Raw genomic sequence first — 55,166 nt, 5'->3', positions numbered from 1 at the left:
CTGATAGCAATTGTTAAAGTAGCCACAACAGAATATGATCACAAATACGGAACAACTCGTGTTGCCCAAGAGCTCGAAGGAGATAACGAAGAAGTAACAGAAGAAACATAAAAGCAAAATAAAAGCAACGAATATGCACCTCACAGCTTCAGGCTGGGAGAAACTTCTCCTTTGATCCGTTATTAAATAATCTCTTTGAATCTTCTACACTACATAACGTTAGCTGCCATCCCTATTTATAGAAAACCAAAAACAAACTCCTACTCTACATATAACTCTTGATAGCAATCAAAATTCAGACCTACTCCTATTCAACTTGACCTTCCTAACTTATCACAAAGAAAAGATAAGGCTAAAAGTTAGAATCCTAATCTAACTCTAATTAGCGAACCCCACCAGCCCTACCCCTCTGGGGAGAATCGGCTAAGAGTCACGATGACTCTCAACATGGGGCAATACAAAGGGACCCTTATGTTTGGGACAGCCCTTCAGAGTTTGATCCTGAGAGGTTCTTGAACGCCGCTGCTACTGGAATCAAATGGGATTATAGAGGCAAAGATTTTCATTATTTCCCATCTGGGTCAGGGAGGAGGATATGTCCAGGGATCCCTTTGGCCGAAAGATCACTAAACTATGTATTAGGTTTACTTTTGCATTCATTCAACTGGCAATTACCAAAAATAAGAAAAAGGATAACCTTCTTTTCTAGGAGATAGACATTGCACTGAAGTAAATACAAATTCTCAAAAACAATAAATTTGATCATTCATTATTGTAGTGCCCCGTGCCCCTATGCACACACCCCTCTTCTGCTTTCCAGTGCAAGTTAAAAATATCAAAAGAGATGCCAGATGAACTGCTTTTCAAGGAAAATGTAAAGTGATACTTATCCTTATATTGGTCCTACCTATGGTTTCTTTCATGTTCCTACTGTGTTGTAGCATTCACTTAGGTTCTGGGCCATCACATGTTTCTGCAAAACCAGTTAAGGTCACGAAATTTTGAATCAAACATGAGTGTTGATAGTACATCCATCACTGCTGATGTGTCAAGTGAGGATAAACAATGGCATAACAAACCTAGACTTTACTCACACTACAATTCCAAAACCAGAAACTAATTAATAAGGACCTTAATTCAACTTCACATCAAAGAATCTAGCCTCCCTGCACAGGTCTAACATAATAGCTAAATAAGTGATTGGCATCAAATGGTATTGTTCATGTCATATGCAATTGATGAAAAATTAGACATGGAAAGAAGTCAAGGAGAAACATACAAATCTATCTGATGTTGTATAATTTGGCATGTCTCCAGACTGAAACTCCATATCATCTGGGATTAGCTAAAAATTGGAAAAGAAGATTCGAGAACATAATATACATAAAATAGAAATGTGTACACTCAGTGGAACCTCTGTTAGCTAATATTAATGGGACTGAAAGGAAGGTATTGCCAATGACACTCAGATACATATATGTCAAAGAAGAGGAGAAATTCGTTCAAGTTGTTGCCGACAATGCCATGACCTTGGAGCTATCCTGTTGAAGCTCCATATATCCATGCCCATGTATGTTGCTTCGGAGCTCTGGCTTTCACAAAGCATATTTCAGAATCTTTCCAATGAGCTCTGGCCATCTCCTTCTATGGTGACCTCTACTTAGTTTCCTACGAAAAAAATCATTGTAAGTCTATAGCTCATAGACACACATGAAGAAAAAAAAAAAACAATTTGATAACATTTAACATTTCAGTGAAAATCATGTGTTTGAAAACTACATTCAGGGGATTGGAACTTCAAAAATAATTTGAAAATATTTCAGTGAAAGACTATCCCTTAAGAGCTTTCATCATTCCATCTCTTCTGCTCTTCTATTCTTCTTGCGTACATAGCTGTTATTCTCTGTAAAAGCTTGCAAAAAAGGAAATTAAGTATAATCCCCTGGAACACAGCAGCAGAGCAAAAAAAACAAAACCCAAAAATGAAACTAAACATCTATTAGTAAGACTGCCTCAAGTAATAAAACTATGGTGATGCCACTAAACATGTGTGATTCTAGAATTCAATGGCAAACAAATAAAAAATATTGTATAAATTCTTGGTGACCGGATTGGGTTGCCTGATTAAATTGAAAAACAGCACTGTCTAAATTCTTGAAAGAATAAGGTATAGGGATTCTTTTGGAATGAAAAAGGAAATAAGTTAAAATTCAACAGCAAACAAATAAAAAAACCAAGTAAACATTAATGAAACCAAGTAAAGGATCTATAAGAAGACTATAAAATGTTTTAAGAAAATGGAAATGCATTCATTAAAAGATGGAGATGCTAGGTTCATGGCAGAGAAGTCAAATGTTTAAAACAGTGCATAATAAATTGGGGTCTATGGATTCTGCACTATTTATATGGCTCTCAATTTCTTAACTATTCAGTAATAGGGGTTGGACCTGTAGGTCAACGGTTGAGGCTTTGTTTCTCAACCTTGAGGTCTCAGGTTCGATTCCAGCTCACAATTAAAAAAAACACTATTCAGCGGAGAAATTAAGATAAAACAAATAACTAAAACAGATTAAATTTATCACAACAAAGCAACATATAAAAGAAAGTGTCCATGATTTAACCAAATGATAAAGAGCGAAAAAGAGACGAAACCAAACAATATTTGAAAGATATGAAATCTAAAAAAATGGATAGGAAGTATGAAAGAAAAGCAATACCTTTTTCTTTAACTACTCCTTAAAGAAACAGAAGAAAGTAAGAAATAAAAATTCAAAATCGCCATAGTCAGATTTATTTTCCTTAATTTTTAAAGAAACAAATAGGAAAAGAGAAGCTCACTGTATGATTTGCCATTGATTCCGAAATCGGAGTGGCAAGGGTAACAGGGAAATCCCTAAAAGTCAGATTTATTTTCAGAAGAGGCAGGGTTTTATGATGGCTCAGTAATGAGGCTTTCTACAATAACCCAAAAGCTAGAATGTGATACATGACTAAAAATCTCATAAAAAAAGGCAAAGTAGAAAGACTTATAGACACCGAACATTCTATGACTTACAGAGATTTGTAGGAACTGAAATTTCAATGGCTGGATAGCAAAGCAGGCAGTTCTACATAGAGAAAGAAGTTCGAGGACAGTAGCATAAAGGGTGAATTGGAGACATTGAAAAAATGAGCATGGAAGAAGACAGATGGACAAAATGTGGAAAAAGAGGAAAGAATTTACCTGGGTAGCTCACACATTTCCACCCACTGACAAGTGGCTATGAAAAACTAACAGGGTCTTGATGAGAAACTACCGAGAAAGATGGGAACCATATATGGCCCCATTGCAACAGTAAAAGATGCCTACAAGTACAAACGTAAGACTCGACTTTTATATTATCTGCATCATATATTTCCACCCGCAAACAAGTCAAGTCTTGGCTATGAGATGAGAAACTACCAAGAAAGGTTGAAGAAAGCAGATGATACCATGGGCCCCATTGCAACTATAAAAGACGCCTAAAAACATTAAGAGGGCAGCTAGCAAAAAGGGATTTTGCTTGCAAAATAACGATGAAACCCTTTGCTGTGACAAATGCTGCAGGAAGACAAGAGGATGAAAAGAAAGTGAGCTCCATTCCACTTTCCTCTTTATTTTCCAAATAAAATCCCGTTGTGAAAGTGTTTTCCAACATAAACGTGTTTCATGTTAACTTTATAAGGGCCAGTACACTCGATATCGTCTATCCTATATGTTCCCAGTCCCACCACCCTTCATTTTCTTCTCCAACCTATCATTATTTGTGAGGTAAGTTAGGTTGAAGAGCAAAAAGCCTTTACCATTCAGCCATACATTTTTTTCGTTCAAGGCGGCTTGACTATAAATGCCCGGAATCCGGAATAGGAATCGGCATCCTATTCCCATTTTGCTCAATTCTAATAATTGGTTCAAATAATAAATGAAATATGAGGGGTGGAATCGACACCAAACCAAAATTAAAAGGAGAAAAAAAATGTTGGAATCTGTTCCCGTCACATAAGTTGGTATTCAATATGCATCCAGACGGAGTGAAATTTTTATAAAAATTTTGTTGAATTAAATATTTTTATTTTTTATTTTTTAACTTTTTACAGAGGAATTTGGCATGTGTTAAATCTACATGGGGCTCACACGAATCTCACTCTTGAAGTAGTCAACAAAGCAGTTACCATTTCCCTTCCAGTTTTCCAATTTCATCTCCTAAATAACCGTTGTTTATTTGAAAGTTGCTTATCGGAGAAGAAATTGGAAACCTCTATAGATTGGTAGGTTGTGATCAGCCCATGGAAATGATTTTTGAGATGATCACAACCCTCCAATCTATAAGGTTTCCATAAAATATGCAGTCTCTCTTTAGATCGGAAGACTAAGATCATCCTAAATGAGATTTTGGGACTCAACCTATTTACGTTGTGGCCCATCAAATGGACAGTTTGGATCATCATGTGGTTTGGGCCGTGTAGCTCATTTTGAAAAAAATATGGGTGGGCCTACATTGTTCCAAGATTTCAACTAATTAATTGTTGGGCCCACCAACTGGAAAGAGGGGGTTTGGAGTATTGTTGTACCGGCTGTAGAGTGGGGGGGGGGGGGGGGTGAATATCACTGTCCCACTGAAAATTGTAAATGTAAAGAAACAATTAATGTACTTAGATGATGTTTGCGCCCTGTTTTTGCAAGGTGGCCTTTAGTTTATCATTTCTTTTCTCTTTTATTCATTCCTTTTCTCTAACGCTCTGCTCACTTCTTTTCCCCGAAAAGGAAAGGAAAACGATTTCCTTTCCTTTCCAGGTGACGTGGCAGAAGGAAAAGGAATCCAGGGAAACTATCAAGGAAAAGGTTTCTTTTTCTTGGAAAGCCTCTTTCCGATATATTTAATGGGAAACAAAATCTCGAGCAACAAGGAAAAAGTCAATTTTCACGTCATTTTCAGCTTTTAAATAAGAAATTTCACATCTGATAATATTTTTTCCTGGAAAAGAAGTGAACACAGAAATTCTATCTTGTCAAGGTCTTGTCAGGAAAAACAGCACCACCAGGGAAAAGAAGTGAACAGAGCCGAAGATAAAATTGAGAGCTGCTAGCAAAAATGGATTTCGTTTGAGAAAATACAAAGAAAGCTGTGGAATTGACCAATTCCACTTTCGTCTTTATTTTCCAAACCGAAGTGTTTTCCAATAAAATTTGAATTCCTAAACCGGGAAAATTAACACCCTTTTACAGCATTTCCTCCACCGATTGTTAATCTATCGAGTTGGACAACTTGGGGAAGCACGACCACACAGCCTTTGTCGGCTGATATTTTTGTCAATAGCTTAGACTCAAAAGTTTTGGATTTTTTTTTCCACGGAATACTGTGGAAATTTCACCCCCTGCAATAAGCGCGTTCGGCCCCAAAACATATTTGGAGTACATACACACGAAATCAGCGGAGAAATTAAGATAAAATAAATAAATAAAACAGATTAAATTTATCACAACAAAGCAACATGTTGTGCCATGTACGGAAGGGTTTTCTTGATGGGTTTCGGCAGCAGCCTTGAATCAAAGGAGGAAGAGAAGCGGAGACGAAAGGGGAAAATGGTTTAGTACAGATTTCCTCTAAGGAGAGAGGAAGATGGGGTAGGGTTTTGAGAATGCGGGCGGTGGGAGAGCGAGAGACGTGTAGCTCACGTCAGTCAAGTCGATATCGTCTATCCTATATGTTCCCAGTCCCACCACCCTTCATTTTCTTCTCCAACCCATCATTATTTGTGAGGTAACTTAGGTTGAAGAGCAAAAAGCCTTTACCATTAAGCCATACGTTTTTTTCGTTCAAGCGGCTTGACTATAAAGGCCAGAACGCTTGGCCGTGCCTTGTCCACGCAAATCAGCTTAGTTGCAATGACCCGGAGGGAGATGGCATGACCAGAAAATTTCACTAGATGTAAGGTTTTGATCATGCTTAGATCATGAGGGTGGGCCCATTTGAAGCTTCTTCTGCGGTTCTCAGATAACACGAGAGCTTCTTTACAATATTCCATGATCAACGTAATGAATTTTACTCGTTCTCAAACGCCAAAGTCAATCAATTGACTAAAAGCTACTTGGGGGAGAAAGGTCCCTCAACCATCGTTCATCTTTCCCGCAAAAGCAAAGCCTCCCATCCTTCTCCTCTTAAGAGAGTTTGTTTAAGCCCGAACAAGCGATGTTCCGTTTTCTCCCTTCAAAGATGTTTCAATTGCTCTTTCTTTCTTCTCTTCTCTTCATGCTCCCAACCTACACTACCGCCCAAGGTCTTCTCTACAATTTTTGCTTGGATACAAATTATACCTCTAATAGCACGTATGAGACTAACCTCCTCAACCTCCTCCCTACTCTCTCCTCTATCGCAATGGGCGTCGGCTTCTACAACACCACCATGGGGGAAAGTCCCGACGCTGTGTTCGCTCGAGTCCTCTGCAGAGGCGACATTACCCCCGCCGAGTGCCGGAGTTGCATCAATACAGCGGTTCAAGATATCATACAAGCATGCCCAAACAGGAAATCTGCAATTATATTCTACGACTACTGTAATTTACACTACTCCAACTTACCCATAGTCTCCTCGGTGGATAATTCTCCAAGGATTTATATGTGGAACACACAGAACATTTCAAACCCAGATGAGTTTAATGGGACATTGGTGAATTTGATGGGTGCACTTGTTTCTCAAGCTGTCCAAGCTTCTTCACCTAGAAATTTTTTCACTGGAAAAGATTCTACAAGCCTTCAAACAATATATGGGCTTGTGCAGTGCGCCCCAGATTTATCTGAAAATGACTGCACTACATGCTTACAAGGTGCCGTCTCTGAAATTCCAACGTGCTGCAATGGTAAGCAAGGTGGGAGAGTTGTTGGGCCCAGTTGTAGTTTGAGGTTCGAGATCGATCTTTTCTTTGGGGCCTCAGATGGAGCACCAGCACCGGGTTCACATCTAGCACCAGCACCAGGTCCACTTGTAGCACCACCACCTTTTGCTGCTCCGGACGGTAAGATTTTCAGGTCCTCTTCACCTTAAGACTTTCAATTACGTCTTTCAAAAAATGATACTGGCACTCCTTTCTTTAGAAAAAGGGGCTGGAGCTTTTATATGATGATGATGTCCGGGGCGTACTTTTGCATATTTTTCAATAAGTATACTTGCTGAGCCCACCTTGTTCGAAGATCCAAAACATTCATTTGGATCGGGCCAACCTATTTCCGTTGGAGCCCATCCAAATGTATATATGGTTTGGATCTTCGAACAAGGTGGGCTCGCTGTTCTTAAAAAGCTTCACGCACATGCGGGCATCATATAAAAAAGCTCGCAGGTGCAACCGTGCAAGGATTGACTGTGCCTGTTAATTGCGTCCGTGGTGTCCTCGGATCCTTTTTCTTGTAGCATTTATAAAGAATAACATTGAGGAGTGCGGATATCAATTTTTGGTAAGTTCGTTAAAATTAGTGAAAGAGGATTGCTATCATTTCCCTTACTAAGTGACTTTTTCTAAGTGGTGGGGGCTTAACATGTTGCAGAAACATGCTGTCTACGGGATTTCAGAGACAGATTTTGCTTCTACACATGCACCGAAAAATTAACTGTAGATCAGTGCAGGGCACTCGTACAAAACAGTCAAATCAACCCTGGGACTTGTCAAGAGTACAGGTGGAACCGTGTAGGCCCTTTCGGTGATTCTGAATCAGCAGCTCCTCCACCAGCAGCTCCACCAGGACCTTGTAAGTTCTTCAAGTTCTTGTTAGAAAAATGATGTGCAAATCTGTAATTTAGGATTCGAGATTTTCTTATACCAAATTAATCTCGTAACTTCAAAAGTAGATTTGAACAGTAACTATTTTCTGCAAGAATTAATTGTAAAGAAATAAACAAAGTTTAGATCACTTATCGAGTTGAGGTACGAAGGATCTTCGCTGTGCTTAAGGCAAATATCGCTCCTACTATGACGAATCTGTAAGTGTTCGATACAATATGAACACTGGCAACGGATCTTAGCGATTTAACATTGAGAAAATCACATGTAACAATATGGAATAAATTGAAATGAGAAAAAGACATACTGGAAGCCACAAATCTTATTTTTCTTTCTCTTAAGGTTTCTCTTTGCTACACAATAGTCAGTGATGGGGACCGGTTTCCTTTCTCTTCAAGCGTGGATTCTCAAAGTTTGGAAACAAATTCGTTGTGTGCAAATAGGACCCAAGAGTACTTTTTATAAGCGTTTGTGGGAAGAGATGCGACTCCTCATCGCGCCAATCCCTCTCCCCAAACGTCTCTTTACGTTTATACCTTTTCACATAAAGTCTTTTCTTTAATGACTTTTCACAAAAGTAATTAACTAACCAAATGATCTTGACCGTCGATCTTGCAAAAGCCACATCCACCGTTAGGATTATTTCCTAACATTCTCCCACTTGGCTAGCAAGATCTTTGAGCCAAAGATAAGGATCATAACTTTAAATTAGTTAGATAATAAACCCAACATTCCGTTTAGCAAAAACTACCAACAATAAACCATGTAACCATTGGGTCACCAACTCTACCCAATAGCCTACCCCATGATTATATTATTAGTAATTCTTACTAACATGAATGTAAAAGCATACATGCATAAGATGTAAACATGGTCCAAAATAGTCTACAGACATTCTACCTCTTACTCACAATCCATTTACGTAATGTGCACAAAATGGAGCGGTAGAAAATAATATATATCAGAATCATAAAATAAAATGTGATCACAACAGTGTATCTCAATACCTAATGTAGACTCCCACTGTCATAGGCTATCAAAAGTGTCAACCAACCTTATGCGCGCTACATGCTCTCTGAAGAGCTTTGGTGACAAGCCCTCAGTCAAAGGATCTGCCAACATAAGTGCGGTGCTTATGTAATCTTCAGATACACACTGATTCTGAACTTCCTCACGACAATATGTCAATACATTGACCAAATTACTTGATTTGTCGTTCTTGGAATTGTAAAACCGCAGCGGAATTATCACAATACATTCCCAGTAACTTGTCGACTATCAACAAGATAAAACCCTGAGATAAAATTTCGCGACTTCAAGGCATAGTACAAGGCCTTGAAGTACACAATAAACTCTGTACCTAAGGTGGAAGCAACTGAGTGTCAGTTTGACATTCTTCCACGATTTAGGACTTTCTGCAAAATATATTAGAGCAGAACTTTAGGTATTCCGACAACAGTCGGAATTAGATTAACCAATCACACTAGGGTTATCTCATTTACTTTATGTGAGCATTAAACCTTTAGTCCCTTACAGACAATATATAACCTTTTGGCAAATTTCCAATGATCCATACATAAATAACATTGGTACTTTCTAAATTTGCCCACCATATAGGTTATACACAGATAGGTGCAGATTTAAATATTCAATAGACCCCAATTGCGGAACTATTAGGGAACCTCTTTATCTACTCCTATAATGAATCGATCCTGGGACCTTGGAACTGACTGAATATATCACCTTTAACTATAGGAACACTACAAATTGAGTAATTTATCCATGTTCAATACTTAGGACTTTACCAAGATAGACTTTCTGCAATCTCAGCAATCCTCGAGTCCCAACTAGGTGAATCTAAACTCCTATTATGTAGGATGCTTCACCTGAATTCTTTTGTATGAATATCATTGAACATGGCTAAGTACTACTAGCAAGTAGTATACCATCAACACATAACACGAGGAAAATAATATTACTCCTCTGACCTTAAGATATATCCATTATCCTGTGACAATTCCTTAAAACTTAACATAGAGAATACTTGATGAAACTTTATGTACAATTGTCGAGAAGTCTGCTCTAAACCTTAAGCAGAATCTCTAAGTCTACAGACTATGTGCCTCTTTCCTTAGCCTCAAGGATTGTTCAGTAGTTGTCACCACCAAAACATCTATAATGTGGGTTGTTAACTTATATGTGTCTTTTAATGTTCCAATGAGCATTGATACCACCTTATCTTGGATCACCAGTACCGGTACTACAATTTGGTTCTCCTTAAATGTGATTTTACTAAAGACACTACACTCCCACTAAGGTCACCATCCTTTAGAAGTCTTGGCATTTAATCCCGACAATATACGTACTATGGGTCAATCAACAGAACCTAAAACCCTTAAATACTTTAAGATAATCTATGAAATTGCAACTTATGGTCATAGAGCTTAATCACTATATTCGTGGGTTATAAACTTTTGCCTCATGTAAACAACCCAAAGTTGCATGTTTCCCAATTTCAGCTTCCTTATGACCTATAAATCTTAAAGGGTCTTAGGCACAGTCTTACTTGGATCACAAAATACATGGGTGTTTTAAGAGTTTTAATCCACAATCTTAGGCAACAGAGAGTTGCATAAATGACCCTTATTGTTTTGATCGTTTATGTCAAGTTAATTCTCGACTCTTACCTTATAGATCACAAACAAATATAGGGCCTCTACTTCTGATTAGAGAGACACATTTAAATATGGCTAGAAAATTTAACCAAAAGGGTAACACCTTCCGCCACCAACTGTCAGAGTCCAAAGATCCAAGATGTCATTGTGAATGACCTTTAGTAGATCAATACTCTTGGTAACACCCTAAACCAAATAATCTTTATATATTTCTCCTTCAATGTACCCCGTATCATTGTTTAAATCGATAAAATCAAGTGAATCTAGAATTCTTCTTTTACCCAACTATCCTCAGATATGTGGTTAAAAAACTTAACCTACTGATTGGATAAATTCTTGTTCACGCGATTTCATTTATTTCTAACAATACTGATTATCTTATTCTAATGCAAGGTAGGCCAAGTCTGACCTTGAGAGAAGTGCAATCCAAGTCAATAAGGATTGCCCTGAAGAGAACCAAAATCACTAAATGGGAAATGGAAAACTAGAGAGAATCTATTATATTTCCAAACCTTGATTCATAGCCAAAGGAATCAAGTTTTTCTAGAATAAGATTTCTAGTTCATATGAAACCAAAATTTCAGAAAAGAGTGGCGAGTAATAATGGATTCAACAGCCACCTTTATTCTATTTCCCGATATAATGGTATACTCTCCTCTACTTAGCACCTAACTCGCACCAAGACCTCACATAGAATTCTAAATGTACAAATCTTTTTTCGGAGTACTTACGAAATAGAAATCATAATATACAAAGATATGGTATTAATTCCAGGCCATATCAAACTTAAGGGATCCATACTTTAAGTATGTGTCATTTATTATTCAAGATAATGGCACTTGATACAAAGTTCACTCTCTTTAATTGATAATGCTAAGACTAGTCTATATCTTCATGACTCTAATGTTGCCATTTAAAATAACCAAGAGGGGTGTCGAAAGTGAGCACAACCAAGGTTCTGAATCTAAAGCCTTTCAAAGTGTGCCAAAACTACAACTTTGGTGAATATACTTTAAGGTTATCAAAACACATCATAAGGGTATTTACAGGTGCTTCCAATGATCCTCTAAAATATTCACTAACTACATTCAAGAACTCCTTTGCATTTTCTAGTCTTAAAAATATCTCGAATTGCATAAAAAATGGAGGTCTACCATTACTACTAGAGTGATACTAACATTGAACTCCCACTATTCATAAGCATCTTTTAGATGTGGGTTTAGTGAGCCTGTCATTCAATGATACATAGTCTAGCCTTTTGTAGTCTTGAATTATGCAGATCTATTCCATCACTTGCTAAGGTTTCTGACCCACTAAAGTACTCAACATAATCGGTATCTAGAAAAGACACTAAGATACCAACAACTTCAATGTCACAGACACAGACTTGCAGTTCCAAACATGCTCACTTCTTATAACACCTATTCAGTCCAGAAATGGAGTTTAATTAACTCAATCCACGATTTTAATCAATCCAACTGAAAAGAATGACTAAAATGTATAAAATCATGATGATACATAAGTGTGCTTCTAATTAGATACCATATGTGCCATCGTGGGTCGTCCATTGGACCGTGCCATGATGCAGAATTGGTTTCTAGTTTAGAAAACACAATACCATGATTATGAAGAGACACCGGTGTATCACCGTGGTCGTCCGTTGGGCCGTGCCACGGCACACAATTGGTTCTCACATACAATACTCAATCAATCTATCTTAAGGGAAAATTAGTTAGATTGCCCAGAATCACAAAAAAAACACAAAAATGTGACCCCGACGAAACATCAAACGTGTCATTGTGGGTCGTCCGTTGGGCCGTGCCACAACACACAAACGATTTTCAATTCAGGAAATCACAATACTGTGATTCTGGCGAGACACCAGGCGTGTCACCGTGGGCCGTCCGTTGGGCCGTGCCACAGCACACAATTGGCTCTCCCATGAGACCAACTAGGGTCTGATAACCTTATACTTGAGGCGCACATCACCGTTGGGCAGAAGTATAACCCCAAACCAGGTTACCCAGGCCTAGCCCTCTCACACCGCCTATTTGTGCAAAACAACAGTCATCCGTTGGGCTAAGTGTTGCTCTTGGACAAATAGTCGCAATTGAAAGTGGTTCATAGTCCATAAATGTGTCATTGTATGCGACACTGTTCTCAAAATTAACCACGTAACCTTAAGCGATTTCGTTTCCCAGTTGGAATCGCAGTTCTTTGTTCATTCATTTAGTGACCAATCATAACAAGATATAGTTCAATTTCAACTAAAAATAATGAACAACGTAATAAACTTGTGTATACAAACAACTTTCAAGTTCCATGATCAAACATAATTCAATGTTTTAGGATTTGAAAATACACACTATCAGTTTATTATAACTATAAGCTTGGGTTTTAAGCATATCTGGCATGAACTAATGTGCATTCATGTTAAAAGTTTAGTCCCATATATGATTTCAACTAATCATTTTAACCCTTAAGTTATATGCAAAACATAAAGCATATAAACAACATATAGGGGTGCTTAAGTTAAGAATTAGAAACCAAAGGTGTTCATTGACTGAGTTTTAATCATTAAACAACATCAAAACTTTACATAACTTGGTCTCCATGGCATTTAGTTAATTCTTCAAGAGTTTGAAATCAAAATTAAACTCAAGACCCACTCTAAAAAACCCAAAAGTTATAAAATTATACTGGAATTTTAAAATCCAAACTCCGAACACCAAAACAGACCTTGGAAACGGGTTCATAATGGTCTAAAACCATAGAAATGGTCTAACCCAAGTCCAAAACCCCAAAATATTTGACTTAAAATCAAACTTACAAAACCAAAAGTCTTGATTTTACACTGTAACTATATCATACAGTGCTTAAATACCAAAAATGACCTCAAAAATAGGTCCAGAACGGTCTGTAACCTTAGGAACCAATCTAATCCGAGCCCAAAACTCCAAAACTTTTGACTCAAAACCAAATTTATAAAGTCAAAAGTGTTAAAAATACACTATAAGTGTATTATACAGTACTCAAATGGCAAAATGGATAGCAAAAATGGTTTCAAAGGGTTGCAAAACGTTCGGAACCAGTTTTACTTGGGCTAAAACCCTAAAATATTTGACTCAAAAACCAACTTGAAAAATCAAAAGTTTTTGAATTTACACTATACCTATATGATACAGATGCCAAATGCCAAAACTGACCCAAAAAATGGATTCAAAGTGGTGCAAAACCTCCAGAACCACTATAATCTGGCCAAAAATCTCACAAAAATGGGCCAAACCGAGTCAAACACAGATTTGGGCCGTTTAGGCCTATGGGCCGGTTCAGGTCAGGTTGGGCCATGCGGTCTGGTGGGCTTAGAGGGTCTACTGGGCCTAGAGGGTCTACTGGGCCCTTTTTAATTGAAAAGCCCATCGCGGATCCTTGATGGGCCCGCGCGGCCCGGTTCGGCCCGCCAAGCCCGACACTATTCATCGTCTTCTTCATTAAAATAGTGAAAATTCCAGCAAAATCCGAAAAAACACTCAAAGTTTGATTTATTATTGCGGCTTCGTTTGAAGTCCGATTGAGGCTCACATGTCGAAAAATCTCCGGTCGGACAAGCCGGTCGCCGGCGGCACACGGTTTTCCGGCAAGGTCCAAAACTTCCCCAAAAGTTAAAATTTTCATCTTTAAATCGCCGCCAAACGCAATCCAGACATCGGATCGACGAACCATTTGTTGCGTTGGATTCATGGGAACACAAGCAACGTTTCTGTGCCATTTAATCATCGATCCGACTCCAAAATTGATGGCGGCACTCAAAATACAAGTTTTCACAAACCCTATTTCAATTACTTTTAATGCGATTTTCTCGCCATTTTCTCGCCGGAACCGTGGCTCTGATACCACATGTAAGTGTTCGATACAATATGAACACCGGCAACGGATCTTAGCGATTCAACATTGAGAAAATCACATGTAACAATATGGAATAAATTGAAATGAGAAAAAGACATACTAGAAGCCACGAATCTTATTTTTCTTTCTCTTAAGGTTTCTCTTTGCTACACAATAGTCGGTGATGGGGACCGGTTTCCTTTCTCTTCAAGCGTGGATTCTCAAAGTTTGGAAACAAATTCGTTGTGTGCAAATAGGACCCAAGAGTACTTTTTATAAGCGTTTGTGGGAAGAGATGCGACTCCTCATCGCGCCGATCCCTCTCCCCAAACGTCTCTTTACGTTTATACCTTTTCACATAAAGTCTTTTCATTAATGACTTCTCACAAAAGTAATTAACTAACCAAATGATCTTGACCGTCGATCTTGCAAAAGCCACATCCATCGTTAGGATTATTTCCTAACAGAATCAACAGTGCAGATGGACGTCTCGGCGTATGCTTCCAAGATACAACAACTCTTGCTCCAGGGGTGTGCACTCACGCAGCCCGGATGCTTTAGAACTCGCTTATATGTGCCAAAATTGCCTTAATCAGAAAGCTCGGGGGAAAAGAGCAGAAAACCAGAGAGAAGAAAGAGAACAGAAGAAGAATATGTTTCCCAAACGGTTACTAAATCACGATTACGTCGTATCTTAAACGGTAACAAAGAGATAAATTATAACGGTAAAAGTAATTAAATAATTAGTAAACCAAAAGAAAAAAGGATTTGGGCCCACGCATGCAGCCAAGCCGGGCGGCGCGTGTGTGGTATGGTCTAGCCCACCGGGCCACTGGACCATGAGAGTGAAAATATATATAAGGGCACTCTCTCCCTCTCAAACTTCCCATCTAGGACTAAAGGTTTACACATGACTTTAGCCCTTTTGGAGGGAAGTTCAAATTTTAGTTAAAAGCCTCAAACACATAAAGTAACTTACAAAAGGGCAAACCATAAAGGACAAAAATTGAGGCCATTTGTAATTTTAAATTACATATGACTTTTTCTTTAAATAAAAGTCAACAGTTCTCTCGACTAATTTAGTCCAAACATAACTTCAATTATTTGTAGGGTCTCAAAATCTTTCTTAGTAGGGTAACTAACAGCATTAAGAGTCAAATTCTTTTAGCCTGGAATTTTAGGGGTGCAAGTTGGGTCGGGTTGGGTTGGTCGACCCGATTTTCAACCTAACGAGGCTCAACCCAACCTGACCCAAGGAACCCTTTTTTGACCTAACCCGAGGAACCCTTTTTCCCAACCTGAACACGACCCGAGTTCAACCCGACCCGACCCGAGTTTTGAAGCTTACAAAAAACAAATTTCATAAAAATTATCGGGTTTCACTCTAATTAGGTTGCCCAAACCCTCAACCCGAACCTGATCCGAACTCAACCCGAAGCTGACCCGACCTGACTTTTTTTTTTTCGGTTGTACCTGACCCGAGTTGCACCCCTTAGGAGTTTTGTACTAAGGACTCAGTTGGGACCCTAAAATTTGACAAAAAACATACGTTTTGTTTCTATTATGTTCACTAATAAAATTTTCTTAAAAAAACAAAGGAGAAGTGATTCAGGGAGCAGTCACACAAAGAGCAACTAAAATAAGTCATGGGAACCAGGTATATGTCTTTCATTCTCATCTCATTACATTATATAGATGGCCAAAACATAAAAATAGAAACCCAAAAGGCTTACCTAACAATTATTCTCAATTTTCTATCTAAAGCAACATAAATAAAAGTTAGAAATTGGTGTAGCCGGAAGCTCGAAGAACAAGTTGAAGGTTGAAGGTCATCAACTTTTGGTCGGAATAACTTTCGAATCCACGAAGGGTGCTCGTCGAATCCATGAAGAGTTGTTCTATGAATTCACGAAGAATAAAGTAAAGTAAGATGAAAATTCTCCTTTTCTTTACTTTTAGCAAAAAAAAATAAAAATAAGGAAGAACTGTGCAACAACCCTTGCACATAGGCTTTTATAAAAACACTAACTTCTTATCCGAGTAAAACTCTACTTTCTAATTTCTAAAACTATGGACTCAAATTATAAGAAAAAGCAACAAGCCATATTCGTGTAAAACTAATTAGTAGCTAGAATAAAAAAAGAATTCTAACTCCTACAAGAAGGAAACAAATAAACTAAAATAAGAAACTCTATGTAGCAGGAATCTAACTAGGAAAAAAAATCAAGCTAAAACCACTTTCCGGACATGTTAGACTATTAGGAAATTTCCAAATTGTAATGCCTTGCAGCCCATGTCATTCCCCTCCACTTGAAGAGAACTTGACCTCGAGTTCATTAGTAGCGTTGGCATAGTAACTTAATTTGAAAAATATAAAGTATCCAATTGTGCCGATGAAGCATTCTTGCAAAGTAAAAAGTGTGCCACGTGTGCCTAGTGCGGATGATTCATATGGGAGAGGGTTTATATTTCCCTCTAGACCTTTCCAAACTTCCCATGACAAAAACTTTTCGTATACCCAAGCTTTATACACAATACCTCGGAAAGCCTATTTTAAAAAATGAATCCTTTTATCTTGAAAATATTTCCAAAATATGCATGGAATGGAATTTGATATAAAAATATATCGTAGTGGCTGCTATATAAAAAGTTGGCAATTGTGCACATTAGGCAAAAATCTATTGTTCAGCTAGAGTTGTCCAATAAGTAATTTAAGAGTTAGATGTAGAAAATCGATGGGCGAAGGTCCGATCAAAACCCGCAATCAAAAGCAAAATAAAACAAACCACAATAGCCACATACAAGAACACACTCGGTTTAAGTGATTCTACACAAAGGCTTACGTCCACGGGCGACCTAGAGAATATTTCATAGAGCAGGAAATATAGAAAGATTACTAAAGGTTCCTCAATTGATTTAGTACTTGACCGATTCTCAAACCCTTCTCTTGCAACCATTTCCACAACTTACAAAGATTTCTCTTACTTCTCATCCAAACGAGAAATCCATTGTCGTCCTCTTTGAACTTTTGAAGCTTGAAGAACTGGGAGAAACCCTTGAGGATGCCTTCACCAAGCCCTTTCCTATATCTCCATCACCAAGAGGCACAAAACTGTGTGAGCTTTTCTTCTCTTATTTTCCCTTTCCAAGAGGCACAAAGCTGCCCTAGTTTATCTTCTCTTGTTTTGGTCATGTGTTTAAATCCTTTGCATCATAGGTTTTCCAAAAATTTGTACCCCCTGCAGTACGCAGCGCCCCCATTATAGCACGATTTGAAGTCAAAAAGCGTTAAAGTTGCAAACTGATCACGTCAAATCACGCTATAAGGGGGGCTCACGCGTACTGGGGTGCGAATTTATCATTGCCCTTTCTAACATATAATGCGATCCCCCTTTTAATTGGGACCATTCACGAAAATAGAAATCTTGAGAAACAAGGCAACTTCCCATCGTTAGACATTGATACTTTGTTTCCTTATTATAGTATTTGATGTGGAAAAAAAAATAGATGGTTCATTTTATGTTTAATTAATCCCTACTGAATTGGCAAAATGTTTGATTCTGAAAGCAGGGAAAAAAAGACGGGCACTTGTAATAATCTTCAGTACTCTAGGAGGAATCTTAGGGGTATGTCTGCTGGGTTTGTGTATGTACTACTACTGTCTATGGCAAAGGAAGAGACCAGGAAAAGGTAAATTGGTAAACTTTTAGAAACTTTTTTTATAAGTCAAATCCCCTATTACATTTGCTACTAATTTTCGCAGGGAAAAAGGAAAGTAATCGTGGTCTGTTACATCATTCGGGGCCACATGTATATAAGCTTGGAGGGGATGATTTAAAGGATCAAGAATTGCCATTGATAGATTTCGGCACCGTGGAAGCAGCTACAGACAACTTCTCAGATGAAAATAAGCTTGGGGAAGGAGGTTTTGGTCCTGTTTACAAGGTAACAATGATTTTCTTACTTGTAACGGTTGAATATATCCCCAGTAGTAGTATTCGAACTCCAAATAGGCTTTCTAATTGAAAACTAAGACATGAAACTTATTTCAGGGCATTCTACCCGATGAAAAGGAAATAGCAGTTAAGAGGCTTTCAAGGAATTCCAGGCAGGGTTTGGAGGAGTTCAAGAATGAGGTGATGCTAATTGCCAAACTTCAACACAGGAATCTTGTGAGGCTCTTGTGCTGGTGTGTACAGAAAGAAGAAATGCTTCTCATATATGAATATATGCCCAACACTAGCCTTGATCTCTTCCTCTTCGGTGAGTAGAATTTGCCTGCAGTATGCGATTTACACGCTAGTCTAGAGTGATTAGCCAATTAATCTAACAAAGCAAACGGTTGAATTTTGTCTTTACCAGACACGAAAAGGCATGGAGAACTAAACTGGAAGAGACGTCTTGACATTATTCGGGGAATAGCACGTGGCCTTCTCTATCTGCATGAGGACTCTCGACTTAAAATCATTCACAGAGACCTCAAAGCCAGCAATGTATTGCTGGACAAAGACATGAATCCCAAGATATCGGACTTTGGCATGGCCAGGATTTTTGGTGGAAACCAAAATGAAGCTAATACAAACAGACCCGTCGGAACATAGTAAGTGCTTCTTTGTTAAGGTGCTTGGAGTGAGAAGACTAAACCTTTCAGTTGCTAAAATTGCTAGGATACATACTAGTACAGGGGATGCTAAAGAAAGTTGTGGTGCTATCTACCAGAAATTAGTTATTGGTACTTTATTTAGGAGGCGCCATTAAAATTGAGGTGATATGACATCGTTGCATTAGAATTAATTGTTCAAAATGCAAAGGTATTTTGCATGGCCGATATCAGACATGCTGCTTTTTGTTGTTAATCTCAGCCTTATACATATTTTGTATGGCTGATTTCACAACAACAAAGATCTAAAGCAAGAGTGCTTAGACCACCTCATTAATATGTCGTCCTTCTAAGTAAAAAGTTATTCAATGATTAAAATACGCAGAGACAACATATATACTAGCTTTGAAAGAAAGGCAGAGGATTTATTTAGCACATACTGCCAAAGTGTTGAGAACAATCCTTTGCCATGCCATGCGAATGATGTAAACATTGCTCATATCTTGTTATCAGTTCATCTTTAATGCCCTAATCTTGCCACCCTCATTTTGATCTCTGACAGTGGATACATGGCTCCTGAGTATGCTATGGAAGGTCTATTTTCTGTGAAGTCTGATGTTTTTAGCTTTGGAGTTCTCCTTCTAGAGATAATAAGCGGGAAAAGGAACAGCGGCTTCTATCGCTCTGAACATGCTCAAAGCCTCCTCACATATGTAAACTTGCCCTAACCTATAGCTATAGTTTCTCTTCCATTTAGTTACTTTGGGGTAGAAATTTTTTCCTAAATAATACTCTCCCTGTAATGTAAATGTTACAGGCATGGAGATTATGGTTGGAATGCAAAGCCCAAGAATTGATAGATCCGTCAATGACCGACACATGTCCGACGAGTGAAGCATTGAGATGCATCAACATTGGGCTTTTGTGTGTTCAGGACGACGCAGCAGATAGGCCTCCCATGTCATCAGTTGTTTTCATGCTGGGAAGTGAATCTCCAAGCCTTCCAAAACCTAAACCACCTCCATCATTTTCTGTGGAAAGAGGAGTTATTGTAAATTATGAATCTTCAGAAAGTTCTAAAACCTCTTCTATCAAGGAGGCAACAGTTTCTGGTTTTGTGGCTCGGTGAGCGAGCAATTCCAATAGGTTGATCCTTTTCTTTGGATGGGGTCAGATCATAACAATTTATTCATGGGTTACATCCCAACACATATTTAAATAACGTGTCATTGAACATACTATAGGCCTATATCATATGATCATGTGAGCTACTATGTACTAAGTGGCCAATGAGGTAGCATACTATTGAAGCATTTTTATATCAAATTCTTCAAGTTTCTATTCAAGAAATGAGAAACAGGATAAAACGGTGTATAAGGGGTGCAAATTTGGCCCTGTCAGCCCTGAGCCCGAACAGGGTCAGGGCTGGATTTTCTAACCCTGAGGGCGGGTCAGGGTTCATTTTTTTAGACCCTGACTCAGGTCGGGTCGGATTCTGGGTTAATGCCTTGGGTACCCTCACCCGGTCCGACCCTAAGTTTTCTATTATAGAATTGAACCATCTATGCATGTTTCTTTTGCTAATGTTTTCTATTATCTTGGATTATGTTTCTTTAGATTATTATTGTTAATTGTCTATGTTGCCCGTCATGTTGTTGAATTCATATTGTCTTATTTTGTTCCCTTTCTATTTTTATTGATCATTTTGTTCTATATGATAAGTGGTTGCTTTATTTTTGGCACTCTTAAACAGGTATTTGCACTAGGGTCAATTAGGGCCGGCCCGGTCCGGCCCTGCCCAATCAAGGCCAATCAGGGCGGGCCATGGGTTGAGGTTTTTTGGCCCTGACTCAGGGTCAGGGTGGGTTAGGGCCGAGATAAATGGGATCCAGGGTTGGGCTAGGGTTTTGAAAAACCCGACCCAACCCGACCCAACCTGACCCTGTTGCAGCCCTAGTGTATATTGTATTCGGGCTCTGAATTGCTCATCTAATGGGCAAAATGAGAATAAGCCCAAAATCAGAATTGCTCTAATTGAACCGTCTTAACCATTTCATTTTGGCACGTGGGGTGGTGGGTTAGATGGTTTGGATCTTTTGTGTAATTCTAACCACTAGTGGTAACCAACTGTGGGTGCGACGCACAGTTTGAAAGAAATTTTGGGTTGAAACATAACAAAAAAAATTTAATATAAAGATGCAATCATTAAAATAAGAGTGTTGATATTAATTACTTAGATATTTAAATATAGGGAAATGATATTTACGCCCCTTTTATCACCAGGGACACCCATTTTTCCAGTGTACTTTGCACTCAAAGCCACTGGATTTTTCTGACGTAAAGTACATTAGCCCCCTTTTCTGCACGATATCTCAGATAAGTTATCTGAGCAAGAGCTCCAAAAAAACATATGGGCCCACATTGTTTGGATGATCCAAAGCATTCATTTGGATAGTCCAAAGATAGATAGAGTGTGCACAAAAAATCTGATCCACTGGATTATCCTAACCCTTTGATTTGTAGAGGTTAAATTGGATGGGTATAAACCTCCACAAATCTGTCCATTTTTAACCTCCAAAAATCGAAGGGTTAGGATGATCCTATGGAGCTGATTTTTTGGACACACCTTATCTATGTAAGGGCCTATCAAATGAATGCTTTGGATCATCCAAACAATGTGGGCCCACATGATTTTTTGAGCTCTTGCTCAGATAACTTATCTGAGGTATCACTCAGAAAACGTTTCCCTATATATATATATATATATAAATATATATATATATATATATATATAGAGAGAGAGAGAGAGAGAGAGAGAGGAAAAGGATTGTACGCTCGACCGTACCTAAAGTTAGGTACGATAGAGTGCCAAATCACATGGGTCCCACATTTTTGGTGAGCATCTAAACTATTCATTTGCAAGGCCCCATCATAGATAGGGTGCATACCAAAAATCAGCTCCATAGGATGATCCTAACCCATCCATTTGTGGAGGCCAAAATGGACAGACAGTGTTTGTCCACAAATCTGCCCATTTTGGCCTCCAGTTTTGGAGGGGTTAGGATGATTCAATGGTGCTGATTTTTGGTATGCATCCTATCTATGATGGGGCCTTGCAAATGAATGGTTTAGATGCCCACCAAAAATGGGGGACCCATGTGATTTGGCACTCTACCGTACCTAACTTTAGGTACGGTCGAGCGTACAATCTTATTCCTCATATATATATATATATATATATATATATATATATATATATATATAATGGACATCTTTAAACCTTCACAAATTAGTCCATTTTTTGCCTCCACAGTTTGAATGGTTAGGATTATCCTATGGATCTGATTTTTTGTGGACACCCTATATATAGATATAACGGTTCCTACACAAGTGTGTAGATAAGTTATCTACACACTAGCTTAAACTACAGTGGGGGGACACATTGTTTGGGTGATCCAAACCATTCATTTTTAAGGCCCTCTCATAGATAGGGTGTCCAGAAAAAATCAGATCCATAGGATCATCCTAACCATTCGAACTGTGGAGGCAAAAATTGGTCTAATTTGTGAAGGTTTAAAGACATCCATTTTACCTCCACAAATCGTAGGGTTGGGATGATCCTATGGATCTGATTTTTTGTAGACACCCTATCTATGTGAGGGCCCGGTTCCTACACATGTGTAGAGAGTTCTCTACACACTAGCTTAAAATACAGTGGTGGCCCACATTGTTTGGGTGATCCAAGCCATCCATTTTAAAGGCCCTCACATAGATAAGGTGTCTACAAAAAATCAGATCCATAGGATCACCCCAACCCTACGATTTGTGGATGTAAAATGGATGTCTTTAAACCTTCACAAATTAGTCCAATTTTTGCCTCCACAGTTCGAATGGTTAGGATAATCCTCTGGATCTGATTTTTTGTGGACACCCTATCTATGTGAGGACCTTAAAAATGAATGGTTTGGATCACCCAAATAATGTGGCCCCCACTGTATTTTAAGCTAGTGTGTAGATAACTTATCTACACATGTGTGTAGGAACCGTTTTCTCATATATATATATATATATATATATATATATATATATATATATAGAGAGAGAGAGAGAGAGAGAGAGAGAGAGAGAACGATTTCTACACACAAGTGTAGATAAGTTATCTACACACTAGCTTAAAATACAGTGGAGGCCCACATTGTTTGGGTCATCCAATCCATTCATATGATTGGCCCTCACATAGATAGGGTGTCCACAAAAAATCAGCTCCATAGGATCATCCTAACCCTTCGAACCGTGGAGGCAAAACATGGACATATTTGTGAAGGTTTATACATGTCCATTTTACCTCCACAAATCGTAGGTTTGGGATGATCTTATGGAGCTGATTTTTTGTGGACACCCTATCTAAGTGTGGGCCAATCAAATGAATTGTTTGGATCACCCAAACAATATGCCCTCCACTGTATTTTAAGCTAGTGTGTAGATAACTTATCTAGTAGAAACCGTTTTCTCATTTGTATATATATTGGAACTTGGGCACTTTTTGATTATTTGTTTAAGGGAAGTGATATTTACGCCCCTTTTTATCACCAAGGGCACCCACATCAGTGTATCAATGGCAAAAAGGGAGCTAATGTACTTTATGTCAGAAAAAATCAAGTGGCTTTCATGGGAGTTAATATCATTACCCTTCGTTTAATTTTAAACTAGTTGCAGACACGTGCGTTGCACGGGGCGAGGAAAAAAATATGCTTTATAAAACTGTTTTAAAACAATATGCTTTAAAACCAACCAAAGAAAAAAAAAAGTTTTCACCTAAAACCAATTCTATGAATGAAACTCAAACAAACCCACTTCAGGGGAAAAAGGAAAGTTTAATAAGAGTGCAGACCAAAACAAAAACCAACTTGCCCTAATGTTTGAAGCCCTTCTTTTTAATGATAAATACCAGAGTTATAATGGGAGTATTTCCCCATGGACACATATTTGTAATTGCACTTGGCAGGAGGGTTGGTCCATATAGTTGCATAGACAAAATTATCATCTGTTTTAGCAATCAATGGAATTCTTGCATCAACAACAAATTTGTGTAATTGCAATTTCTAAGACGAAGCTAATTGAAGAATTCATTGAGTGACACCCAATATATTAGTGCATGCTGAAGCATGACGTCGAAACAAATTCAGGACATGCATTGAAAACAACCTTGAATTGGCAACATAAAATATATGTCAAAGGAAGTCATGAACAATTAAAAGCATTAAAGAGAAGCTAACATAGTCCCAATAAAAGAGAAGGAACTCACATTTGTGCAGCTAAAATAACAACACTATATTTCATCAACAATAGTAGAATAACACAAATATAGGGAAAAAACAAAGCTAAAAAAAGAAGAAGATGGAATTAGGACACACGTATTTGCACGCATGGCTTTATCATCCATTAAACCCTTGTAAAAATAATTTATAGATTGGATATGCCCATTGTAGACAATCCATAATAAGCCCGATTAGATGTTAAACCCCCAAATTCCAAATACATAAAAAATAACATAAAGCAAAGTAAATTATTCCCAAAAAACCAAACCAAAACCACCGGCGTAGTTGCTGTTGAGAACATATTACTGCAAGTGACTCCGCCCACAGGGCAAAATACAATGGTAAATTGCTGCTGATGCTACTACATGGTAGCCACTGGATCGTCTCCACCCCTCAAATTCCAGTCTTCTTTCCACTGAAAATAAAAGAAGGATCAATATCAAAAAGGAAAAACGGATTTAAAAGTAAAAAAAGAGGAGAATATGCTTTTTCTTTTTAGTAAGGAGAATGTGCAATCAATTCAATTCTCGGCTCTTCAATCATTTTTTTGAAAGGTTTCTATCTGTTATAGTGATATTCAATGGGAAAGAGTAAATAAAATAGGAAAGACTACTAAAAACCCCCTAGATCAAAATGTATCTACAATAATGCCCTCAAAATTTTTTTAATTACCAATACTAACGATTTGTGCCTTAAATAGCATTTAATCTTTTATTTTGCCCAATTCATACTTAGTTAGAAATCCCTAAAATCTCTCATTAATAATTCATCAATAAAGGCAATGTTTATTTTTTCAAAAAAATGGCAACATTAAATCGTTTGACTCTCTTCGTTTTTCAAAAAGTATCTGGGCCACGATCCAAACCATCATTTGATGGGCCACAACATAAATCATTTCCATAGGATGATCCCAACCCTCGATCTATAAAGGTGTCCATGGTAATGATTTTGAGGCTACAACCTATTTACGTTGTGGCCCACCAAATGAGAGGTTTGGATCATGTAGTATGGCCTGTACAATACTTTTTTTTGCTAGAATTATCTTATGGAATTAGAGGGCCCAACCTTTTGAAGTTCTGGTCTAACAAATGAATGGTTTGGATCACCCTACGGTGTGACCTCGACAATGCTTTTGGAAAAACAATGGACTATACACCATATAAAATCTATCTCATTTGAGAGAGAGAGTTTCAAACGAATAGCCTTTGAGAGATTTTAGGGATTTCGCTATTACCTACAACTAAAGGCTAATATAACCAAGGGTAAAGTGGGTAAAAAAAAGGATTAAAAGCTATTTTAGGCACAATAATGTGGTATTGGTAAATAAAAAATATTTGGGAGGATATTTGTAGATTCGTTATTATCTCGTGGTTTCTAGTAGTTTTCCCCAATAAAAATTACCAAATTACACCCAATTATCATGTCAATTTTCACCAATGAGAAAGGAAAGGAGAGGATAGTTATTCAAAAATCAAATACGTGCAGTGTTTCCTACATCTCTAATTTATTTAGAAGCACGTAAAACAAATAAAGTAGGATTGGAGAGTACAAAACAAAAAAGATAAAAGAGAAAGAGGGAGGGAGAAGAGGGTCCCAACTTGTTAAATTTGTGCCGGTCGGAAGGAACTTGTTCTTGGCATTGGAGGTTGGTAGATGGATCTTTTGCAAAGATGCGGGTTGTCCGTCCACTGGATTGGCCTGTGCAAGAAAAATCCCAACAGCAGTAAACCGAAGAAAAGCCACATTATATCCAAGGAGTTCTTTCTGATGCTCTGCATATCAAAAACCCAAAAAATAGTAAGGCATCGTCTGAAATGAAACCCCCTCCCCCCCCCCCCAGAAAAGGTGGGGACAACATCAGTTTTTCAAGGCCAAGCCTGGATGCATTTGAAGAGTCTTGCAATGGGTTTTATTGCAACTTTTGGAACACGGCTTTACAATAAATAAGAAGGGTAAAGGGTTGCAACGTTTAGAGGTGTCCCTCAAAATAAATACTAAGCAAACCGTTTGGAATGGGTTTAATCGAAACGTTTTGGACATTGGCTTTAGAATAAATAGGAAGGGGAAAAGGTTGCAACGGTTGGAAGGAAATTTAGATTTTTAAAATTTAGACTTTTTATAATTTCGGGATAGAGGAGGGGGTGCCACGCGGCACAACCACAGCTTAGAGGATTCCGCTTTACTTATATACAAGGGATGTGAAAAGGTGTGCTATTTTTGCTGGCTTTTTGGAGTACGAAGGGGCTGAAAAAGGTCTTTGGAATTCGGTTTGGGTTTTCTGCATTTTAAAAAAGGGCTGACTGCGGTTTGGAGAGGGGGTGCCACGTGGCACACGCTCAGCGTACCACATTAGCTTTATATAGATAGTATAGATATATGATTTATCCATATTATGTAAAACTGATTGCAAGTCTTATGAATGAATGAAAAGTGAGCAAGAGGTGGTTACTATTAGACCTGGCAAAAGTGACCCGTGCCCGTGGGTCGACCCGAACCACCCGCAAATTTGCGGGCACGGGTCTAAGTTTCCGTGACCCGTCAAAAACCAACCCGCGGGTGACCCGACCCGTGTTTTTGCGGGTTGGGTCAACCCGCGGGCACCCGCATTTTTACAGTATTTTTTAATCTTTTTGAGAATGTTATCATCACTGCTGTTTGTTTTTTTATGAGTAACTCCTCACTTTATAAAAAGTACGGTATGTCCTGCACCGTAGGATTACCCAAAGTTCCAAACCGTCCATTAGATGGGCCATACCCTAAATAGGTTATGCCCCAAAATTATTTCCATGGGTTGATTCTAACCCTCCGATCTATAGAGGGTTAGGATCAACCCTCTAACATTCAGATTGGAGGGATAGGATCATCCTATGGAAATGATTTTTGGAGCATAACCTATTTAGGCTATGGCCCAACTAATGGACTGTTTGGATCATCCTATGGTGTGGGCCATACATAAAGTGAGAGTGCCCAGAAGTGTTGATAACATTTAAATGTGGTTTTTATGTTATTAGAATTTGCTATCAAGCTTATCCTTTGGCAATTTCTCGGCAAGTGGCCTTTGTGTATGCGTTGACCCGGCCCACCCGAGGGCCGCGCGGGTCACGTAAATTTTGACCCGCCAAAATGCGGGTCATTTTCTCACCCGACCCGTGGACCCGCACCCGCATCACCCGCGGGTTGACCCGGCCGACCCACCGTTTGCCAGGTCTAGTTACTATTGTGGGAAAAATGAAAAATAGAAGAAGACCGGCCACAACATATAATATTACCTCGCCAATGAAATATGATTGTGTTATAAAACAGAGCTTTAAAATTGTACTATTTTGAAGGCCTCTAAAAAATCATTACACACACATGCCCTTGTATGAGACCCAAGTTACACTTCGATCCCTTGTCTTTCCCAGATCTGCATTTTCACCAGTTTCTGCCATGTTCGGCAGCAATGAAAGTTTTTTTTAAATGAAATATTGGTTTATCAATTCGCGGGAGAGGAGAAAGGAGGGTTAGAGGGAGAGAATTGAGAGGACACGTGTGAGGAGATTACACGAAGTGGCTAAGATCAACTGATGTCCTGTTGAGATTCCCCACAACACACTATTTCTATGGCATTTTCATTAAAATCGGAGAGGATGCTTGTGTGCTAAGCATGTTAAAAAATAATGATTCGAAGCATCTTGTATTACATTTTGCTTCAATTGGTAGAGAGATGTGACACGCCGACAGCCAGATAACATCATAGCAGAAGCAAAGGACTAGTGTGACCAGATAAAATTTCTGTTTGGCTAAATGAGATTTTAGTGGAAGTAGTAGTCAACAAGGAGGTGACAAGGGTGGGATATGTGTAGGCATGTCTGAGAAGATTAGAGGGAATTTTGGGGAATTTTGGTAGTGTGTTTGGTTAGATGTCAAAGCATGTGGGAGAATGGAGGGGTGTCATTAACAAAATAAATAGTAAAAGAGAGAAAGAGAGAAAAAAGTAATGATTACACATGGCATTTCATATTCTACTCTTCTCCCCTCTAAAATTTACCAAAAACAAGGTTTGGCATTGGAAAAGTAGGGGAGGGAACAATCCCGCCACATAGGCGCCACCTAAGCCAAAAGCTAATAATTATGTCTCTTCCATGTCTAGAAGTCCAATGGGATTTGAGCTAAAAAATGACAACCAAACAACATTTGGTATTTCATATTCCTAGAAATGCTCAGCCGTCTTCCCTACTTTTTGCAACCAAACAGAGCCTCGTGCTCTCGCATTCCTCCTCCGCCTTCCGTAAACCCTCTGTCTCATGGGCTATTCCTGGAGAGAGAAGCATCAATAAAGAGGGTCTCCATCTTTTCTAGGGTTTTTCCTCTACTCTCCGGCAAGAATGTGTAGAAAAAGAAATTTCATCCAACAGAGTGGTGAAGCACGATCAGTGAGAGGATCTCTGGTTTACAGGTTTCACTTACTATAAATCATTTGTTTCAACCCTCACTGCAATAAATCTTTGGGTGTATTCAAGAACAAGAGGGCCCATTAAGCACTGTCTTAATGGATCCTATAAAACCACGCGATTCAAAACTGCTTAATCAGAAGCAACTAGACGAATTGTTGGCGGAATATGAACAGAGGCAAGCACCGAAACAGAACAGAGCACAGGTTGCAAACAAAGCTACTACAGAAAACATGGCAGAACCCAAATCAAGTGAACAGCAAAAAAACGAAACAACCATAGAAATTTTAGCTTATCCCAAATGCTTCTAAACAGAATCCAGTATCCCTCTAAACTGAATTTTGCAGAATTTCTGGAGGAAAAACTCCAGCAATCCGTTGTCACTCACTCCCCACCAAACTAATTGGGTTTACTTCACTGCTTGCGGTGATGCTGAGCCTTAACAAACCTAAGCCCCCTGAATGTGCTTGTTTTTTTTTTTTTTTTTGTTGAAAGGAAACAAATTTATTAATGAGCTATAAAGGCTATAATCGAATTACATCGAGGGGACAAGATGTCCCACTGTTGTAATTACAGTAACCCTGACAATTATGTTCTTCCCCGCCCGCAACTTTCCTATATGAAAGCCTTTTGCCACCCACAATTACAGTAACCCTGAATGTGCATGCTTTTGGGGAGATGGAAGTTTGGTCTTGTTATTTCAATCCACAATAACAGTGTTTTGTAGTTGAGTTTACTGTTCTTATTCGGTTGCATGGAATTCACGATTTGGTTTTGGACCTTCGAAGATCAGAATGTCATATGAAACTCTTCCAACCTGCTTAAGGTTCGTTTGACTTTATATGTAAATGTCTGTATCCAAAGGAATTTTTTATTTGAATTTGCAGCTCCTGATTCTACATTGTCACACAACCAGACTTTTAAGGAGCAAAAATCCATTTGTTGATATGCAGAGTTAGCCAAGGCAGCCAGAATCCACTGGCAGTCTGTCACCATGGGCGGATCTAGGGGGAAACCGTTATTTTTTCCAAATTAATAAGTTTATTTACCGTCATTCTTAAAGTTGCCCCTTGAAGTTAGGCTTGCCCCTCTGAAAGTGGGGATTTTTTACTCCATGATGTTAGCTTTCTTTGGTGTAAAGTTCCTATATTATAGGGATTATTTAGTACGTCTACCTAAACGACCCACATCCCCCCCCCCTCCCCCCCCCCCTTCCTATCTCTCACACTAAAAATTCAGATATTACGAGATTTTATAAGTTGTTTGGAACTAGAGTATCTTTCAAAAAGGATTGCGAGCCCCCTTTCATAGGATGATCAAAATTGTTCATTTGTTGGGCTACAACATAATGGCTCTGATCACCTGCCTTCTTGAGAAAGGAAAGGAGAAGAAAGTAAGCCAAATTTTCCCGTGATTGGACATGATTTGACATTTTCCGCCGTTCACTTGTTTTCTCGGGAAAGCGGAATTATACAGGTGGAAAATATAAATAATGACGTGGAAAACCAACTTTCTTGCACTTTCCCTCTAAGTTTTCTTACCAAAAGGATGAGATAATCTCCTGAGAAAACCACTTTGCCTGCGTACTTTCTTTTCCTTTATCGGCCAAGTGAACAACGGAATTTTCTCACGAAAGGCTTTTTCTCACAGTTTATTTTCCTTTCTTTTCCAGTTTTCTACGTCAGATTCTTTTCCTTTCTTTTCTTTTCCTGCAGCTAGAAAACAAGTGAACAGAGCCAATGGGTTAGGAGGAAACTGTGGACCCTACCTATCAAAACATGAAGTGGAAAATTGTGGGCACCAACATGCTATAAGAACCATTTTTTTGCCGCCCTTAAATCATATTCCTGGCTCTGGCCCTGTCCACAGGCATAGATTTCCCTTATGTATATATGCATGGAGGAGATGATTTAAAGAATCAAGACTTGCCATCGACCGATTTTGGCACTGTGGAAGCAGCCACAGACAACTTCTCAGATGAAAATAAGCTTGGGGAAGGAGGTTTTGGCCCTGTTTACAAGGTAACAGACATTTCTAACTTATTACGGTTGAATATATCCCAAGTAGTAGTATTCTAACTCAAAATAGGCTTTATAATTCAAAACTAAGACATGAAACTTATTTCAGGGCATTCTACCCGATGAAAAGGAAATAACCGTTAAGAGGCTTTCGAGGAATTCCAGGCAGGGTTTGGAAGAGTTCAAGAATGAGGTGATGCTAATTGCCAAACTTCAACATAGGAATCTTGTGAGGCTCTTGTGTGGTGTGTACAGGAAGAAGAAATGTTGCTTATATACGAATATATGCCCAACACTAGCCTTGTTGTCTTCCTCTTCGGTGAGTAGAATTTGCTTGTAATGTGCGATTTAGACACAAGTCTAGAGTGATTAGCTAATTAATCTAACAAAACAAACGGTTGAATTTGGTCTTTACCAGACATGGCTAGGCATGGAGAACTAAACTGGAAGAGACGTCTTGACAGTATTCGGGGAATAGCATGTGGCCTTCTCTATCTGCATGAGGATTATCGACTTAAAATCATTCACAGAGACCTCAAAGCCAGCAATGTGTTGCTAGACAAAGACATGAACCCAAAGATATTGGACTTTGGAATGTTGAGGATTTTTGGTGGACACCAAAATCAAGCTAATACAGACAGACCCATCGGGACATAGTAAGTGCTTCTTTATTAAGGTGTTTCGAATGAGAAGACGAAACCTTTCAGTTGAAAAAATGGATAGGATAGGTACTAGAAGAAGCAAATCAGTATGGGATGTTAAAGAAAGCTTTGGTGCTATATACCAAACATTAGTTATTGGCAATTTCTTTAGGAGGTGCCATTAAAATTGAGGTGATTTAACACCGTTGCATTGGAGTTAATTGTGCAAAATGCATAGGGATTTTGCACAGCTGACATTAGATATGCTGTTTTTTGTTGTTACTCTCAGCCTTGTACATTTTTTGTATTGCTGATTTCACTACAACAGAGCTCCAAAGCAAGAGTGTTTACGCCGTTGTTGCAGTAAGGGACCTCAGGCGAGGGACTGAACGCAACGATGTTGTCCTTCTAAGTAAAGTTATTCAACGATTACAATACTCAGAGACAACATATGCTAGCTTAGAAGGAAAGGCATAACTGCCAAAAAAAGTGTTGGGAAAAGAACAATCCTTTGCCATGTCATGTAAATGATGTTAACATTGATCATATCTTGTTAACTTTCCGTCTTTAATGCCCTAATCTTGCTCTTTCCACCCTCAATTTGGTCTCTGACAGTGGATACATGGCTCCTGAGTATGTTATGGAAGGTCTATTTTCTGTGAAGTCTGATGTTTTTAGCTTTGGAGTTCTCCTTCTAGAGGTTACAAGTGGGAAACGAACCATGGTTTCTATCGCTCTGAACATGCTCAAAGCCTCCTCACATATGTAAACTTTCCTTAACCTATATCTATAATTTCTCTTCCATTTATTTACTCTGAGGGAGAAATTTTTTCCTAAATACTACTCTCCCTGAAATGTAAATATTACAGGCATGGGGATTATGGTTGGAATGCAGAGGCCAAGAATTGATAGATCAATCATTGATCGACACATGTCCGGAAAGTGAAGCATTGAGATGCATCCATATCGGGTTGATATGTGTTCAAGAAGATGCAGCAGACAGGCCTACCATGTCATTGGTTGTTCTCATGCTGGGAAGTGATACTCTAGTTCTTCCCCAACCTAAACAGCCTGCATTTTCTGTCGGAAGAGGAGGCGTTCTAACGCATCAATCTCCAGAAAGTTCTAAAACCTCTTGGGTCAATGAGGTAACATTATCTAGTGTTGTGGCTCGATGAGCGAGGAATTTGAAGGGGTTGATCCTTTTCTTTGGATGGGACTCAAATCATAACAATTTATTCATGGGTTACATCCCAAGTATATCAATAAGAACGTCTAAAGGAAGCTGGGGTAGTGCTACCGTTGTTCATATCCTGTAGGTGAATGATATTCCCATTGCTCATGTCTTGTTATCTTTCCATCTTTAATGCCCTAATCTTGCTACCCTCATTTTAATCTCCGACAGTGGATACATGGCTCCTAGTATGCTATGGAAGGCCTATTTTCTGTGAAGTCTGATGTTGTGAGCTTTGGAGTTCTCCTTCTAGAGATTGTAAGCGGGAAAAGGAACAGTGGTTTCCATCTCTCTGAGCATGCTCATAGCCTCCTCACATATGTAAACTTTCCTTATCCTATAGCTATAGTAGTTATGTACTTTGGGGATGAACATTTTTGCTAAATAGAACTCTTCCTTCAATGTAAATATTACAGGCATGGAGATTACGGTTGGAATGCAAAGGCCAAGAATTGATAGATCAATCATTGATCGACACATGTCTGGCAAGTGAAGCATTGAGATGCATCCATATCGGGTTGATATGTGTTCAAGAAGATGCAGCAGACAGGCCTACCATGTCATTGGTTGTTCTCATGCTGGGAAGTAATACTCTAGTTCTTCCCCAACCTAAACAGCCTGCATTTTCCGTCGGAAGAGGAGGCGTTGTAACGCATCAATCTTCAGAAAGTTCTAAAACCTCTTCGGTCAATGAGGTAACATTATCTAGTGTTGTGGCTCGATGAGCGAGGAATTTGAAGGGGTTGATCCTTTTCTTTGGATTGGACTCAAATCATAACAATTTATTCATGGGTTACATCCCAAGTATATCAATAAGAACGTCTAAAGGAAGCTGGGGTAGTGCTACCGTTGTTCATATCCTGTAGGTGAATGATATTCCCATTGCTCATGTCTTGTTATCTTTCCATCTTTAATGCCCTAATCTTGCTACCCTCATTTTAATCTCCGACAGTGGATACATGGCTCCTAGTATGCTATGGAAGGCCTATTTTCTGTGAAGTCTGATGTTGTGAGCTTTGGAGTTCTCCTTCTAGAGATTGTAAGCGGGAAAAGGAACAGTGGTTTCCATCTCTCTGAGCATGCTCATAGCCTCCTCACATATGTAAACTTTCCTTATCCTATAGCTATAGTAGTTATGTACTTTGGGGATGAACATTTTTGCTAAATAGAACTCTTCCTTCAATGTAAATATTACAGGCATGGAGATTACGGTTGGAATGCAAAGGCCAAGAATTGATAGATCAATCATTGATCGACACATGTCTGGCAAGTGAAGCATTGAGATGCATCCATATCGGGTTGATATGTGTTCAAGAAGATGCAGCAGACAGGCCTACCATGTCATTGGTTGTTCTCATGCTGGGAAGTGATACTCTAGTTCTTCCCCAACCTAAACAGCCTGCATTTTCCGTCGGAAGAGGAGGCGTTGTAACGCATCAATCTTCAGAAAGTTCTAAAACCTCTTCGGTCAATGAGGTAACATTATCTAGTGTTGTGGCTCGATGAGCGAGGAATTTGAAGGGGTTGATCCTTTTCTTTGGATGGGGTCAGATGACTCAGATCATAACAATTTATTCATGGGTTACATCCCAAGTATATCAATAAGAACTTCTAAAGAAAGCTGCAGTAGTGCTACCGTTGTTCATATCCTGTTAGGTGAATGATATTCCCATTGCTCATATCTTGTTATCTTTCCATCTTTAATGCCCTAATCTTGCTACCCTCATTTTAATCTCTGACAGTGGATACATGGCTCCTGAGTATACTATGGAAGGCCCATTTTCTGTGAAGTCTGTTGTTTTTAGCTTTGGAGTTCCCCTTCTAGAGATTGTATGCGGGAAAAGGAACAGTGGTTTCCATCTCTCTGAGCATGCTCATAGCCTCCTCACATATGTAAACTTTCCTTATCCTATAGCTATAGTCTCTCTTTCATTTAGTTATGTACTTCGGGGATGAACATTTTTGCTAAATAGAACTCTTCCTTCAATGTAATTATTACAGGCATGGAGATTATGGGTGGAATGCCAAGGCCAAGAATTGATAGATCCCTCATTGATTGACACATGTCCGGCAAGTGAAGCATTGAGAAGCATCCATATCGGGCTGTTATGCGTTCAGGAAGATGCAGCTGACAGGCCTACCATGTCAATGGTTGTTCTGGGAAGCGAATCTCTAGGTCTTCCCCAACCTAAACATACAGCGTTTTCGGTCGGAGGAGGAGGCCTTGTAAAGCATCAATCTTCAGAAAGTTCTAAAACTTGTTCTATTAATGAGGAAAATGGTTTCTAGTGCCAAAGTTCGGTGAGGGAACGGCCTGATGGGGTTGATTCTTTTTCTTTGAATGGAGTCAGATCATAACAATTGAGTCATGGGTTACATCCCAACACACATTGAACGTACATTTTGTAGTATCTAGTGTTTCCTAGTGAGCACTGGGCCGCCCTTTTTAGTGTTTCCTAGTGAGCATGCATCGTGTGAGCTTTACCCAAATTGAGCAAATACTTCTCCAAGAAAATTTTTCCTTGCACCCAAATTGCCCATGGCATTCATCCTTACTGATGATTTTCATTGTTCTCTTTTGTTTTAAGTAAAATTACACATTGGAGACAAGAAAAGGTTTGACCAAATGCGGGAATTTATGCTATCTATATGGAATACCCCAATGGGACAAAGTCCTCATTCCATCATAGTTAAACACCCCACTTTGTAACTAAGTGACCATGTAAGATCCAACACAGAATCTATTAGAAGAGTGATCTAGAACAATCAAATGATCGATCAATCGAAGCATTTCTATTCTCCTTAATATCCCATTCTTTTAATTTAAATCATATTCTTCTAATTTGGCATTAAGAGATCAAAAATTGGATAAAATGGTATTGTATTTAGGGCTCTGGATTGTTCATCTAAAAGATCGAATTAGGCCCAAATCAGAACTGAACTAATCAAAACGTCTTAATTCTCTTGTTCATGTGCATGGTCATTGATTGATTAGATGGTTTGGATTATCCTACAATCCTTCTGCCAATTCTAAGAATTAGAGTAGTAGAATTTCCTATTTAACATTATAATTTATCTGCCCTTCTTTAATAGTTTATTTAATGGCAACTGATTAAAGAATCAAGATCAACTGATTGGTGTAATTTTTTAATGTGACTAACCCACAAGTAGGGGCCACTGCTTGAATACCTAGGAAACCCCGGTTAGATATAAATTAGAGATTGGAGAAGACAATCTACATCAGTGCGCTTTGGAATTATTCTAAAAAATGTCATCAAATCTTACTGTTTTCCACTTCCACGAAAGAGTATGGATTTGAGTTCAAGACCATAGATTTCTTCCTATATTTTCTAAAATGGAGCGGTTTTGGTCCCGCAGAACTTCCGAATTTTGTGTCCACAGAATATACAAGTACACAACTTCACTCGCTTACATTACATTTCCACCACTACTTCATATATTTTCTTCTCCAATCCATATTACTTCCTTTTCAAGGCGGCTTGTGTTAGATTTTGATTTTCAAAATCTTATTTTTTGGTCAAAAGATAGTACTTGGAAAATGTTTTCTAAGTGTGTTTTGGAAAAAGAAAAACTTTTCTTTGGAAAGAATTGCTTTTTGCAAGAGAAAGACAAGAGTGCAAAAGTAGTGTGAAAAGATAATCCCATACCGAGTCATAAGAAAGAAAAAGTTGGGCTTATAAAGCTTTACTCCTTTTCTTTTCTTTGTTATGGTGCACAATGGTTCTTAGCCATGGGTTGAACTGCGGGACTGTGCAACGCACCGTTCAGTGCAGAATGTCATCAAACAATCAGTTTGGAACCAGACTTCATTGTATCTTGGAGGTGAGTTCGTGGTCTCCTGTGCACACTACTGGTGGGACGCGCCTTGAAGCATCTTCCTATCTTCTTATCTTTTCTTAGATTGAACCGGTACACAAAATTTTCTCCAACAGCTTGACCATAAACGCCACAACACGTCAACACGTGGCTGTGCCTGGTCCACGTAAATCGACACCCTTTAGTTACTATGATCTAGGGTGCAGATTGCATTATGACCATAAAATTGGACTCAAGGAACTCTGATGTAGGGTTCCAATCATGCTAGAATCTTATGGGTGGGCCCAGATCGAGTGGTTCCAATCTTACATACTCAAACGCCAAGAGTCTGTAGACTAAAAAGGCTACTTTGGAGGAAGGGAACAAAACTTGGCTCAGGTCGAGGAACTTTCCTAAGACCCACTATAATAGCAACGAGTGTCGGGATGTGGAAATATCAATTCCACCCTTACTTTTTAATTTTCAGAAGTAATTGATATTTCCACACCCCTTGCTATTATTTAGACTATTAGCAAGGGATGTGAGGAACTTTTCTCAGACCCCGACCTGAGCCAAGATTCGTTCGGACAAAGGTGCATCGACCAACGACCATCGACCATCTTTCTCGCAAAAGCCCCTTACACTTCCCTTATCCTCTTTTAATTGCTCATTCCTTCTTTTCAAAGACGTTTTCTCCATTTAACAATGTTTCAATTGATCACTCTCTCTTTTATTCTAGTCATGCTCCGAACCCACGCTACTGCCTACCCTCTCTACAAATTTTGCTTAGAGACAGGTGATTACACTTCTGATAGCACGTACCAGATTAACCTCGGCCACCTCCTCCAAAATCTCTCCTCTGAGGCAGTGCGAACCCGCTTCTATAACACCACCATCGGGCAAAGTCCGGACACAGTTTACGCTCTCGTCCTCTGCAGAGTTGATATTGTCCCCTCCGTGTGCCAGAGTTGCATCGACACTGCGGGTAAAGAAATCATACAAGTCTGCCCCAACAGTAGATCTGCAATTGTATACTACGACTACTGTCTTTTACGCTACTCCAACCAACGCATAGTCTTCTCGGTGGATAATTCTCCCAAGGTTTATATGTGGAACGGACAGAATATCTCTACGACCCTTTCATTTCCAAGACGAGGGAAACGAGATAGGTTTACTCAGCTGATCGAAACTACAATGACTGATCTTGCTTCTCGAGCGGCCTACTCATCTTCTAACCTCATGTTTGCGACTGGAGAAATCAACATTACAGAGTCTCCAAAAATGTATTTCCTGGTACAGTGTGCCCAAGATTTGACTCCATATGACTGCAACGCATGCCTAAACCTTATAATCTCTCAAATCCCATTATGCTGTGAAGCAAAGCACCCAATATGCTGCGAAGCAAAGCAGGGTGGAAGAGTCATCGGACCGAGTTGTAATTTTAGGTTTGAGACTTCCCGTTTCTATGCGGACTCACCAGCATCTAGTCCTTTTCTTCCTCCTCTTCCTCCTCTTCCTCTTACACCATCAAGTAGCACAACTGAACCGGGTAAGTTCATGAACTTCTCTCCATTAATTTGGCCCAAACATAGATTTATTTATTTGTGGGTCTCAAAACCTAAAAAGCTACTTAGACAAAATGAACCCATTGTTCGTGAATATGGTCTTGTGAGAACTCTTGAAATCTGTTGTGAAAAACCCCAAATTTGTTGTGAAAAACCGTAAATAGCAATGTGTGATTTCAATGGCAAAGTGAAACAAAAGAATAAACACAAGCACCCACACAAAGACACAAAGATTTATGTGGTTCGGCAAAAGCCTACTCCATGGCAGAGGCGACGAGAAAATCCACTATAAGATTCAGAGATTACAAGAGAAGATCGGTCTCTCTCTCACCAAACCCACTAGAAACCCTAGCACATCCTTTTCCCCTTTCTTTAGAGCTCTCAACCCTCTTTACAAGACTTGCTCACGAAATAAGCCCTAAAAGCCCCTTTATATAAAGCGGGCTTTAAGTTAGTCTTATCGGGCCGAAAAACACATAAAACGGGCCGGGCCAAGCAGCCTGGGGTCGCACACAATATTTCGGACCCTAAACGGGTTTGAATTCAACACCCGACTCAACAAAATCTTTTCAAAATAAAATGATTTTAAAATAAACTTTTTCTAAAATAGTTGTTAAGGAAAGTTTGTGCTAAAATTTAAACGTTTATTCCCACAGGAGTTGTTAATAAAGGATCTCCTTCTTAAGGCATTTGCTTTACATAAATAAAATTAAAAGTTATTACATAAATATGAATTACTACTCAACCTTACCCAACTCGGACAAATACGTTGGGTAAAGATCTTAAGGTTCCCTCCATTAATTTAGTCCAAAAAAATTCATTTGGATCCCAAAATATAGATTTTATACGGTGTAAGACCTTATCATAATAGCGTAATTGAGAGCATTATTGATCTATTGTTTACCGAAGTCAACAAAAAACACAAGCAATAAATTAAGGAAAAATTTCCACAGGGTGCGGTCAAAGAGTTATTTAGGAGGTTTATCACATCGTGTGAGTCCACCTGCGGTGACCGGTCAAAGACTTTCACATATAGCCAAATAGGTGATGATTACCCAGTACGGAATATCCACCAAGACTTTGTATAGTGCTTATAGTGCTTTCAACATGACGAAAACTTTAGGGTTCGTTCAGTTGCGCCTCAGATTCGGAAACGGAAAGGAAAAGAGGTGTGTTTTCTGTGGAAATGACACAAAACGGTCGTTTTGTTGCTGGGATACAGAAGGCGTGCGGAAAGCTCGACAATGACGTGGAATCCGTCGAATCCCAGGTGTCACTCCCTTTTCCGTGACCCAAAATCCGTCTAAAACGGTCGGATTTGAAGAATTTTCCGCTATAACGCGAGTCTTAGAAAACAAACCCCGACTTAAAAAACAACTGAAGCGGTTCGTCTTCTCCGTTACCGAGGGTGCGTATTCTCCATCCTTCTGAAAAGCAAGAAGAGAACTGTCTTCTCCATCCTCTTCAAAAGCAAGAAGAGGATTCGTCTTCTCCACTCCTTACAAAACCAAGAAGAAGGTATTCCTTGTCCCTTGCTCTTCTTTCCCTTTTTTTTTTAAATTTTTTCCAGATCTGTTCTTGTATGTTTTTGGGTTTGATTTTTTTCCAGTTTTGGGCTTGGATATTGTATTTTAGGGTTCGATCTCATTGTTTTGGGCTTCGATCTTAGAATTTTAGGGGTTTGATCTCTCTATTTTGGGGTCCGATCTCTGTTCGAGGCTTGGATGTATGTATATTTGGGGTTCAATCTCTCTATTTTGGGGTTTGTTTTTCTTCTTCTTCCCTAGATCCCAGTTTTTTATTTCTTTTATTACAGAAATGATGCCTAGATTTATGGTTTCTTCTTATATTTTTTTGATTCTAGGATTTTTTTCTTCTTCTTCTTCATTACCGAGGGTTAAGGTTCTTGACTTTGGCATTTTTATCTGTTTTGCTTGTGGGTTTGAATCTGGAGTCTATTTGGCTTATGGGTTGTGCATTTTATTTTATTTTGGGGTCATTTTTGTATGGGATTTGATTGGGGTGGGCTCTGTTTGGATTGGGGAAAAGAATGAAATGGGTGGGGGTTTGTTTGTGTTGGGGTAAAAGATGAAATGGATGGTTGGGTGTTCGGTTCAAGTGGTGGGTTTGGTGGAAGATGATGAAGTGTTTAATTGGGTTATATTTGATTTTTTGTGAGTTATTTGTCGTCATGTATCTTCCATTCATTTCTTTCTCATGAGTTACAAGGGCTTCTTTCTCATGTCCATTGGTTTTCTTTTCCTTTTTCTGGCAACTGAATGCATATTCCTGCTGTTTCTTTTCCGTTTCCTGGCAACTGAATGCGCACTCCTACTTCTTTCTTAGCAGTTTCTTTTCCTTTTCATTTCTTTCTGCCACGTCATTTCGTTTTCTTTTCCATTTCCTTCGCGCAACTGAACAAACCCTAAAGGGAAGTGATATTTACGCCCCTGTTGATCACCAGGGACACCCAACGTCAGTGTATCAATCGCAGAAAGGGGGCTACTGTACTTTTATGTCAGAAAAATCCAGTGGCTTTGATTGTAAAGTACACTGGCAAATGGGTGTCCCCGGTGATAAAAGGGGCGTAAATATCATTTCCCAAACTTTATGTCTTCCTTTATTCAAGGCGAGAGTGGTGGAAGTAGTAGTCAAGTGGGAGGTAAGAAGGATGGAGGTGTGTAGAGTTGTCTAAAGGAGAATAGGGGAAAAGTGGTAGCGTGTTTGGTTGGGCATCAAATATGTGGAAAATGTAGGGGGTGTCATTACCAAAATAGATGGTAGAAGAGAGAGAAAGGGTAGAGAAAGAAAGAGAGAGAAATGTAATGATTACACAAGACAAGACATATTCCACTCTTCTCCCTTCTAAAATCCACCAAAAATGAGGTTTTACATTGGAAGATTAGTAGATGGGACAATTCCGCCACATAGGAAAAAAGCAAACGATGATGTGTCTTGAAGTCAAATGGAATTTGAGCTCAAATTTGACAACCAAACAACATTTGGCGTTCCATATCCCTGAAAATGCCCAGCCATCTTCCACTTTTTTTGAAACCAAATAGAGCCTTAGGCTCGTATTGTAGTCTGTAGATTTGTAGGAGAGAAAAGGAATATAAATAGTGAAAAAATATGGAGGGTGAAGAATATGATGGACGATGGTGAATGAAAATGGGTCAAGGCGTGTTGGCCCATCGCCTTCCTTTGAGATAATATTTGCCCCCATCAATGGGTGAATTAGCGTACATCGGGTCAGTGCAATTTTGCTCCCAAGATACAATGAAGCCTTATCCATGTAAGTGTTATCTAATGGCATAATACACCAACGGCAAGAGATCCATACGCTCGAATTTGACAAACCTAATGAGAAGGCTAGATTTTATTTCTGCATAAAATAGAAAGATGACCAAGATAGAAAAATTACATAAAATCCACTATGCAAAAAACCCTCTGGAAGCTCTAAAAATCATTGTTTTGCTATGTGTATTCATAGTGGTATTTCACATGTGGGTTACTAGTCTTTTATATAGCGCCAAGTGCTTCACATGCGCCTCTACTGCCCACAACTCACTACCCCACACAGTACCCGCATATGCATGAGTACAGATGATGTGTTGCGTCTTCCTATGGCCCACCATATGAGCCTTAAGCTCATAAAGTAAAACTCAAAATGAGAGTTGCTTTATATAATCTCTGCACCTTTCCAAACTTCCCATGTGGAACTAAACTTTTAGACTCCACAAGCTTTCTATACAACACTTTGGAAAACATATTTTGAAATACAAAACCTGTTATTTTAAAAATATTTTCAGTAATCCCCCACCATTTTCATAATCAAAAGACAATTAGATCCCAATAAAACTTGGAATTCTTATACATAATTGAAAGTACCTAACAATTTAAACCTTTATTTAGTGGGCAAATATCAAAGTTAATCAGAATTTCATCGTAGACTCATTATTAACTACCATTAAAAAAACTACTCATTACATGTGATTAAACGGACATATTTCACACATAAATTTTTATCTCCTTATTAAAATATAGAAATGCACACAAGTAATAGTCTTATGTCTATATCTTGATTTCATGAGTGCTCTTGAGACTGACAAGGTTTCATTGGAAGCAACACCATTTCTACACAAATATAAACATGCTTATCAAAAGTGCCAATGTGATAGGAATCATGTTATAGTTCTACTAAGGACAATAGATCATCCTCCTTTACACATTATAGGTACTAAATAGGGCTGCAACTCGGGTCGGGTATTGAAGAACCCAACCCTACCCGAGAAATATCTCGGGTCTGGTTTTTTTTTCGAAAAACCAATGATTTCCAAACCCGGCCCTACCCGTGATAAATCTCGGGTCGGGTTGGGTCGGGTCGGGTTTTTACGTTGACGTAATTTTTTTTAAGGAAAACTCTTGTTTGGCAAGGCAACTCAACTCATAGAAGTAGAAAAACTCAAGCATGGCAAACTCTATAGTGCATTAACTAATAACTAGTCCAAAGAGAATAAATTGACGCATTACCAAATGCAAATGATTATACTCATATGAGATAAACAACAAACTACTTAGTACATTAACTATTTAGTTGAAACTTGAAACCCTAGAGCTAAAGGGGGAAAACGAACAGAAGATGGAAAGAGTCCCTGTGATTGCGTGCGTGTGTGAGTTTTACTTTTAAGTTTTCACTTTTAAAGTAACAAAGTTTTAGAAAAAAATACATATTATAATTTAAGTAACTCGGGTCAGGTTGGGTTGGGCCCCTTCAAACCCGGCTCGACCGGAAATTGTAACGACCCGGATTTTTTTACTGCACAGATCGCTACGGGCAACAAGACATATTTATTCTTGTAATTACGCAGCGAAAGGTAAAAGTACATCCTGAATTTACAAAAATCCCAAGTATGACATATTTAAAATCTTTTTACATCTGAGGAGATTGACTAGGTTCATCATTTCCGTATTTCCTCAAGTGGCTTTCACACTTCTCATAACTAAGGTTCCTCATTGACAAATACTCCCGCATCTAAAGTTTTAAATCTTGGTGGGAAAAAGTGGGTTAAGAGAGCAGGTATATAGAAGCTTCGACAAGTGGCTGGAATCAATAATAAGAGACAGTTCTATAAAAATATGCAGTATTTTGTCTAGAACATAATTGTCAAAACTAATACTAATAGTATTTTTGGTAGAAACAATCAAACCAGATAGTGAAAAACAAACCAATTAAAAGCCAATAGTTTCCAACAGTTTCTATTTCCAAAGTTTCCTGTAACGATCAGCCTCCTCCACGTATTGTCCGCTTTGGCCTTGGCCCACTTCCGCTTTTGGGTAAGTCGACGGCTCAGAGGTACAAACACGTCACACGAGAGAGAGACTGTCGCACATTTGCTTCTTCCATTTCTTTCTTTTCTCATTTTCGTTCAAACTTTTTGTGCATATGAAATCCAACATTTCGTTTAATTTTTAAGAACATTTCAACCTTTTGAATCAAACATGATTTTACCAAAATCAAACAGTAAAATAGATAAGAAATATCAAAACAACATATAATCATATCCCCATCACTTTCATTGAGAAAAGATACAAGTCGAGTCTAGCTATCACCTGCCTTATCAAACCTGAGAAGTGGGAAATTGAAGATGCTTGACCATGAAGATGATAACGATCAGGGAGAAGTGGGAATTTGAAGATGCTTGACCTTGAAGATGACAATGATCAGGGAAAAAATTGAGGGAATAATAACATGTGAATAGTTTTTATGCATAATAACTGTTATTTTTGCCAAGTATTACATAGATTCATGCGGGCTTTTGGATCGTAGACCCTGGTCGACCCAAAACCCGAGAAACATGAACTCAATCCAAGCTATTTTTGGGTCGGGTCGGGTCGATGCGGGTCGGGTAAAACCCGACCCAAGTCGCAGCCCTAGTACTAAGTACTTACCCTTGGGATGCTAATTTTTAATAATATAGTGTTTGCAGTCACTCTATATGATGTACTTAGATTCATTGAACTATATGATATAGTTGGATTCATTGAACTCGGGACTTGATGCCTCTTCGAGCATTGAATTGAGGTTTCATCTTTGGCGAGAATATGATATTGTGCTTCACTCCCATTCCCCAAAACTATCTCCAAGTTTTGGATTGATCTCACAAATTCCAAGTAACTATGTCCAAATTTTAGGCTTTGGCCTTCCACCTTCAAGTCGGAGGTTCGATCCCAGCTTACCTACCAAAAAAAAAAAAAAAAATACAAAATCTGGAAGCCCTTATTTTAAATAACTAATGTCTAATTTCTATACGTCTGGACTTACCGCTATAGATATGATTATAGACCGACAATAGGGTAGCTTCACCATCACAATACAAAGATATAGGTGGCATTGGTTTTGACTTACCTGAAATTTTCAACAATAAATTTCTTAACCAGTCTCCCACTCTGCAACTAGAAGCTAAATTTATTCATTCATGGGTCTCTAAATCTTTCATGGTAGCATAACTGAGTGCATTATGAGTCCATTGTTAACTAATAGCGTTCAATAGAAACACAAGCAAGAAATTTAATAGAAACAAAAATCCCACAATACAAGAGATTTACATGATTCATCACATCATATGACTACATCTATATGGTCGGCAATCAAAGAGCTCCTTCCACATATAGGTGAAAATTTCCAATTACCGAATACCAAAAATGTCTACGACCAAGACTATATATAGATTTCTCATTTTAATTCCAGCATAATAAGTTCACACGAACACAGGTATGTATGCACTTGCATGATGAAAACCTTACGTTGTCCTACGAAGGAGTTAGAACCCTTGGCTAGCTGAGTCATCCAGAGACTCTTTGGGCTCAGATTGTCGGAGAGCATAAGAAAATACATAGGACAGACTTTGATACAAAAATATAATATAAAAAGTGGGCAATTATTCACATTCAAGAGGGAAAAAATCTACTGGTCTACCAGAATATTCCAATCAGTAAAAATTAGATATTAGACGCTGACACTTTGTTTCCTTGTTCGAGGGTTTGAAGTGAAAAAACAAAATAGATGATGCAGTTTGGCGATTAATTGCAATTGAATTGCCAGAATGTTTGATTCTAAAAGCAGGGCAAGGGAGACAACCATCAAGACTTATAATCTTCATTACTCTAGGAGGATTCTTAGGGTTGGGTCTCTTGGGATTCTGTGTCTACTACTATCTAAGGCGAAGCAGGGGAAAGCGAAAAGGTAAATTGGTAAACACCACGAATGTAGCAATTAGAAACATTTTTAAAAGTAAAAAATTATATTAAATTTGCTGCTATTCTTTACAGGGAATAAGGAAAATATTCATGTTCTGTTACATCATTTGGGAACTCCCGCAGGCATAGATTCATCACAGGTAAATATGCAAGGGGAGAATGATTTAACGACACAAGAATTGCCATTGATCGATTTTGGCACTGTGAAAGACGCCACAGACAACTTTTCAACTGCAAATAAGCTTGGGGAAGGAGGTTTTGGCCCTGTTTACAAGGTAACAAACATTTTCTAACTTGTTGCAATGTTTGATTACATCCCCAATATTAGTAGTCCTACTCTAGATTGGCTTTCTAATTGAAAACTAAGACATGGAACTCATTCCAGGGCATACTACCTGATGGAAAGGAAATAGCAGTTAAGAGGCTTTCAAGGAATTCCGGACAGGGTTTGGAGGAGTTCAAGAATGAGGTGATGCTAATCGCCAAACTCCAACATAGGAATCTTGTGAGGCTCTTGTGCTGGTGTATACAGGAAGAAGAAAAGCTACTTATCTACGAATATATGCCCAACACTAGCCTTGATGTCTTCCTCTTCGGTTAGTTGAATTAGTTTGTATTAGGCAATTTAGTCAATCGTTAAGATAGAGTGATTAGTTAATCTAACAAAGCAAATGGTTAAATTTGGTCTTTACCAGACCCAAACAAGCATGGAGAACTAAACTGGAAGAGACGGGTTGACATTATCAGGGGAATAGCACGGGGCCTTCTCTATCTGCATGAGGACTCTCGACTTAAAATCATTCACAGGGACCTTAAAGCTAGCAATGTGTTGTTGGACAAAGACATGAACCCAAAGATATCAGACTTTGGCATGGCCAGGATTTTTAGCGGAAACCAAAATGAAGCTAACACAAACAGAGTCGTCGGGACATAGTAAGTTATTCTTTTTGAAAGGGTTGCTTCCAGATGAAAATGGATAGGATACGTAATACTACACAAGCAAATCAATAAGAAAAGCTAAAGAATTAAATACCAGACATTAATCATAGTAAGTTTATTTAGGAGCCATTAAAATTGAGGTGACCTAACACCGTTTCTTTGGAGTTTAATCTGCAAAATGCAAAGGGTTTTGTGCGGCTGACATCAGACATGCTTCTTTTTTGTTGTTAATGTCAGCCATTCACATTTTTTGAATGGATGATTTCACTGCAACATACCTCCTAGGGAAGTGTGTTTAGACTTTAGACGACTTCATTGCAATGTTATCTTTCTAAGTTATTCAAACACAACAGATACTATTTTAGAACCAAAGTCGTTCACTGCCAAGGATTCAAACACAACATATACTATGTTAGAACCAAAGTCGTTCCCTTTCCATGTCAGGTGAACGTTGTTATGATTGTTGTGTGGGTATAAGTGTCTACACCAAAAGGCCCCACAGGCCACACCCACTGACAAATCCTTATGCAAACCTATTTATCATAGGAAAAAAGAGATATGTCCCATTTGAAACAGGAAACAAAGGAGAGAGAAAAAGTGAGTTGACAACATCAATTTAAAAATCGTGAAAAGGAGAAAGAGAGGAAAGAGAGAAGAAAGGAAAAAACAAGGGTTTCTTGTGTATGTTTTCAGGTTTTTAATAGTGATCAAAACCAATGAATTTTGGGCACTGTTCTTGAAGATTTTCACTGCGTCGTTAAATCCTCTTGATGCACAAATATTGCGTGTGAGGATTAATTTCTCCACCTTGACGATCGGAATGCGGATTTGCGGTGAGAGATTAGGGGTTGTTGTCCCTATATATAAATGTAACCCTTGTATTCTTCTAATTTCTTGTATTTCCTTGAGTTTTAGGCCTTAAACGTGACAGAGACATTCTATACCCATTTTAAATAGTGGAGAGTTTCCGTCACGGTGACCTTGTACTTTTTCCCTCTTCATTGGAGGGTTTTCCACATAAATCTTTTGTGTTCTTATGTTTGAATGATCTCTTGGTATTTGAATCTTTTTTTTAAGGGTTGGTATTTGATTCTTGGGATAATTACATTTACACCCCCTCTAGTTTCTGACACATCCACTTCAACCCCTATAGTTTAAAAAGTGACAAAGACATCCCCTCTAGTTTCGTTTTGTTTAAGGTTTGCCCCCTTAGCTGAAGGTTCGTCCATAGATTGAAGGGTTAGGATGATCTGATGGAGCTGATTTTTTGGGCACACCCTATATATGTCAGGACCCATCAAATGAACGCTTTGGATCATCCAAATAATGTGGGCCCATACCCGAATCTAAAGCGTTTGGTAGTGTTTGGATTCGGGTATGGGCCCACATTATTTGGATGATCCAAAGCGTTAATTGATGGGTCTTGACATAGATAGGGTGTGCCCAAAAAATCAGCTCAATCGGATCATCCTAACCCTTCAATCTATGGACGAACCTTCAGCTGAGGGGGCAAACCTTAAACAAAACGAAACTAGAGGGGATGTCTTTGTCACTTTTTAAACTATAGGGGTTGAAGTGGATGTGTCAGAAACTAGAGGGGGTGTAAATGTAATTATCCCTTGATTCTTTAATTCATATATCGACTTGCTTTGGAAATTTTAGTGGTTTTTATCGGGAAAAAAACGTACAACGATTACTCATATCTTGTTATCCTTCTACTTTTAAAACCCTAATCTTGCTACCCTCATTTTGATTTCGGGCAGTGGATACATGGCTCCTGAGTATGCTATGGAAGGTATATTTTCAGTAAAGTCTGATGTTTTTAGCTTTGGAGTTCTTCTTCTAGAGATTGTAAGCGGGAAAAGGAACAGTGGCTTCTATCTCTCTGAACATGCTCAAAGCCTCCTCACATATGTACACTTTCCCTATCCTATAGCTTTAGTCTGTCTATCGATTTGGTTACTTTGGGGGAGAACATTTTTTGCTAAATAAAACTCTTCCTCTAATGTATATATCACAGGCATGGAGATTGTGGGTCGAATCCAAAGGCCAAGAATTGATAGATCCATCATTCATCGACGACACATGTCCGGTGAGTGAAGCATTGAGATGCATCCATATTGGGCTGCTCTGTGTTCAGGAAGACGCGGCGGACAGGCCTACCATGTCATCGGTTGTTCTAATGCTGGGAGGTGAATCTCTAGGCCTTCGACAACCTAAACAACCTGCATTTTCTGTGGGAAGAGGAGGCATTGTAAGGCATCAACCTTCTGAAAGTTCTACAATCTGTTCTGCCAATGAGATAACGGGTTCTAGTGTCAAAGCTCGGTGAGAGAAAGGCCCGATGGGGTTGATCCTTCTGTTTGGATGGGGTCAGATCATAACAATTGAATCATGGGTTACATCCAAACACACATTGTGTTTGAATGAACATATATTTTGTAGTATCTAGTACTAGTAAGAAACCCCGTGCGATGCATTGCAAGAAAGAACATGATCGCTAGCTAAGAAAGAGTGGAAGAAAGAAATTGTACAAAAAACAAAGGGAAAGGGAAAGAAGAGAATGAGAAAATCTGCTTCCCATTCGGCCATGAATCCCAAATGGGTTTAATATTGCACATATTTAATTTCATTTTTTCTTCCATAACAAACCCAACAGAAAATTATTTGATAAAAGTGTCTTTGTTAAAAACATTCACCAATTTTTACCTTGCTGATTACAAATCAGAATCCCAAATATATGTAACTGTCTTCAGCCCATTTAAGAATGTATGTAGTAAAAGCAAACATATTTGTAAAAATAACAGCTATGAATGATACAAACGTCAGATGGTCAAGAATTTGGCTGTATTAATGTAGTTCAAACTTGAAAGCATGAAGTGCATAAGCAATTATGAAATAGACATCATTTTTGAAATAGACAATTCTTATAGTCAGCCATGCATAAGAAACAAAGACACCAACATATAAAATACATATAAGTCAATCCCCAAGATAAATCGGTCTCATATATTCCATTTCAAAAAATTATAAAATACATCGATGCAGCTCCAAACTCATATACAAAACATGGCATAGTAGAGAGCCACAAATGTCTGCTTCAAATAATAAAGCATGGGCGGACTGAGACTGACCAATTCTAAGATGTTTATTAAAGGGATATGATTTCTGCGTTTAGGTGTTTTGATAAACATGCGCTCCACTTGTTTGTCTTGTAGTATTTAAAGGGATGTCAGAGGATATTACGATTCTCAAAAAGCTCTTAAAACCCTTTAAATACTACACGACAAACAAATGAGCACATGTTTATCAAAACATTGGAGCGCTGAAATCATTTCCCTTATTAAATTCAGTTTTTAACATCTTCCAATATAATACACCAGTAGTATCAAATATGAGTCATTTTAGAATTTGAACAAAAATAAGACTCCCCGCAAGGCAAAGCTAATTAAATACATCCATAAGAGCAACATTCACGCAGATAAAATACATTTAAGGAACAGAATCAAGATATCATTGTTTTCTTCTTTGGCCATATCTCATATATATATATATATATATATATAGTATTGGATAACATGTATTTAGGGTAGTTTAGTCATTACTTGTAGATTAGGGGTAATGTATTCATTATACATTTGATGTCATATTTGGGGCCTATATATACATCATTTACATGAGGAGCTCCTTAGTGGAGAGTTCCTATCTTCTCTACTCCTCTTTTTCTTCCTCTCTTCTTACCTTACCTCCATTTCTAACATATAGTTTAGAGGAAGATTAATAATGGGAAGTATTTTATATATACATGAAGGAATTGTTGAAAGCTTGCTTCTCAAGGGAATGATCTTTAATATGAAGGGAAACACTTTTTGCCTACATCTTCAGCTTTTTAGTCATATATCTGCTGTTCTTCAGTTTTTAATCATTGCATTCATCAAATGAGAGACTTCCTGCAAATTAATATGCACCGTAGTTAATTAAATGATGGGGGAAATTTTTATGTGCTCTGTTTTTTTTTTTGGGTGCTCTGTTTTTTGAACTTTTCACTATATAGTATGAAAGGGACATATGCATAATCTGGTCTTTCAGCTTGCCTTCGCACACATCCAATTCTCATGTTGTGGGAACTGGAAGGCTCCATTTTAGATTAAAAAAGTTGTGTTTTCTATCTTAAAATTGATAGTTTGGATTAAAAATCCAAAATGGGACAACTATACCCGCCTCCTTATAGTTGATTTGGATTGAAAATCATCCAATAGGTGTCTCATTTGTGGTCAGCTTTTGGTAATTGGATCTGTTTTGGAAAGATTTTTCCGCTTGACCTTACCACAGAGACGGTCAAATGGTTATAGAACAATCTCCCCAAATCCTTGGCAATATTTTTTGAAAATTAAAAATTAAACATGCGCTCTACATGTTTGTCGTGTAGTATTTAATGGGCTTTAAGAGCATTTTGAAAACCGTAATATTCCACTTACAGTCCTGTAAATACCACACGACAAAAGTTGGAGCGTGTGTTTATCAAAACACTAGAGCGCAGAAATCATTTCCCTGTAAATAATGTGGAGGGTTTACTCTTACTTAGGGCTGCAACTTGAGCCGGGTTTTACCCGACCCACATCGACCCAACCCGAAAATAGCCTGGGTTGGGTTCAGGTTTTATGGGTTTCGGGTCGAGCCGGGTTGAGCATTCAAAAGCCCGCTTGAATCTCGGGTCGAGCCGGCTTTGAAGGGGCCCGACCTGAGTTACATAAGTTATAGTATGTACATTTTTTTTCAATTGTTAGTTAAAAGTTAAAAGTGAAAACCCACGCACCCACTGTTATTGTATGTGAGTGTAATTTTTGCTTCTATGAGTTGAGTTGATTCAAGTGTTTGATTCAGCATTGTTTGATTGTAATTACAACATTGTTTGATTACAACATTGTTTGATTCAAGTGTAATGCGAGTGTAATTACATCATTGTTTGATTCAAGTGTAATGTGAGTGTAATTTCTGCTTCTATCAGTTGAGTTGCCTTGCCAAACAAGAATTTTCCTTAAAAAATTGCGTCAACGTGAAAAAACCCGACCCGACCCGACCCGACCCGAGATATTTCTCGGGTAGGGTTGGGTTCTCCAAAACCCGACCCGCCCAACCCGAGTTGCAGCCCTACTCTTACTGTCTTACATCATAATAATCCAAGATAGATTACGGGTCATTCGTCTGTTTGTATTTGTTGTATTTCTAGTTGGCTAGTTGTGTTTTGAAAAACCTAACACTGACAGGTGGAAATTTTTTTCCTAGGAATTCTTATCTCTACGATTATAAGGCAAATGATATAGTTATGGCTTATTTAGAGGAATCTCATTATAAATTGAAGGCCCCTCTAAATAAATCTTAAACTGCTGTAGTTTTAGTTACTTTTTCATTTGAAATCAAACAATAGAAAAGTAAGAAATTTTCAGAAAGTAGTGTTTTTTTCGAAAAATTGTCCTAGAAACCATGAATTGTATATCATGATAAACTAGTTTTTCCAAGTGGTGTGTTATTGGGGTAGTGCAAGTGCAAGAATGAGAGAATTGAGAGGGGAGGGTGATAAGTGCTAAAAAACGAGGAAGAAGTCTATCATATTTGGAAGAGTTTTTTGTTTCCTTGTTTTTCAGGCCTTTTCTTTCCCTCTCCTCACTCCGTCCAGCTGTCTCTCTCCTATCTATCCCTCTCCTCACTTCCATCACCATTGGGTGAGCTAATATTTGAGAAGAAGAAAACAAATCATTATAGCCAAATGTGCCCTAAAATCATGGAAAATTTCACCATAGAAATCCCAAACTCTCTATGAGGGAGGGCGATGAAGGGCGTTGGTCTTTCGGGTAAAAACTCTTAGGGGCCATTTGGATACGCAGATTTTAGAATACGGGATTTCTTCAAAATTGTAGCTAAAAGACAAGAGAAGAAGCGGACCAGCAATCATTTTTTACTCATTTTTTACTTCTCCCCCTTCTTTCTGTCAGCAAGAGAGTAGCAGATCCTCCCATATTTTCAGGTTTTAGAAATCCCAGGATGCAAGAGAGATTTTTAAAACCTGATTTTCTCACTTAAAATCCAAGAAACGCTGCCAGGACAGCGGCAGCAGCTTGATCATGAACCATCTTTTACACTGTTTTCAAACTAAAAACCTGGATTCGGAAATCTGCGTATCCAAACAGCCCCTTAGTAGTCCTCATGAGTGACACCATAGATGATATCTGATTCCAACCTCTCATAGAAGTGACGAAGAATACAGTTCAACATGTCCCACTCTGTGTTGTATAAAGGTGCAACTTGGGTTGTGCCCAACCCACACCTGACAAGTTCAATCTGATTTTTTGCTCGGGTTGAGTTGGCAACTCCTTATTAGGTTGGGTTAGGGTTGAAAAAAGCCAACCTGATTTAATTTCAGTTTTGAGTTATGGTTGAGGCCTTGAGCAACTCTATCCCTCAGTTATATCAAGATCTTCAAAATCATAGGGTTATGCTTTTTTGGTATCATTTTTTGCCCTGCTAACCCGACTCAATCCAACCTGATTTGAAAAAAAAAAAAAAGTTAGATGGGTTGGATTAGGGTCGAGAGATATTTTAGAGGCAGATTGGGTTAGGTTGACCCTTTTCGACCAGAGGTGTTGCACACCTAGGGTTGTAAGAACATCCTCCATGGGTGTTAAACCTCACCCCCCCCCCCCCCCCCCCCCCCCCCCAACACACACACCCACACACACACACACAAAAGAAAAAAAAATTGCACTCTATAATTTTCCGGTTTACAGTTTTCTAAAGTCTGGGTTCCAGGGCAAGAGAAAGGCCAGAGAATTTTGGAATGAGAATAAGCCCAAAATCATAATATCTCAAATTGAATTGTTTAAACAATCTGCATCATGTAAGTGACTGGTAGTAAATTCTTTAGAATATCCTGTATACTTTTGGGCAATTCTAAGCATTATAGTAGAATTTCCAACTGAATATGATCATTTATCATCCTTTGTTTAATCACTTGTTTAGAGGCAATTGATTAAACAATAAAGATCATTTGCTGGTGGGTTTGTTAGTATAGATTGTCCTGCTATCTTTATGATTAGCAACTCTAAGCATTAGAGTAATAGAATTTCCAATTGAATATTACCATTGATCATCCTTTGTTTAATCATGTGTTTAGAGGCAATGGATTAAACAATAAAGATAATCTGACTGATGCAATTTTATAAACTGGCCAACGGACAGATATTCGGTTATACACACGTACGCTACTTGGTTTAGATATATAATGGAGATTAGTCCTAGAAATTACTCTCTCAAATATCACCTGATCTTATTGTTTTCCGTGACCTCTTCTTTTTTCCTTTCCAATCCATCTGTACTTCTCATCCCCGGCGGATTGACTATAAACCCCAAAACGCGTGGGCCTTGGCCTTTCTTTTTTCCTTTAGTTGGTATGATCTAGCGTGGGGATGACATGGCCTAAAAATCTTAAGCAGTGATTTTCAAGTTAGGTCATGTCTAAGATATATACGGAGGTTCTCAGATATAAGCTTCCGATCATGCTGAGATCATCTGGGTGGGCCCAATTAATGCTTCTCATACCCTTCTCACGGAAGGATTTGGATATCTATTCATCCTTGCCTCATCTCTGTGTCACATGCAGACTAGTCTAATGGCGCTAATATCTGGTTTCCCTTGGCCCCATTATAGAGTCAAGCTGAGAAAAGTCCATTGACCTACGAGTCTACCACTAAAGCCTTCTTGGAACAAAAGTTCATCACCATCGTTCATCCTTTTTCCCAAAAGCCCTGTACCCTTCTCCTTAGAGTTTCCCGAAGCCCCAAAAAATAGGAGAAATTTCTTTAAAATTATAAAATTAAAAACTATTACATATAAATATGAGAATTACTACTCAACTCCCACAACTACGATGGGTAAAGTTCTCTCAGTTATTATTATTATTTTTTGATGGGCAAGCTGGGGTTTGGCAGACCCTTACCAGATATATTAATGAAGAAAAAATATGAATTACATTCATACATACCCCATACCCCCTCCCCTCACTGTCACAATGAACAAATTTTAGAAGTATGGGAGAAGATATAAGGACAGGAATATTCAATCCTTTACGAGAAAGAGCACACTACTTTTGAAAGAAAATCTGTTGCGGCATTAGCTTATCTTATTTAATTTACTCCAAACATAAATTCATTTATTTGCAGATCTCAAATAATTCATACATACCCCCTCCCCTCACTGTCACAATGAACAATCGTAAACATTCAGTTGGAAAAAAAAAATCTATATGGGTTTACTAGAGTCATCTAATCAGTAAAAACTAGATATTAAACATTGACGCTTTGTTTCGTTCTTCAAGTTTTCTATGTTGATTAATTGCAATTTATAAAAGGCGAACAATCGTAAACTTTCAGTTGGGAAAAAAAAATCTATATGGGTTTACTAGAGTCATCTAATCAGTTAAAACTAGATATTAAACATTGACGGTTTGTTTCGTTCTTCAAGTTTTCTAGGCGAAAAAATCAAAATAGATGATGCATTTTATGTTAATTAATTGCAATTTATAAAAGGCGAACAATCGTAAACATTCAGTTGGAAAAAAAAATCTATATGGGTTTACTAGAGTCATCTAATCAGTAAAAACTAGATATTAAACATTGACGGTTTGTTTCGTTCTTCAAGTTTTCTAGGCGAAAAAATCAAAATAGATGATGCATTTTATGTTGATTAATTGCAATTTATAAAAGGCGAACAATCGTAAACATTCAGTTGGGAAAAAAAAATCTATATGGGTTTACTAGAGTCATCTAATCAGTAGAAACTAGATATTAAACATTGACGGTTTGTTTCGTTCTTCAAGTTTTCTATGCGAAAAAATCAAAATAGATGATGCATTTTATGTTGATTAATTGCAATTTAATTGGCAAAATGTTTGATTCTAAAAGCAGTGAAAGGGAAACCCTACAGAGCGTGGCTGTGCCT

At 38.4% G+C, this 55,166-nt stretch overlaps 1 protein-coding gene, 1 long non-coding RNA gene and 1 pseudogene across 14 annotated transcripts; 2 read left to right on the top strand and 1 right to left on the bottom strand.

Annotated features, from left to right (window-relative positions):
- Positions 1–1,263: 1,263 nt before the first annotated feature.
- On the bottom strand, positions 1,264–3,772 carry LOC143884016 (uncharacterized). Of its 10 annotated transcripts, none has more exons than XR_013252636.1 (5): positions 3,224–3,772; positions 3,056–3,107; positions 2,839–2,955; positions 1,780–1,903; positions 1,264–1,668 (listed from the first exon to the last, which is right to left on the bottom strand). It is a non-coding gene; the product is annotated as an uncharacterized LOC143884016 (long non-coding RNA). The 10 variants fall into 10 exon arrangements; XR_013252634.1 differs by having other exon boundaries at positions 1,780–1,912; positions 3,224–3,763; XR_013252639.1 differs by having other exon boundaries at positions 1,264–1,912; positions 2,839–2,972; positions 3,224–3,769.
- A 1,722-nt stretch (positions 3,773–5,494) lies between these two features.
- LOC143882463 (cysteine-rich receptor-like protein kinase 15) lies at positions 5,495–33,320 on the top strand (annotated as a pseudogene). The gene is made up of 15 exons (XR_013252245.1): positions 5,495–7,032; positions 7,559–7,759; positions 17,919–18,041; positions 18,115–18,296; positions 18,404–18,614; positions 18,714–18,951; positions 19,514–19,664; positions 19,769–20,076; positions 29,050–29,165; positions 30,572–30,723; positions 30,830–31,039; positions 31,139–31,376; positions 31,977–32,061; positions 32,851–32,916; positions 33,012–33,320. The product of XR_013252245.1 is annotated as a cysteine-rich receptor-like protein kinase 15 (transcript).
- A 3,639-nt stretch (positions 33,321–36,959) lies between these two features.
- LOC143884011 (cysteine-rich receptor-like protein kinase 10) lies at positions 36,960–48,767 on the top strand. 3 transcript variants are annotated; one of them, XM_077387363.1, is made up of 7 exons: positions 36,960–37,960; positions 45,100–45,219; positions 45,306–45,508; positions 45,619–45,829; positions 45,929–46,166; positions 47,936–48,086; positions 48,193–48,767. In XM_077387363.1, the coding sequence occupies exons 1-7, from the start codon at positions 37,117–37,119 to the stop codon at positions 48,502–48,504; spliced, it is 2,079 nt and encodes a 692-aa protein (XP_077243478.1). In that variant the 5' UTR covers positions 36,960–37,116; the 3' UTR covers positions 48,505–48,767. The 3 variants fall into 3 exon arrangements, with proteins under 3 accessions (XP_077243478.1, XP_077243479.1, XP_077243477.1); XM_077387364.1 differs by having other exon boundaries at positions 45,097–45,219; positions 45,357–45,508; XM_077387362.1 differs by having other exon boundaries at positions 45,097–45,219.
- The last annotated feature ends 6,399 nt before the right edge of the window (positions 48,768–55,166 follow it).

The sequence above is a fragment of the Tasmannia lanceolata genome, unplaced genomic scaffold (assembly GCF_043159265.1).
Source record: "Tasmannia lanceolata isolate RefF3 unplaced genomic scaffold, GAP_Taslan_0.1 ptg000008l, whole genome shotgun sequence".
Lineage (NCBI taxonomy): Eukaryota > Viridiplantae > Streptophyta > Magnoliopsida > Canellales > Winteraceae > Tasmannia > Tasmannia lanceolata.
The sequence above is the reverse complement of the archived record's forward strand: the minus strand, read 5'-3'. Positions and strand labels throughout refer to the sequence as shown.

Bases quoted from the DNA above. Each gene is read 5' to 3' on its own strand.
- LOC143884011 (XM_077387362.1), top strand. From the start codon at position 37,117: ATGTTTCAATTGATCACTCTCTCTTTTATTCTAGTCATGCTCCGAACC. The intron at 45,509-45,618 runs GTAACAAACATT...AACTCATTCCAG, and splicing joins GTTTTGGCCCTGTTTACAAG to GGCATACTACCTGATGGAAA. The intron at 45,830-45,928 runs GTTAGTTGAATT...GGTCTTTACCAG, and splicing joins CCTTGATGTCTTCCTCTTCG to ACCCAAACAAGCATGGAGAA.